Source organism: Taudactylus pleione, unplaced genomic scaffold (genome assembly GCF_031769625.1).
Source record: "Taudactylus pleione unplaced genomic scaffold, aTauple2 ptg001458l, whole genome shotgun sequence".
NCBI classification, from domain to species: domain Eukaryota; kingdom Metazoa; phylum Chordata; class Amphibia; order Anura; family Myobatrachidae; genus Taudactylus; species Taudactylus pleione.
In genome coordinates this window covers 15,858-87,946 of record NW_028285856.1, presented here as the reverse complement: position 1 = coordinate 87,946, position 72,089 = coordinate 15,858, and the positions used below count along the sequence as shown (strand labels likewise).

Below are 72,089 nucleotides of genomic sequence, written 5' to 3'. Positions count from 1 at the left end.
CATTTGGCAATTTTTTTTTCACACAAACATAACACATGCACACATTATGGCTGTGTTTAAAAATAAAGATATATTATTCAAAATGTTGATAGTGAGACCTCTGGTGCCTGCTCACCGTAGACAGTGGCGGGTTCTAAGTGTCACTCCCTCCTGACATGTGCTTGAGCATGTAGTCCAAGACCCCCATGCTGTCCAAACTCCAGAGGATGAGTGAGGAATCCTTTCACTTTGCGGCCTCCTGTTTTCTGTCACCTATTATTGTGAAAGAATCAGGAATGGAGATAAGCCTTTTTTTTTATAAAAGGTGTGACAGGGGTGACTACTTTCTGGAGTACCATGGTCACATATTATTTTAGTTATGACTGAAGTGAACAGATACTGTAGCTTTAGCTTCACTTAGCGCAATGTTCTGTACATAATAGTTTGAATACGGTATCAGTGACAAAGGGATACTGAACCTCATTCAGAGTCGTTCGTAAGGGAAACGGGGCCGGATATGCAAATTAAGTTGCGTCGTTAAGATGGGATCATTAGCTGGACGAGCGAGGGGAGGATGTGGCCATAAGACTAACAACACGTCCAGGGGCTGGCTGGCAACTTTTAGCCTGGGGGGCAAATGCATGCAGGCGGCCCTGGCAGAGGAGTAGCGTGTAGCCAGTGTGACCGAAGAATGTGCGTGCTACGGTGCCGCCCCCCCCTCAAATGTTTCAGGGAGGAGGCGGGTCCATATGGAATTAATGTAAGGTAAAAATAAAGATTAGGGGCAGCCCCCTGTCGTAGTGCCCATATGCAGTGCCCCCATGTGCCACAGGAGAGAACACCCTTATGCAGGCCTCCAGTAGTGCCCCCAGTAGTGATCCCCCCCTATGCAGTGCCCCTTGTGCCCCCAGTAGTAAGCCCCTTATATAGTGCCCCCAGTAGCGGTCCCCCCTGTTCAGTGCCCCTTGTGCCCCCAGTAGTAAGCCCCTTATATAGTGCCCCCAATAGTGGTACCCCCTATGCAGTGCCCCCAGTAGCAGTCCACCCCCCCATGCAGTGCCCCCAATAGTGGTAACCCTTATGCAATGTCCCTTAAATAGTGGCCCCAGTTGTAGTCTCCCCCCATGCAGTACCCCCAGTATTGCCCTTTATATAGAGCCCCCAGCAGTGGTCCCTCGCAGTGCCCCCAGTGGTAGTCCCCTCCCCCTATGTAGTGCCCCTAGTAGTAGTCCCCTCCCCCCCTATGCAGTGCCCCTAGTAGTAGTCCCCTCCCCTTGTAGTGCCCCCAGTAGTAGCCCCCCCTTGTAGTGCCCCCAGTAGTAGTAGTCCCCACTTGTAGTTCCCCAGTAGTAGTAGTCCCCCCCTTGTAGTGCCCCCAGTAGTAGTAGTCCCCCCCCTTGTAGTGCCCCCAGTAGTAATCCACCCCCCTGGTAGTGCCCCCAGTAGTAATCCCCCCTGGTAGTGCCCCCATAGAAATCCCCCCCCTGGTAGTGCCCCCAATAGTCCTCCCCCCAGTAGAGAGAGACTTAATAAAAAAAAAAAAAAAAACACTTACCTGAAACCCCGCTCCTGGTCCCGACGCTTCCACCGGCTCCTCTGGCCGCTTTGCATTATGGGAGAGACGTCGTCATGACGACGGCTCTCCCATTACCCACTGCGGGAGCCGGAAGATGGCTCCCGCAGTGGGAGTAGCAGCAGCCGATGGGAGTCTAACATACTCTCAGCGGCTGCTGATTACAGCAAACACACAGCTGCCGGCTCCGGCGGCTGTGTGTTTGTGCTGTGTAGCGCTGACCGAACTCCGTCCGGTCAGCGCTACACACGCGGTGCAGTCTGTGTCACAGTGACACAGACTCCCCGCGGCCCTTGGCCCGCATGGTGCTGCGGCCCGGGGGGGCACATGGCACCCTGCCCCCCGGCCCAGCCCGCCACTGAACACGTCCCCTTCTCGTTCGCAATACACATCATCTCCGGGCATATAAGGATTAATCGAGACCATCGGGAACCATCGTAGCTGGTCGTAGAGCTTAAGGTTGACCATACCCTCTCTTAAGCACTCACATAAAACACCGTTTGCATATTCAGGCACGACTGCGTTCGGATCTCCACTCCCCCGTTCACAAGCACCTTCCCCCGTTACCACCCACAAACGCCTCATCCTGTCACTCAAACTAACGACCTGGCCTAGTTGAAGGAGAGATACATTTCCGATCGCAACAGCTAATTTGCTCACGCGCATTGCGAAACTTACACATGCGCTGTTTTGCGAACATCGCTGGGTACGACTGAGCGGCCACTTACGACCGACTCTGAATGAGGTCCTCTGACAGGATGTTAGCTCTATGGTAACATGTCCCCAGCAGGAGATACATTTTAGAAGAGGAAAATTTTCAAGTCATCGTTTTTGTGTTGGTTTCAAAACCGACGTAAACCTATGGGTGTAGATGGCAAGTTTGTGTCTAAACAGTGTGTATTTACTATCTGTCAGCTTTCAGTATCAGTTGAAACTGAGGGCCTGATTCAGAGCCGCTTCTAAGCGGCCGCTCGTTCGCTCTGAGCGATGTTCGCACAACTGCGCATGCGTATGGGTTGTAATGCGCATGCACCAACCAGTCAGTGCGGTTGCAAATCGAGCGCTCGCAAAATAGCGAGTGACTGCTAATTTGAGTGACAGGATGAGACGTTTGTGGGTGGTAACAGGGGAAAGTGCTTGAAAACGGGGAGTGGAGATCCGAACGCAGGCGTGCCAAACGGTCAATACGGGCATTTTAAGGGTGTGCATAATTAACAAAGCAGCGTCATCGGCCACGTCACTTGGTTGTCTCTTAGGGGCCTATTCATCAACACTAAAATAACGTTTTTAAGGACATTTTCCTTAAATAACGTTATTTTGGTATTCATGTAGCCACTTAGCACAGGAGATATCACAGATATCTCCTTGCTAAGTTCCCCTGCGTTAATTTCCACACTCCCCATACATTAGTATGGGGATGTGGAAATTGTGGTATTCATCAAATTCCGAAAATTATCAATTTTCGGAATTTGATGCAGTTACTATTCGCCACTGTGAGGTGGCGATTAGCAGGTGAAACTTACCTGTATCCACGTGTACAGGTCCCCCGACGAGTCCCTCCGGCGCTCTGCTCCGTCCTCAGGCTTCGGAGGCTGGTCGGACATGTGTGCTCCCCAGTAGAGCACAAGAAAGTTTAGACAAAAAAAAAAAGTTTTTTTTTTTTCTAATCTGTCATGTGGTCTGCTGGGAAACCACATGACAGACCAGCAGGACGGTGCCGGAGGCTGCTGCGCGGACAGGTAAGTCGGGGGGGGGGGGGGAAGGTGAGCTGAGGGGGGAGGGGGGGTACACAAACTTAACGCATCTGTAGGCAGTGCTGCGCATGCGCTGGTTTTACAGATGTAACAGCGCATGCGCAGCACTGTTTCCAGATGCGATAAGGTAGTGTAGGCAGGGAAAAGTATCTATTTCCCGAAAAGCTGTCATCGCAAAAATGACAGCTTTTCGGAATAGATACTTATGGAGAGGTGGAATGATGAATTCCACCTATAATTAGCTAGAACTCCATGAGAGTTCTAAAGCTAATTATCTCCAGAGAATTTTTATGTTTAATGAATAGGCCCCTTAGCCTGAACTGTTCGCATGATTGCGGTAGGAAAATCCTATCACAAGCACTGCGAGCAGTTCAGACGCCTTTAGATGTACTCGATTAATCTGATAAATAGCGGAGATGACATAGGATGCGAGCGACCAGGGGGCGTCTTTACAAAATAGCGAGCGCATGTTTCGTTCGCTCGCTCAGACATAGAGGTGTCAACAGATCGCAAAGAGCGAGCGCTCAATTTAAATAGCCGCCCCCTTTTTCTGAATGAGCGAGCGCAAATAGCGTCCGGCTCTGAATCAGGCCCTGACAGCGATGTTGGTCGGTTTTGTCATCGGTTTTGACATTTCCAATGAATAACACATGCAATTTCTACATCAGAAAGCCTCTATAAGCCCGCTGACACCAGAACTACCCGTGTAGTCAGGTCATTGGAGATAATAGGTGAGAGGTGATTTGTAAGAGAACTTTGGTGAGTGTTCCTGCGATATCTGAAAGTAATCTTGTAATTTTTTGTATAGTCTTCTCTGACTTTAATCTTTGTCTTATTTTTTTGTTTGGTGTCATTTTTATTTTCCATCTTGTCAGAGATTATTTGTGTGTCTGTGGTGTGTTTGTGAGGAGTGTAGTGTTATGCTGGGTACACACTGGCCAATATATTGGCTGATCAATTGATCGGCCAATATATCGTGCCACCATCGGCCAGTGTGTACAGACTATGGCCCTCATTCAGAGCCGCTTGTTAGCAGCAGTACGCTCGTTGCGTTCCGATGTTGAGAAACCGCGCATGCGTCGGTGTAACACTGCGCATGTGCGTACGGCAGTTTGCAAGCTTATTTTCATTCGTTCGGCAAATTGCGAACAGGAAGTGACATGTCAAATGTGATTGACAGAACAGGCCGTTTTTGGGCGTTGACGGGGGTGGAGATGGGAAAATGCAGGCGTGGCGAGGCGTTTTTGGGGCGTACATAAATTAGCTCATGCGAACGTCAAATGTGTTCGTACCAAGTCATACGTCACTGGCTGATCCTCTTTCCGTTCAAACTGCTCGCACAACTTGGGGTCTGGATTACTCGACCACAATGGAGATGGCCTTGTCCTCTGGTCCGGGCCTCCTCGATGTTTCATCGATTTATCACGGCTTCTCAGATAAACAATCAACTTTGGATTGAAAACCAGCTTGTAATGTGTTTTTTTTTTTTCTTTGGGTTAGCACAAAACCGTACGCAGCTGAAAATCTCAGCTGCTAATTTCAGGATTACACAATCAATTAGCGTATTTTTGAAGGAATGTTTTTTACAATTTTTTTAGGGTTTTGTGATATTGTAACAATATTGTAATCATGTTTGTGTGTATTGTAACCTTTTACATTGGCCTGGAGATTTTGGTTTTTTTTTTAACAAAGTGTTCCTTAAAGAAACATTTTTTTTAAATCCTTTTTTTTAATGTTTTTTTTTAAAGTTAAGATTTCGTTTTTGCCTTGTGGTACAGGATTAACTCTAAACCATTTTTCAAATAATGTCACAATACAGTTGAGAACATTTTTTTTTTTTTTATTTACTCAACACATTTGTGAACAAATCATGTGCATTTTGCCTTAAAAGTTTGGGTCATTGTTACCCACTAATATTTTTTACAGTTGACTTGAAAATTAAGCCAATTTTGGCCACAAAAAAACAACAAATTAAAAACAATTCACAAGAAAGGAGAGGGAAGTTTTGGCCCTTAAGGAATATGGGGCAAGCACAGAAGGAGTGTGGGAAAAGTAGCCAGTGCTGTCATCATTTCTTTCCCCGTTTGGCTGGGGTAGGGTGGGCGCCAGACCGGAACCGGGATGTCCTCTGGCTGGCCTGTCCAGAGGCAGATGTTGTGGCCTCTGGACTAGGCACAGGGCTAGGCACATTTGGAGGAATGGCTGTTGTTGTGCCAGAGGTGGAGGATCCAGATGTTCCGGTAGGAAGGGAGGTCGGCTCCACCATGTGCTGGCGAAGAGCTGCTCCAGGGCATTGGCGATTCTGAAGTTGGCCCTGGTATTTTCAGCCAGGGTCTGACCAATGGTAACGTTGGCCGCAGCATTTTGCTCCAGGGCCTCAGCCACCCGTAGCAGACTGGCGTCCATTCTCTGCAGAATCTCCGTATGGGAATCCGATTTAAAATTGAGTTCTGTGAGGAGTGCCACTGCCTGCGAGGGGGATTCACCAGGACTGGCTTCTGCAGGGTCCTCAGCCGGATGTACTGGTTCCTCCCCTGCAGAGCCAGCAGAAATTCTGCGGCCAAGGCTCCCCTCTGGAGCAGACTCATCCGCCTGTGTCTCTGTGAGAAAAAAGAGAAAAGAGGAACATTACAATCTACATATTGTCACAATAACATTTCAGAGTTGGTTACATCACAACATTTACCTGAGACAACATGAGGAGCCGCAAAGTCTGGCATGTCCGTATGCATGTTGGACACGCCAAACACCTCCACATCCTGCACACACCCCTGTGCCAGCTCTTCCAAATCATTAAACTCCAATGACACAGGGGTGGGACCACCACCTGTCCCCCTTGCATGCCTAGCCCTGTCAGCCATTTTTTGCTTAAGGCGATATTTGAAGTCTTGCCATCTGTGGGTGAAAGAGTAGGCATTATTCCTGCATTATTTGACCCTTTTTATTTGTGTGGGTCAAGTTTTTACTTACCGGCGTTTGACATCCCGGGCTAGACGGACATAATCACCCACCCTATTGACAGCACTGGCTATCTCCTCCCACATTCTCCACTTCTGGCTTACACTCATATTCCTGTCTGCCTGTGGCAGGATGTCCACACACTTCTGAACCAAAACCTCCATCTCCTTTCTTGTGAATTGTGGCTGCCTTTTCTTTTTGCCAGCTTTGGCCGGAATACTGGGCCCAGCAGCCTCTTCCATGTCATCCTCAACACCTATTTACATTAAATTATTGTTAAGTTAGATGTCAATCTTTCACTGTATTCTGCTTCTAAATAAGCCTTGATTAGAAGTGTGAGAAATACTTACCATCCGCCTCTTGGCCATTGTTTGGCTGGTCTGTAGCCATTTTTCAATCAAAAACAAGAACTACACCACACCATTTGTTTTTTGCCATGCGTCCTTATTATTCGGCCGCATCATTGATTGTGCGTTCCTATGATCCGTCCTTAATTTGAGCGGGAATAGAAACACTATTTATGGCTTTTAGCGACTCGAGTCGAGGTGGCGGGTGTTGTTTGTTGGAGGTTACGTTGGTCGGAGTGGATTGTTGGCGGGAGTTGTGTTTGGAGGTGTTTTGGAATTTGTTAGAGGCATTTTTTTGGGGTTTAACTTTCCGTTCACATTTTTTGGTGTGGTTCTTTTAGTTGTGGTGTATTTTTGGTGTAAGTTTTTTCCCGTCATCCTTTTGTAAAATATGGCTCTCCTTTTTGTTTGGTTTTTGCCCAAAAATATATATATTTTTTTTTTCTTGTAGGTTTATTTTGGCTCTGCCCCAACGACCTTTTTGTTCTGTCACTTCTTTATCGTCTATTGGTAAGTTTGGATTTTAACTTGTTTGTTAAATGTTCATGACTTGTTTTTTGCATCTTTTGGGGACATTACTGATTTCTTCTGGGTTTTTGGGGATGTGAAAACTGCGAACTATTTAGCGCACTTTTGTAGGCTTGATTCCCCTTCTTAAAATGCGAACTATTTAGCGCACTTTTGTAGGCTTGATTCCCCTTGTTAAATTGCGAACTATTTAGTGCACTTTTGTAGGCTTGATTCCCCTTCTTAAAATGCGAACTATTTAGCGTTCACAATCTGGGTTGTTTTTTGGGGGCCAAATTGTGGAAGTCGTCGCAATGTCGGTTTGCTCTTTGTAGAAATGTGTGTTTACCCCTTTTATTTTTGTGCCTTTTCAAAAATCAAGCTTACAAAATGGACACCCCAAAAACTTAAATTTTTAAGGTCTGTTGAAATGTAGGTTTTGGAAATCATGACAATACCCCGGCATGTAAGCATTTTTGGATTGTATCGTAAAGATAAGTATTTTTCAGTATTTTTTGGGGGCAACATACCTTAACTACAATTATTACCATTTCAGGTTGATGTTGGTCGTATTATTGTGGCCATGCTACCGGAAGCCGGCCAACCTCAATCTCGTCCCAGGCGTAGGCATCGTAGGCGTGCAAGGCCCCAGATATATAGAACACGTGTCACCCTTTTTGGAATGCCTGATGATGAGGTGTTAAGGCACTACCGTCTTCCGCCCCAAATCATCATAGGCACTCTCTCATTAATAGAAAGTGATCTTGAGCGGCAAATTGACAGTCCTACAGCAATACCACCACTTACGCAATTTATGGCGGTGTTACATTTCTGTGCCTCAGGATCCTTTCAAACCACGGTGGGAATAGTTGCGGGAATATCCCAATCCTCCTTTTCAAGGATCCTGAGGGCAGTGATGGAGGCCCTTTTCAAGCACCTCCATCACTTTATTAAAATGCCTTTGGATATGGGTTCCCTTAGTGTGGCCAAGGCCAATTTTTACCAAATAGCTGGCTTCCCACACATCATAGGGGTTGTGGATGGTACTCACATACCACTTCAGCCTCCAGGACGGCTGGAGGCCATTTTTAGGAACCGAAAACACTATCACTCACTGAATGTAATGGTGGTATGTGATGCCTCCCTCCAGATCCTGTCCCTGAATGCAAAATTACCCGGGAGTGCACATGACTCATTCGTCATCCGGCAATCAGGGATATGGCAAAAATTAAACAACCTACAAGCTGGTGATGCGTGGCTTCTGGGTAAGTGGAGACCTTTAGTAGATACCAATGCAAAGCTTGATACACAGTGATCCTGATGTTGTCACATCTTTTTCACAGGAGACAGTGGCTACCCTTGCACGCCCTGGCTGCTCACTCCTTATTTGGCTCCCACACCAGGCCCACAAAGTGATTTTAATTCCGCACTTACAGCCACCAGGCAAGTGGTGGAGCACTGTATCGGCCTTTTAAAAGGCCGATTCAGATGCCTCCACCGCTCTGGTGGCGAGCTCATGTATTTGCCGGATATGGTTTCGAAAATTGTGGTCCTGTGTGGGATATTTCACAACATCGCCATAAGGAGTGGTGTCCCAATGCAGCCAGAGGATGCCTTACCTGAGGATGGCCCCCCCGAGGTTGGTCGGAGGTCAGTATGTGGGGGGGCCATACGCGATGATGTGGTGGCCAGATTCTTTAGGTAATTATTGACACAAAATAAGTTATTTGACACAATGTAGAAAGGTAATTATTTTTAAATCAAATTAATCTGTTTTTTATTTCCCATCTTGTGTTTTCTTTCATAATATTTTGGAATGAAACGATGACTACTTCCTGCTCCCAAAAAATGACTTCATGTGGCCACATTGGATATATCTTCTGAACCCAATTTTGCAACAACACATTTGTGGAATCATGTTGGCATGCTAATTCATCAACCAGTTCTTGATTGTTTTTTGCCTTTTTTATTATGGTGTAGGCTGGATTTTTGAGATTGTTTTCACTGTGTGTATTGATTGTGACCCAACACTTTTTGTTTATTATTTATGTGTAATAAATTTTCGCTTATTTTAAAAACATCATTTCTTTTCGACATTACAAGGAAGTGTAAGCTGGTTCACCCAAGGAAAAGTTGCTTAATGGCTAATCCTGTAATGGGTCAAATTGCTCAGTATTTTACTATACTTTGTGGGTTAAAACCAACACCAAAAGGTATTATGTAGAATCAGTATGTTTTATAATCTCGGCCTAAGCAGGTTTTAAAAAATATTTAACGAACCCAACAAATATTTAAAAACACAAATGCTGGTAACTCTCCAAACCTATTGTTAGTGTTAGGTGTTTCATGTGCCTGCTTAAAAAAATCAGCTTAACACAATCTTAGTTACATTACTTTCAAATACTTGCTGCAATAGTCTACTTATGTAAGTTTAAACAATCTAAGATTTACAGACAAGGAATGAGACTGTATTCAAAATTTAAATGTTTATTGTTTTAAAATATTTTGCAAAAAAAAATTAAAAAAAATTTAGTGGCGCAGGATCCCCGTCATTCTATCCAGGACCACCAGCAGGCCGATAACATGCCCCCTTAACATCTGGACACACCTGGCTAGCTCCGCCAACCGCCTCTGGTCCTCTGTGGGTTATAAAATTGTGGTGCTTACTAAAATTAATCTTTAATTTCTGATTCTAAAAAACTTCAAAAGAAAAATCCACTTAGCAAAAAGTGACAATTGTTTTAAAAAACACCAAATCAATTTTCAAATAAAAAACTAAACCCCCCCCCCCCCAAAAAAAAAAAAAAAAAACATTCTTGCTACCGTAAACAAGAGATACAAGTATGAGTGATTGGACATGTGTGATATGTGTATGGGGAAAACATCTGTGAAATTTTTAAACAAAGATATATATAACCAACCTTTTAAAATACTAAAAAATGGAAAAGGCACAGACAAAGGATTACATCAACACATTTAAAAAAAAAATGGTTAAAAGGGAAACATACCGTTCAGAATGACGCCTGGACCAGGAACCACACCATCGTCCTCCTCGGAGGTGGGACAATTGCCTAAGGAGGTCGGCGGGGTGATTACTGACAGTGGTGATGGGGTGGTCAAGAGAGGGGTGGGTTGAGGGGAGGGGGAATTTTGAGGGATGGGAATTCTCCAAGAGGGAGGGGCGTCAGGGTCTGGGCAGGCTGGGGTGGAGGGGGAATTTTGGGGAGAGGAGGTTTGGCTAGGAGTTGGGGAGAGGGGACGAGGGCGACGTCTTCGCAGGCGATGACGCCGTAGTCTTCGCTCTGCCCCTAAATGATGGATAACAAATTGAGGTTAGTTTTTAAATTCACCTTTCTAAACGCTAATTGGTTAACAAACAAAAAGGAAAACATGCACACGCAGATATGTGTGAAAAAAAGAAACAGGCCAAGCAAGAAAACATGCACACGCAGATAGGTGTGAGAAAAAGAAACAGGCCAAGCAAGATAACATGCACACGCAGATAGGTGTGAAAAAAAGAAACAGGCCAAGCAAGAAACCATGCACACGCAGATATGTGTGAAAACAAGAAACAGGCCAAGCAAGAAAACATGCACACGCAGATAGGGCCGCAAATAAAACCATGAAAACCAAACAAAACATAACTTACTTTCCGCTATACGCTGGCGAAAACATGCCAGCAAGCGGGGCGTCCGCCGTTGAAGGTCGGACCACCTGCGCTCCAGCTGGCCGATCTGTTAGCGTGAGCCGAAGGAACGCAGGCGGCGGCGAACCTCCACATAGGCGGCACGCTTCTCCCGATTGCTGATGGGGGGAGGCTGGCTGGTGATACGCCGGTCCATCACCTCTGTCAGGACAATAAGCTCCCGCTTGGTGAATGCAGAGGCTCTCATGATGGCAATGGTGTATTTTTAATAAAACTGTTTTAATAAAGACCAGAAAATAATTTTGATTGGTTAACAGGAACCATTCTATTGGTTAGTGTATGAGTCATGTGTTCTACAGGCCAAAAAATCTATTGTGAGTTATGATAGGCTTGATGCAGTGACATGCGTAAGGTAATTTAAGTAAAGAAATGAAGCCAGTAAAATATGCGAGGGTAAAAACACGGAAAACAATTTGATAATTGGATCAAACATGTATTTTGGATAAAGAAAACCATTGTTTAAACCGTACGTATTGTGCGGGTAAACAAAAACACGGACAAGAGTAAAGTTTATTGAAAATGAGAAAAAAAGGTTTTGAACACGTGTGAAGAGCAATTAACCTAATTGATATATTGATTGGCATGATACGATTGAAGTAGGTAGGCAGAATTAACGAGCAGGTAATCGAAATCTGACAAGCCCACTTCCGGTTTGTACTTGTGCGTGCGTTCCCTGCAAGCCACATTGGGGATGTACGCTCGCTATTTGGCTCGCTCGTTAGCTAGAGGAGGGGTTGGGAGACTTTGGGGAGGAAGTTTAGCTACGTACGAAATTACGAGCGAGCGCTTAAATTAACATATTTCGGCACGTACGCCGAACGTACGAACGGCCACTTGCGTCCGGGTCTGAATGAGGGCCTATGGGCCAAATGTAATAGGTAGTCTGTTTTGGTAAATTGCGAGTTTGGTGCTAAACTCGCAATTTTTCACAACTCTCCAATGTAACAGGGTGTCTGTTCACTAAAACTCGCATTTTTCAGAGTTACTAAAACTCTCCATTCTCAAACTCGCATCCAGATGTTTTCACATTGAAAACAATCAACTCGCCCAATGTAATAGAATGTCTGTTTCAGACTCGCAAAAAGAAGATTACCAAAAGTCCCCAAATAATAGACCTGCTTCAGGCTAGCGAGTACATCCTGAGCAGGTCAGATTAACACAGAAACATGCACATATCCATGAGATATGTACATGTTTCTGTGTGTACTTATGTTAAATGTTTTAAAATAAAAAAAAAGACGTGCACCCCCTCCCCAAAAGCATAACCAGCCCCGGGCTTTATAAAGTCTGTTCTGGTTCTAAAAATACAGGGGCCAAAATGCGTAGGGGGCCCCTGTATATTAAGAACCAGCACAGGGCTTTGTTGAGCTGGTCCTGGTTCTGGAAAATCAGGGGACAAAACGAGTAGGGGTCCCCTGAAAATTCCAGAACCAGCACCGAACTCTTTCTAGCAGGGGGATAATGCCACAGCCAGGGAAAACCTTTCACCGGTTTCCCCGGCCAAAGCATAATCCCTGACTGCTAGTCAGTCCAGGCCGGGGATCCCTGGGGAGTTGAGGACCCCCCCAATAAAGTGGTCCCCCTCTCCAGGGCACCCCAGGCCTAGACTGATAGCCTGGGGCTATCCCCGGCACCCTAGGGCGGTGGGTGCCGGGTTGATAGTGTAAAGTGTAAAATTAAAGTTTCCATATTGTCTTTGGTTGTAGAACCACAAGTACCAGCAAGCCTCCACTGCATGCTGGTATTTGGAGAACCACAAATACCAGCATGCGGGGCATTACGGGCCCGCTGGCACTTGTAGTTCCACAACTAAAGAAATACGTAAATAAACAAACATACACCGTGAAAGTATAATTTTAATAAAACATACATGCACACTCACACTCACACATACTCACCTAGTAATCCATAAGGGTGTACCTGAAAAAAAAAATCCATACTCACCTCTCCTATGCGTCGATCACGTCCTCTTCTCCAAGTAGGCAATCCAGGGGTTAAAATAAAAAAACGCAAAAAAACCCGATCCATACGGACTGAGCAAAGGTATCTGTGTACACATACCTTTGCTCCGCGTAAATGACCGTCAGTGAAGGGGCCGCCAGCCAATCAGGGAGCATCTCCGTCGGAGCAGCTCCCTGATTAGCTGAATGCGGGCAGCCTGTGTGTCCCATAGACGTCTATGGTGAGAAATCCCCATAGACGTCTACTGTGGGAACCGCTACATCGTAGCCGCAAGATTAATTGAGGTTAATCTTGTGGTTACATCAATGATACAATGTCGCCACAGCAGCCAATCAGACGAGCCCAGGGAGGGGTCCACTCCTCCTGGCTGTCTATTGCCACAGTGCCCCCTCCCTCTACTCTGCCCTACCCCCGCTGCTGCTGTAGTAAGGTGATCACCACCTATTAACTGCCGATGTCCCCCGCTATGTCAGGTGTAACCTAACATATGCATATGACGGGTCACCACTTCTTAATCAGAGATAATTGGTAAAACCGAACCGCTCATCTCCTCACACTTCCCTCTGCCCTCCACTCCCCAGTCGCACTGCCTGCTACCTCCTGCTCCCAGTCCTCCCTCACACTGCCCACATGCTCCAGGGAGGTGACCCGGCAGCCGGCACAGAAGGGGACAATCCTACTGCAAGCAGAGGACCGGAGGAGAAGACTGCATCACTGGACCCATGGATACTGGATCGCATCGCAGGATAGGTAAGTATTCCAGAACTGCTCCTTATCTAAGCTATAGATCGCATCAAACTGATGTGATCTATAGTGATAAATAACAATTCACCACCACAGAGGTACATGAATAGACCCCTAACTGAGCACGCAGTGATAAGAGAGCAAATCACTAATTAAGCAGCTAGTGGTCTCAAGCCAGGCATGAAGATACGGTATATGCAGGCTCAATATCTACAGTAAAAGGCACACATAAGGTATATACATTACCGTAGTGATACAGTTGTTTGAAACTAGTTAAAAGTAGTATCAGGGGTGTTAGCTGTAGGTGGGCTTAGGGCCTAATTCAGACCCGTTCACTATCTGCGCACGCTCGCTAGATGCGTATGCAAATTTTTCAAAGTATCGCCACGGGAAGCGATCGCTCGCCAAGGCATGAGCACACCCACCATGTCTTTCGAGCAGCCACTTTGTGTATGCGCATGCCCAATCGCACAGGCAGAGCCGCACACCAGCAACACGTCATCTCCAGGAAGTGTATTAAAACATTGGTACATCGAGCACCATCGGATGCGAATGCAGTGCTTGAGGTAGCTTTACCCTACCGCAAGCATTGTGAGGAAATCAGTGTAAAAAAATGGCAGGTGACGTGTACTATGATGCTGCCTGTTAATTATGCACACCTCTAAAACGGCATTGAAACACCCAGGCACGCCTACGTTCGCATCTCCAACCCCCCGTTATTAGTGTCCTGCCCCTGTTACCACCCACAAACGGCCTCTCCTGTCACTCATTACCCTGGGCTGCCTTTTCTGGGTGAGCGAGAGGGATGCGATCGCAGTGTGTAGTTCGCACACGCTCAGAACGAAGCGTGCACATGCGCGTATGCAGAACATGGGGCCGCTTGCGAACACACAGCGGGAGCGAGCGGCTCTGAATCAGGCTCATAGCCTTTGTTTCTTAGCTTCATATGGAACGTGAAGGAGACACTGTGCCCTGTCCCAAACTGTCTGACTCATAATTCTGGGTATCTTGTGTGACTAAGACTAAGTGCAATTTTTTGGGATTTTTTACCATAAAATAGCATTGATATACCCCACCCTAAGAGTCTTAAAGTCCTATTTATTATTAGGTAGGTGGTGAATATTAAAATATTGTAACAATTCAATATGGCTATGCTCCCGATTTTTCGGGTAACCCTCGCACCCCTGAAAGAGTAGGCAGATCTTCCGCATCCCACCCACTTCCCAGTGAAGTGACCAGGATGGGTAGATGTTCAGAGAAATGTGCGGGTCTGTAGAGAGGGGGCGGGGCTAAATGACCTGCTCCCGGAAATGATTCCTGATAGGTCAGTAAGTATGCTATGGTGCAGGAACGGCTGTTCTGAAAAGCAGCCATCCCTGTCATACTTACCACAGATGATTACACCATTAATTAATAGCTCCAAAATGTTACAGTGCCGGGACTGACCCGGCAGTGTAAAGGTGCGTACACACTGGGCGATAAAGTGGACGACTGAACGATATCGTTATCGTTCAGTCGTCCACTTTACAGTCCATTTTTAACCCCAAAAAGATGAACGATAAGGACGACGCGCGTTCCCGTGGGTCGTTCGTCATTATCGTTCATTGGGCTGACATGCAGGCCAACCTGACGATCTCATCAGGTTGCTGCATGTCAGGGAATGGGGGAGAGAGCCCGGCGCTGAACGATATCGTTAATGATATCGTTCAGCGGCTGTGCTCATTGTCATGAACGACATTGAGCACAGCCTGCCGGGGACACACTACACGATATCGCTCAGGGAGCATATAGTGTAGTGTGTACGCACCATTAGTGTGCATAATAATAATATGTTGACACATGCACATTGCCGGAGAAATGAGGAAGGAGCTGGACTCTGAGAACCAACACCATCTGAAGTGTGCTGAGTACTGGGCAGCCACATCGAGCTCCTATTATTGAATGGGCCCATAACTTAAAACATGCGGGACTAGTGGTGCTAACTTTGACTGAGGCCAACTCTGACTGATGTTGACTCTGACGCTGACATAGATTCTGACTAATGCTTACTCTGACTCTGTATCACTGAAGACTACTTGACTGAATATAATAGCATACTTCAAGGGCAGTCATCTCAGTGTCTCTACAGAACATCATGTTTTAACCACATGTTGAGGGACTAACAAGAGCCTCTCCTTCAGTGAGGTACCTCAGCACTGACTAAATGGCTAGTAGCACCTATATTTACTTGACTCCTTCCCACAAGCATTTATTTATAGTCTCTTCAGCAGCCTGCAACAGTCTTTACTGTGTATATCCCAGACAGAGGGCCTGCAGAGGGCCTGCAGAAGATGGCCCTCCTCCACTAACCCCCTCACTGCAGAGTCCATTAAGGAAGTGAGGGTTACACCAGCACATGGTATGCCATGCTAGGCCGGTTCCATTATATGATAAATAAATTAAGTATTATTGTGGAATTACAAGTCACAGCAAGGACTGGCAGTCGTTGACAGCTTATGCACACTTGCATGTATGGAATTGTTTGCTTTTTGGAGGGTAGTCTCACCTCTCCTTCGATGTCATACTACAGCAGGCCCCCTGTGGTGGTTGACTCTGAGTCGTTTGATGAAGCTTGGTATAAATCAAAGGTGTACCCATTTGGCATATAGGGACCTCATTGCATTTGGAGCTGGACCTCCCAGACCCTGCCCAGAGTTAATCTTAGCAGTCTTTTCAAGGGAACACGGGCTCTGGACTAAAACCACTTCCAGCACAACATGGCCGACCTCAAATGGAGGGAGCCTTGCTAAGTATTAATCAAGCAGCCAGGACAACTACCTGAGTCATCACTGATCATTACTGCAGTACTGGTGAGAGGGGATTCAAATGGATTTAACTTTTAATTTAAAATGGGCACCTTGCTTTTACCACACCTGGGTCTGTCATTCCTCCTAATTTGGCAGGTTCCTTGAGGACTCTTATGAGCTAGAGATGCACTCCTCTCTATAAATTCACGAGAAAAGGGAGGTTCATAGACAGTGGAAATGAAAGCAGTACTGTGACAGTTTTTATAAATGTTATGTAGAATCTGATTGGTTGCTATGGGCAACATCTCCATTTCTAAAAACTCTCACTTTAGTAAATATACCCCACTGTGTGATTGAAAGATGCTTGGTAAGTAGTGACAGAAGCTCACTTTTTATGATTTGTAGCTGGCATGAAAAGGGTGAGAGTCATGTTTTACTATTCCTAAAGCATGAGAGTGTTGCTGCAATTGATTGAATTGAGTTTAACCTTCTTGGGTATCCCAGTTGCTTCTCAGAAATCAGAGAGGTCAAAGTAATCTGAAGAAAGTACACTCACTTTTACTCCTCTCAATTACATTTGCAAAGTGGCTGGAGAACCTTGTATGTATTATGCTGGGGACCCATAATCCATCCATCACAATAAGTGATCTGCTGTAGACCTTATCCATCGTGTCACATTTTCTGGTGTGTGTGTCTTTTTCTGCTTATGTTCGGAGTACCAATGTACCAGATTGTGGCACATATAAAATAATGTGTCAGAGAGGCAGCAGCTGGATTATTTAATCAGATTAAGAATAGCACTCATAATATGCAGCTTCCCACACTGTGTTTACTGGTCTCAATGATCTCAAATTGCATCTCACAAGGTCAGGTTGTTAGAACTTAATATGAAGGCAAACAGTTGGGATGTGACATTTGTCTTTTCTTACCACTACAGTTCACATTCATTAACCCTTTTCCTGAACTAACCTCCCACCATTTTTTCCTGCTCTTCCCATTAAAATATTGGGAGCTAATTTGTTTGACATTTTTGTTTTTATAATCCTGTTATGTGTTAAACCACCACCCCAAAAGCAAGTAGCATATAATTGGAGACTGCACGGTACTGCTTAAAGAGTTGGATATAACATTACACACAGTAGCCAGTGACTAGAGGTGGCTCAGGCTGGGAGGAAGCTCTCTCCCTGTACATCAGAAACCTTTCTGTTTTCTTCATTAACAAGACCAATGAAAAGCTGGAGAGAGAAATGTCAACTTATGTGCGTTTTACAGCTGCTGAAGTGTTACATAAGCTAAGTGGGTGATGATTTGCCTGATCAACTTGATTCATCTAAGTGGATGGGCCACACAGTTCTAAACACATAAATCAGAGAAGAAAGAGAAAAAGGACTCTTGGTGGGGGCACACTATAGGTATAGAGATTAGTCGTTAAAAATTAACTTTTATTAAATGCAATAGTAAAAAACTGAGCAACTAACAAGTACAAAGACATACAATACACATATACATCAATCAAACGGAGAAACACTCTCCACTGTGGATAGTAAATAAAACTAGGTAAGATGGTAATGAAATAATATAGATACAAAATGCGCCTTAAGCCACAATTAAGGATACTATACTAATTAACTCCTAGACGTATATAAATAAATCCAAGGAGATATATACCTCCACTAATGATTGTGAAAGGCCAGGCAATCAAATACTGAGATGGTTTGAGTAAATGTCTATGCCTATGCTCACAAACAAACTCCTTCAAACGGGAATTGGTTACTAAAATCTACGTTCCCACAGAATAATATTATAAATGTACATTGACAAACAAGGAAACATATAATACATATATAAGTGAATCCAAGGAGATCTACCTCCACTGTGGATATATAAAAAAGCCAGGCGAGATAGTCTAAATGATTAATCGTATATGCCTGTAGTCACAATATGATGATAAATATCAAGGATATTAATAATAATAATTAATAATAATTAATAATATCAAGGGCATGTCACAGAAGGGCGATTACTATTAATGCTAATATTACTCTCCTAATGGGATAATTCCTTGATATACATAGGAGATGATCATACACATAATGATAAGCCCGCATGTACTAAGAAATAATTCAGACAAATTGTTATTAAATAAGTATTCCTCCAGTGAGATGATTAAATAAAGTTCAATACATGTCACATGTTTTTCATCTTACACTTAGCAGTTACATACATACAGCACTGAAAAAAAGTCAGGATAAACCTCATTGATAAATATAAGTGTGATAATATTCACAAATTGTAAATATACCCTGAAGGTATATAGGCATATGAATCACTAGTTCCTCTAAAAAAATGAGCTCTAAATGCTGCAAATTAGAAAGCCATATGAGGGTATAGAGGTAATCCAGCAAGTGTCTGTGGAATGAATCAGTAAGCTGTCAGGTTAGGTGGCCGTCTGCCCTGATGCGCTAGGCAGTGCAGGGGGTATGCGCCACTTACCTGATCAACGTGTTGTCCTGATTAGTAGTCAGTGGTGCCGGGAATACTGCTGGTACATGCCGCTATGTGTGGCTGGAGACCCGGAGTCACGTGTGCGCATCACGTGACCCGGAAATGTCAGTCTGACGCGCGTTTCGTCGCTGGTAGCTACCCCCTGCACTGCCTAGCGCATCAGGGCAGACGGCCACCTAACCTGACAGCTTACTGATTCATTCCACAGACACTTGCTGGATTACCTCTATGCCCTCATATGGCTTTCTAATTTGCAGCATTTAGAGCTCATTTTTTTAGAGGAACTAGTGATTCATATGCCTATATACCTTCAGGGTATATTTACAATTTGTGAATATTATCACACTTATATTTATCAATGAGGTTTATCCTGACTTTTTTCAGTGCTGTATGTATGTAACTGCTAAGTGTGAGATGAAAAACATGTGACATGTATTGAACTTTATTTAATCATCTCACTGGAGGAATACTTATTTAATAACAATTTGTCTGAATTATTTCTTAGTACATGCGGGCTTATCATTATGTGTATGATCATCTCCTATGTATATCAAGGAATTATCCCATTAGGAGAGTAATATTAGCATTAATAGTGATCGCCCTTCTGTGACATGCCCTAAACTGTGTATTTATCCTTGATATTTATCATCATATTGTGGCTATAGGCATATACGATTAATCATTTAGACTATCTCGCCTGGCTTTTTTATATATCCACAGTGGAGGTAGATCTCCTTGGATTCACTTATATATGTATTATATGTTTCCTTGTTTGTCAATGTACATTTATAATATTATTCTGTGGGAACGTAGATTTTAGTAACCAATTCCCGTTTGAAGGAGTTTGTTTGTGAGCATAGGCATAGACATTTACTCATACCATCTCAGTATTTGATTGCTTGGCCTTTCACAATCATTAGTGGAGGTATATATCTCCTTGGATTTATTTATATATGTCTAGGAGTTAATTAGTATAGTATCCTTAATTGTGGCTTAAGGCGCATTTTGTATCTATATTATTTCATTACCATCTTACCTAGTTTTATTTACTATCCACAGTGGAGAGTGTTTCTCCGTTTGATTGATGTATATGTGTATTGTATGTCTTTGTACTTGTTAGTTGCTCAATTTTTTACTATTGCATTTAATAAAAGTTAATTTTTAACGACTAATCTCTATACCTATAGTGTGCCCCCACCAAGAGTCCTTTTTTTCTTTCTTCTCTGGTTTATATGTTTACATTGACTCTGGGGAGCACCATAGACTTTCCTAGTGATAGGTCTAGACTGTGGTCTTATGATCCATATTAGGAATATTAATACACACCAGTGTGGTATCCACAAGTCTATTCTAGGTATACCTAAGAGATATTAAACTAACCAATTTTGTAGGATTTTTTTCAGTGCGGCTCCAGTATTTTTTCTTGTATACAGTTCTAAACACGTAAAGATTTTCAGACCAACCATCCAACTAGTTGATTGGTTGGAATGAAAATCTGGTAAGGTTTGAAAGTAAATGACAATCAGCAATTTGCCAGAAAATGGACAAAAACTGTTGTTTGAACAAATTGTTTAGATCAAACATTTAACAAACTTGTCTGAACGACCTTTTTCATCTGTTTTCTGGCATTTAGGAGCAAATTGATGAACATGTTACTGCCATACGTTACTAGATTTTCATTCCAACCAATCAACTAGTTGGATGGTTGGACAGAAAATCTTTACGTGTGTACCCAGCTTTAGAACTACATAATGATCTGTGTTAAAGATGTACAACTAGTGGATAGGATAAAAAGGGCCATGATTGTGTGTATACAGTCTCTGATTGTGTACATCACTGCCTAGATGCATATACGAGTGTGGGCCTCCTGACCAGGGGATACTCATATCACTTTTATCATTACCAACAAATATAACATTTGCTAATTTAGACTAGTGTGGCAAGAAAACTAGTTGATTGCCTAGGGCAGTGATTCCCAACCTCGGTCCTCAAGGCACACTAATACCTCTTTTCCACCATTCTAGCTACGGTATTATCTTCCAGAAGATACTAGATAAATGATAAGTAGAATCTGATTGATTGCTAACCCGCACTTTAGTAAATATACCCCTAGGTCATTAAGATTTGGGAAGTTACAACACCATGCTAACCATAGTTGTGACCACACTGCATCTCAAGCAGAATTCATAAGGTTTGAATAAAGGAATCTGATTTTAAATTTGACCCTGCATGATAGTGACTCTCCCCGCAGGAAACTCAGAGGTGAGACACAGAAGACCTTGTACATAGTGCAGCACATGTAGGTACCTAAAGAATTCTGTGTGGGGTAGACCAAAAGATTCTCTAAACTGTAAGTAACTTGGGATCGAAAACAGCTTTGATCGCAGCAATGTCTCTATCTCTCCAAGGGGTCTATTTATTGTCACTTAACATTTTCACCTGCTTTTGTAGAAATTAAGTTTTGGGGCCATTCATTAAAAAAGCAAAGCGGGAGATATCACAGATATCTCCTGCTTACCTTTCTAATAATAATTGATATGTGTCATCCTCATATAAAGGTATCTTTATTTGGGTTTTCTCCATAGGATCTCATATGCAAAAGTAATGTTGTTATTTTGTAATGACAAATTTATTTACTTTAAAAACATGAAGAATTTTTCTTCATAAAAACACCACAATTCCAAGAAAGTCCATAGATTATTGTTCTCCAAGAGACAGGGAGGGAGTAATATAGATGGTAAGTTTGTACAGCTGTCCGGATCAACAGTACAGTCACCTAAAAATACCTCCAATAGTCTAAGGGTTCAAAAATTCTGGTCCTTTTCAATTGCACAGTTCCCAGCAGCCAACGCGTTTCAAACAAATCTTTCTCAAGGCATTCAGATTGAATTCTCTTTGATCCTATTCTAAAAATCTATTTGTATATACTATTGTTTTCTTGTATTTTGGGCAAGAGTAGGACAGGATTGGAGCTACAGCATACCATTTTAGTTGCGCCCAGACATCTCCTTTCTTTTTTTTTTTGTATTCGTTTTTTGAAAATAAATGGTGGCATAGTAATTTTGTACAAATAACGTGTCAGACAAAATTATTCAATAGTATATCAGCAGTAGACAGGTAATGATATTTGCTACGGAACATATGAATAGTTAACAGTCAAAAACCAAATAGAACGTGAGCATGATGGAATAGAAAAGGGGATAATAGAGAATAGGGTGAGGATTAATGTATATGATTGGGAGGGAAGGAGGGAAGAAAAAAAAAAAAGAGAAAAGAAATGGGGGGAGAAGTGTAAGAAGATAAGCCACAGGTGGATAATGTATTTATATGTAATTATATGGAAAGCGTTGAATCGAAGCTAACCAAGGCCTGGGAGAGGTGAATTTTGAGAGGTGTACCAGGGGTTCCAAATGATATGAAATTTCCGAACAGCATTGTTTTGTAGACTGGTGATATATTCCATATTTGCTACAAACCAGATTCTGTTTATTAGCTCCTGTCGGCTGGGAGTGTGTTGAACTTTCCAATTACGAGCGATTTGAAATTTGGCTGCGCAGGAAACGTGAAGAATTAGTTTATTTGTAGTGTTGGGGATGGAATCAATCGGAGCGCAGAGTAAAAGAGTAGCAGGAGAAAAAGAGATCGGAATGGTAAGAATTTGGGAAAGTAGGGTACGGACCATGTTCCAGAATGGGACAATCAGGGGGCATGACCACCACGTATGAAAATAAATTCCGAGTTGACCGCACCCTCTCCAACAAAGATTGGAGGTGCTGGGGTAGATTTGATGTAAACGCTCTGGCACTAAGTACCATCTGGTATATACCTTGTATGAGTTCTCGCGTATGGCCACACTAATGGAGCATTTAGAAATAGTCAAGCGTATAGTGTCCCATGCTTCTTCCCCGAGAGAAAGGCCAAGATCCGCTTCCCAAGCCTGCTCATGTGTTTCGAGCGGAGGAGGCTTCAACGCCAGTATGAAGTGATAAAGGTGCGAGATAGCTCCTTTGTCATTAGGTCTATGCATGCATAATCTCTCTATAGGTGTGGGGTTAGGAGGGGAGCGGGTGGAGGGATTCGAGCTAGCGAAGTGGTGGATTTGTAAATATTGATAGTGAAGTTTGTTGGGAATTTTATGTTTGTCTTGAATGTCCGAAAATGATCTAGGTGAGGAAACTTCAACCATATGGTGAAGCCTAGTAATGCCTGCTGAAATCCAGGGGGAAGCCACTGTCTGGGATAGACCAGGGGGGAATGCAGGATTGTTCCAAATGGGGGTTAGAGGGGAAGGGTGTGGAGAAAGGTCCAGTTTTTTATTAAGGGAGTCCCAGTTATTAAGCGTCAGTGCTATAGTGGGGAATAAAAGAACGGATCTAGGTCTGTGTTTACGGGGTGTCCAGGGTAGATAAGAGACTGAGTGTACACCTACCAAGTCGCTCTCCAGGTCAACCCATCTCTTAACATGGCGAAGTGAGTGCCAGGCGGCCAACTGACTTAATCGGGTTGCATTATAGTAGCGGTGCAGTGAGGGTAACCCCAAGCCTCCGTCCCAGGGACGCTTAGTGACTATGTTTCGACGGATTCTGGGTTTTCGGTAGTTCCAGATGAATTTACAGAGTGCGGTTTGAAGTGTGTTGAGGGTGTGGGAGGGGATAGGAATAGGGAGAGTTTGGAATAGGTATAATAGTTTGGGGAGAATGTTCATTTTCACGGCGTTGATACGACCTACCCAGGAGAGAAAGTGTGTTTGCCATTGTTGCAGGTCTCTCTGGAGTGAGCTGATGAGGGGGGGGTAGTTGGCTTTATATAGAGAATCATAGGATTTAGTAATGAATACTCCTAGATATTTGAGGGAATCTTTTTCCATATGAAATTAAAATTTGATTGCAATAATGACTTCATATTGCCAGGTAGATGTATAGGAAGGGCTTCGGATTTGGTATGATTAACCTTGTAACCAGACAGGGAGCCATATATAGAGAGTTCTCGAAAAAGATTGGGAAGAGAGGTGAGTGGTTTTGTTAGCGTGAAAAGTATGTCGTCCGCGAATAGAGATAGAGTATATTGAGAATGTTTAACCTTAATCCCTGTAATATCGGGATTGGCCCGTACATGAGAAGCGAGTGGTTCAATAATAAGGGCGAATATGCGTGACAATAGAGGGCATCCCTGTCTGGTCCCATTCGCTATTGAGAAGGAATCGGAGATCAGGCCTCCTGCTGAGACCGTAGCAGAGGGATTGGAGTAGAGGGCTTGGATGGCTTGCAAAAACTGTCCTCGGAATCCGAATTGGCGCAATGTTTGGAAAAGAAAAGGCCAGGACACCCTGTCGAAGGCTTTCTCCACGTCCAGAGCAAGCACCAGAGAGGGGAGTTTGTGAATATTAATGTAGTGGACTAGATCGATTGTGCGCCTAGTGTTGTCTAATGCTTGTCTGGACGGGACAAAGCCCACTTGGTCGGGATGGATTAAAGAGGGAAGGAGGGGGTTTAGCCTATTTGCAATCACCTTAGCAAAGAGCTTTAGATCAGTGTTAAGTAGTGAAATGGGACGGTAATTAGTCACTAAAAGGGGATCCTTATTAGGCTTCGGGATGACGGTTATGGTAGCTCTAGTCGTGTGCGGATGAAATGAAGAACCTTCTAAAATACAGTTGAAAGCCACAGTTAGGTGAGGTATCAAGGAAGTTTGAAAAGTTTTATAGTAGGACATTGGAAGTCCATCAGGACCTGGCGCCTTCGAGGACTTTTGTGTTTTGAGAGCCGAAACAATTTTCTCTGCAGAGATGGGGTCGTTTAGCGCGGAAGAGGTGGCGGAATCAATTTGGGGGAGATTACAAGAAGCTAGATAGTCCGCAGTTGAGGTGTCAGTGTCATTTGTTGGGGGGAGATTGTAAAGGCATTCGTAGTAATTTTTAAATAAAGAATTGATAGTGGATGGACTATAGTGGCTGGTTCCACTGTCATCGTTTAATGCTGGGATAGCAGTCCTGGCTTTGCGAGCCTTCAATCTGTTGGCCAGTAGGGAATCAGCTTTATTGCTCTTTTCATAAAATTTTTGGTTGAGCCAACGTAGGGCCTGTTCAGTCTTTTCAGCATTAAGGGCATTGAGAGCATTCCTGGAGGAGGTCAGTTGGACGTATAGTGAATTAGAGGGAGTATGTTTATGGGCGGTTTCAAGGCATTGAACCTCTCCAGTCAGGAATTTAATTTGGGACCTACGCTCCTTATTTCTAAAAGAAGCATAATTAATGATGTGCCCAAGGATAACAGCTTTATGCGCTTCCCACACCAAAGGGGTGCAAGTAGGGTCGTTATTTAAGGAAAAATAGTCCTCAAGAGCGGACTTCACCCTTTCCTGAAATTTTGGAAAGGTAAGCAGAGTCTCATTCAAACGCCACGGGGGTCGCGAGGGTGGAACATCCCAAAAAATCGAAGGACGCCGTGACGATGGAGTGGTCTGACCAAGCATTAGACACAATAGAGGAGTCAACAAGATGTTCACTGGCTGACGTACTACAAAAAATAAGGTCTATTCTCGAGTAGGACTGATGGGGTATCGAGAAGAAAGTAAAATCCTTAGATGAGGGATTAAGGGCCCTCCATGTATCAAATAGACCCGATTCACTGAGGTGATTATTTAGAGAGCGAGTTGCCGGACAGGGTCGTGTTCTGGTAGGGGTAGGACCTTTATCAAGCTCGTGGTTAAGGACTGCGTTGAAGTCTCCTCCGACAATGAGGCTACCTATCCTGTATTTGTTTATTTTAGAGAAAACAGATTTGAAGAATGATGATTGATCTGAATTGGGAGCATATATATTAACAATCGTGCATTCTAAACTGCCTAATTTGCCTGTCAAGATAATATATCTCCCGTCTGAGTCTGTATGTACTGTGTGTAAAGAGAAAGGGATTTTACTATTGATCAGTATCGCTACTCCATTGTGTTTAGACCGACTAGAAGAATAGTACGCGGTGGGGAAACTTTTAGTATGCAGTGAGGGATGTGACTGTGCTTTGAAGTGAGTTTCCTGGATTAGAATAATCCCTGCCTTGAGATCTCGGATAGTTCGGAAGAGCGATGAGCGCTTCTGAGGGGTGTTTAAGCCCTTGGAATTAAGGGAGGCAAAAGTTAGCGACATTTGGGTAGAGCGTGATACTCAATGTGGATAATGTAGGTGGGAGATTCCTGGTTCGTTGAGAGATAGAAAGAAGAAAAAGAACAAATAAAGAAATAAATAAAGAAATGAGATATGGAGAGAAATTAGAAATGTGGAAGACAAGGGGGAGAGAACCGGGTGGGAGTTCCCCGTGTCCAGCAGGGGAAAACACACTCGGAAAGTGGGACTAGGTAGTCCAGGAAGGTAGTAGGGAAGGGAATCCGAACTACCTTTAGGTAACTTAATTAAAATATATTAGAAAACAAGTAACTGTATGTACTGGAGAATGCTGAAAATAGAGGAGAGAGATGAGGGTGTCAGAGAGCTTTGGCCCTCCAATTGTGGTTGTGTAGTAAAGGTAGATGAAGACCTAGGGACATCTGAAGAGATGTCAATGTGAAATGTCAGAGGGGAGGGGAGGGAAAACATATAGAAGAGCCCAGATAAGGGTATACTTATTAAATATAACATCAATTATAACTGCATATAAAACATACATAAACATTTCAAATATGTTTATCAGATATTCTTAGAAACAATGAAAGAATAGAATAATATTGGTCGTGTGGGACCCACATGCGAAGTCCTAATGAACAGAGCATACCTGTAGCTCCGATGGAGTGATGGACTTACTAAGAGACAGCGTTGATATATAGCAAGAAAATTCTACTATGAATCAATAGAGCAGGTAAAACAACTACAAACATCTTAATGCATAGTATTATGATTAGGAAAAAGGATACGAAATGACTGTCTGTGTAGAGATTCAGGACCAAAATTAGGATCCCAGGGCGGGGGATGGTAGTCTCCGCCCAATAGTAGTATGTTTCTCGGAAGCGTATTCAGGTATAGCAAGTGAACCCAAGTGGGAATAAAAAACAACATGTAACTGTGGTCATATTATATGTCCTCTGAAGCAGTTGGAGAGGGGCCGGAGTCTTCCAAATGGGAAAGAAAGTCTTTGCCTTCTTTAGGGGTTCTGATGATAATCGTTTTGCCGTTGAAGTCAACCATTAGTTTGAAAGGGAAACCCCAACGATAACGGATGCCCCGTGCTCTTAGTGCTCTCGTTAAATCTTGAAGTTCTCTGCGTTTCAAAATTGTAATGGGGGCCAGATCTTGGAAGAATTGTAATTTGATGTTGTCGTAGAGAACATGGGGTTTTCCACGTGTAGGGGCCAAGACTTTTTCTTTGTCCTTAAAACTTAGGAAGCGTATGACGACATCTCTTGGGGGTTCACCTTCTCTTGGTTTAGGTCTCAGGGCTCGATGGGCTCTTTCAAGGGGCAACGGATGGGAGGATAAGTCAGGGAGAATGGTGGAGAACATGTTATGGAGATAAGTCTCTAAGTTATCCGGAGAGACCAATTCTGGGATATTTCGCATGCGGAGGTTGTTTCGTCTTTCTCGATTCTCCAAATCCTCATTCTTGGTACGAAGATCAGCAAGATCCTGGATAATGTGATCGATGTCCCTATGAGTCTCATTTTGGAATTTTTGAAGAGTGTCTTGGCGTGATTCTAATTTAGAGGTTCTTGTAGAAAGTGAGGATAGGTCTGATTTGATCGAGGAAACTGCTTTATCTAACTTAGACTCTAAAGATTCTTTGAAGTCAGTAATAAGGGATTGCAGAGCCATTATATCTTCTTTTGTGGATAGAGCTGAAGAAGGTGTGTCCTCTACCTCTGCATGGGGAGGACTGGGGGACAGAGGGTCGGCGGCCGCTGATGATTTGTCACCTTTAGGAAAGTGTTGAGAGATGTCACCACCCACACGTTTTCTGGTATTAGTATTTGACCTGTTCATAATGGCGATGAGGGAGAAGGTGGTTAGAGGTAAGTATAGTGACTGAAAGGACTCTATAGGCCTGGTTGAACAGCGACAGAGGACCTGAAATGACGGACGTCTGCAGATATGCACAAAGTGTAATTGTGCGGCCTTTGTTAAGAAAAGAACCACAGGAGGGCACTGCTCCAACTCTCTCAGGGAGTCATTGCTTCAAGTTGTAAACACATTTATTTCAGTGTCATAAGGCGGTTTATAGGTGGCAGTGAGGTTCCACTGGAGTCGGATATGCGTGTTCGCTTTAGAGCTGCCTGTCAGCCCGGCCAATGGTGTAGGAGAGTGAAAAAGTTTAGGGGCCTCTAGTAGGTGCAGACTTTGTAAGAAGATGTGCAGACTGTGTGATATAAAGTGGACAAATCAGAATCCGCACTTATCCAAATCCGCTGAACCCGCCCGCCAGGTCGCGTCCATTATAAGATCCCTTGTTTATATAATCAAATGTTCAGTTTATCGTGAATACACTCACCCTTCCGATTATTAGCAGGTGTCCAGGCGATGTTGCCAGGGTGGAGGAGACCCTTGATGTTAGAGCACAGTATTCATTGATGTAGTTGGAGGAGAGCAGATTGTAAAAGGGTCTGCCAGTGGCGTAGGGATTATCAATCCAAGGTGGGTAACTCAGAAGGGGAGAGAGTTACAGTGGAGGAAGGGTCCAGCAAGAAAGGTGAGGCACCTGAGGGCCCACACGCTGCAGGGCAGGGCTGAGAAGCAGGTCTGACAGGAGGGAGCCAGCACAGCAGGGGAGAGATGATCTGGGGAGACTGTGAGCAGGCTGGTGTGGTCTAAAATGCAGGCCAGGCTCCAGGGCCGTTTACAAGATGGCGGCCACCCGCGATTCACGGCTCCGGCCGCGGCTGCTGTTAGGGGGTCTCCTGGCTAGATATCTCCCCTCCAGAGGGCCACACACCACCAGGGAGGTCCAGGGGGAGGACCGGGAGGTAGCGCCGGTAATTGGAGCCAGTTGCGGCTGATCGCGGCGCCGCCGACCCGCGGAGCTCCAAAATCGAGCCCCCGGCTTCTGGGAGTGAAGTAGGCCGCGGGGCTGCAGAAGTCAGAAAACACTCCCAGAGCTCAGATGATGAGGCAGAGGGGTAGTAGAGGAGCAGGAGGTGCGAGGGGAACCCCTGGGGCAGCAGAAATGGGGTGCTTTGAGGCAGCTTTCTTGGGAGCTCTGCTGAAACACAGCCTCTTTGCTTGCTAGTCAGGCCACGCCCAGACATCTCCTTTCTATAAATTTTGTAACATCATTTTGTAACATCATTAACATAATTTCTACATCCCCATAATAAAGTATGGGGACTGTGAAAATTATCGGGGGAGAATTGTAACCAGTAGATATCAGCAGGCTCCCGACACCCATGGCCAATGAAGCTCCGCCCACTCACGGATACCGAAGCTCCGCCCACTCACAGGTGCACTAAGCTCCGCCTACGCACAGCACATGAAGCTCCGTCCACTCATGGGTGCACAAAGCACCTATTGTTTACTCCCCACAGTAATCCATCAGCAAATGAGCTGACAGTTTGAGACTGCGGTGGACACTGAAATTATGAAAAAAGTGGAGCAGCAGAGGCCAAGCTAAGCCCACAGAAGTATGGACAAGGGACATACCAAGCAGAGGAATACCCAGGGGCACCGAAAGGGGGGGAGCGGGTAGAAATTACCCAGACCCAGGCTTCCTGAGGGGCCAGGCGGGGGCCCAGGTCCACCACTGCCCCCCCTCCCTCACAGCAGCCCAGCACACAGTGGGTCTCATTCAGACCCACTCGCAAGCACCGATGCGCTTGTAAGCGGGTCGATGTAGAGGCCCTGCGCACGTGCAGCGGCTGCACTGCGCGTGCGCAAGCCCCAGAGCAAGAGAAATTCTCTCACTCCAGGGCTTACTACAAAAGGGGCGGCTGTCGATGGTGATCGACAGCTCACACCATTTTGTAGGCGGGGTGGGGGGGTGGTTTCACAAACGGAGGCGTTCCCAAGCGAATGCTTGCCGTTTGTTTGCGGCCCCACTAACATCACTGGTGATGTCAGAGGGAGACCTTACAGCTCTATTAGAGGTGAAAGGTCTCTGGGGCTTTCGGCAGACGAGACCCTACCACAAAGGTCTCGTCGCAAGCCCCGATGGTCGCGACGGTCTTATATATATACATACGAGTGTGTGTTTATATATATATCTCTATTTGTGTGTGTGTGTGTATATATATGGATATCTGTCTATATCTATATGTATCGCAGAGTGATTGACAGGCAGTGAGCGTTTGGGGGTGTTGGGGATAGTAGGTGAAATGCAGCAGCTGTGCTAAATATGCAAAAGCCGCAGGAGGAGTATTAAGTAAAAATACGCATACTGCAAACTTTCTGATCCACTAATGCGTCCGAAGATCAACTACGTGACATCAGGTTACTCAGGATGTCTGGCAAAATCACGCTGCAGGGGCCTGTGAAGCTGCATCCAAGGACGCAGCCACTGGCTTTGGCATGCCCAGAAAATGGGCCAGACACCCCCCCAGGCATGCCCAGAAAATGGGCCAGACACCATCCCCAATGTCACAGGGCCAGATCTGCACCATGCACAGTGCGGCTCATGCACAGATAAAAAACATTGGAGATTTACATAAACATTGAATTTACATCAATCTCTGAATCAGCCCCATATGTAATGCATGCATTTTTGATAGGTGGCTTTGTAGATCTAATATATAGTAACATGACATGCTGTCTGCCCTGTGTCTATGCTACCGTTCAGTCATTACAGCTCTGTGTTTTGTAAACAGGTTGAAAAAGAGATTGAACTACACAGCCAGTGAAACATAGAAACATTGGCCCTCATTCAGAGCCGTACGCTCTGAGCAGAGCGCACGCTCTGAATGAGGGCCACCCTCCATAAAAATGGAGCGTCCTCCTGGACGCTCGTATAGCTGTGGGTCACCACCCACAGCCTATACGAGCGTGCAGTTTGATGGCCGCGATGGTCGTGACCATCGCGACCATCGCCACTGAGAGCCGGAGCCTGCGGTTGAGGTTTTCAACCGCAAGCTCGGAGTGATTTTGGCTCTATCAGAGCCAAAATCACTCCCACTGACATCACTAGTGATGTCAGTGGGCCGGCTTCTGACGGGAGGCGTTCCTGTGGGAACGCCCCCGTCAGGGAGGCACGCCCACCAAAGGGGGCGTGCTGTCAATCAACATCGACAGCACGCCCCCTTTGATCAGACACAACGAGCGAAGGACTTTCCTTCGCTCGTCGAGTCTGGCGCATGCGCACGACGGAGCTCCCTCCGTCGTGCGCATGCTCAGTGCAGAACATCGACCCACTTGCGAGCGGACAGCCGCTCGCGAGTGGGTCTGAATCAGGGCCATTGTCACCATTTTCAAGACCAGAAATATATGTACCTGATACTGGAATACTGCAGACACAAGGTTTGATGCATTCCTCTAATGTAACTGTAAGGGATGGTGGGCACTAACAGCTTAAGGCCCCCATACACAGTGCGATTTGCAAACCATCCATCTCGTTTGCGATTTCCCTTGAATTCCTGAACTCTCCCGGTCATATTGTGCTCACACACGGAACGATTGTACAAACGACCAAACAATATAGATGGGTCGTAAACGACTGCAGATTGTAAACAATAGATCATTTGTAGCAAACAACCTCACAATGTTGGAATTTAAATAATGGGAGGAAAAGTGATAACATATTGTCCATCGCATTGTTCATTATGCACGCACACAAAACAATGTGTGAAAATCATGAAAGATAGGTCGATATCTTTATGCAGGTTCAGTTGATCAGGGACTAAGATGTACGACGGCGGGGACGCGCATCGGCATCATGTTCATCCCCAAACACTGCACTTTTTACACGATTGGTCGTTCCAATTGATCAAATACAGCCAAATCGTGTAAAAAATTGCACAATGTACGGGGGCCTTTAGACTGTAAAGCCACATACTGTGAAATTGGTATAATAAGGTATTGTCTAATAAAGTGTGCGAGTTGTATCAATACAATGTTGCATAACATTTCTCTGATATCTGCTGCCATGTCCCGATAGCTAACATCATCATTTGGTGCCATCAGCGGCCACCTGCACATAAGCAGCCCGATGGCTGTATACGCGCATTACAACTGCTGTGTCTGGAACCCAGAAGTAAAGACTTCACCAGGACAGCAATTTACCAGAGGAGCTGTCCTAGCAACTATTGTATATATTGATACATACCCACAGAGTGATTGCCGGTTAGTCGATGATCATTAATGGAAATTATCTCATTTTATATACGATCTTTGATACATCTCGTCCACCATCACAGGGCATTATCTCTAACATAGGTCCTAGGGGACCTATATATCAAGTCCCTTTTGTCTAAAATAGTTAAATTATGATCTCTGTATGATTTATGTATCTGGACTATTTAACATAAGCCTAATGCAAGACAAAGCTAAAAGACTGCAGGTCTGGCCCTTATTTATCAAGCTCCAAAAAGCATAGCTTTTCAGAGGTTGTCCATATTGGGTAATGCCATATTCAAATGCATGTCAACAGTACATTATGTACATATGTATAATATACTGTTGATATGAAATTGAAACACCTATAGTGCATATGCAACTACAGATCATCTGAATACACCAATGTTTATTGTTGACACTGATACGCTTTTGTTACTCTTCTGCAGTCTCTTGCTCACATCCTCAGGGTACGTAAACTGCTGACAGAGCCAGAGGTGCGGTACTACATGAAGCAAATATTACAAGGGGTACAGTTCTTACACCAGCAAGGCATTATCCACAGGGATCTGAAACTAAGTGAGTAACATATCTTATTGTGACTATATATTACCAGCTCAATGTTACCTGTAGCCATTCTCATAGTGTGGTGGTGTACAATTCAGCAAAGCATGAATTTATTTTGTAAGCCAAAGCAAAAAGGTCACGTAGTGTCTCCCTAGAATATTCAGTCACAGTCTGGCTCCAGAAATAGGCCATTCCACACACAGCCTTAGTAAACCTGGCACTTCCTCACATACTCTGCATGTAATAAAACTCAGAAGTATTCCCATAATCCTCCTCTTTATACCTCTGTAATATATGGCATGTCATCCTTTTACATAACACAGCCTCATTCATTAACAGTACATGTAAAGCTCACATGCCGGGCGTTCCCCAGATCCCTACTCTTATGCAGTCATTGTAAATCTGGCAGAGGTAGGTGAAACACGTTATGATTTTTGGTAAAATGGAACTTTATATAATATTACAATTTCTTTTAATACAAAGAAAAATAAAATATACTGTTTCTAGATATTGTATGAAACAAGTTTGCAGCATATCTAGAATACATTTTTTAACAGATTAGAAACAAATTTACCTCAGTACTTTACTGTATGCCTAATAAAACAACACAGCAGTGAGCTACAGGTGTATTCATGCAGACAATAAGACACGAGAGCCTCTTCAGTGTATGTACAGCTACATATATATTGTTTTGTAGTGTTCAACAACACCTCATCCTCAAGAGCAGTTTCTATCACTGCATTCCTCCCAACAATTTAATATCCTAAGGAGGGAAAGGTCGCGCGCCGAAGGGCATGGCTTGCGCAAAAGGGGTGGATCCCATGGAAAACGGGGCGGAGCCTCGCGGCTTCCCCAGTTTTTGTCACTTTGGGGGAATGCCCAGCACTCTCCGGGATGCTGTGCAGCCCCCAGGCAGTCCATACACATGAGAACAGATGCCGTGCGCATGCGCACGGCATCTGTTCTCCTCCTGCACACCCGTTGCTCTGCTGTGCAGAGCTGCGGTTTGTGCTCTCCCCAACTTTCCCCCCCCCTACCACGGGACACTGTGGCCCGTGGGTGGGACAGCGGGACAGTCCCAGAAAAACGGGACAGTTGGGAGGTATGTCACTGCATTACAAACATAACCCTCTGTGCTTTAGTATAGATGTTACCCACGTGGACACCACGCAACATATCAGCACTAATTGTTCCCCATTGGTTTTGCTGAGGGGTATATTTACTAAAGTGAGAGTTTATAGAAGTGGAGCTGTTGCCCATAGCAACCAATCAGATTCTAGCTATTATCTTTTAGAAGGTGCTAGATAAATAAGTAGAATCTGATAGGTTTCTATGGGCAACACCTCTATTTCTATAAACCCACACTTTAGTAAATATACCCCTTATTGTGTGTACTAGTACTACAACAGTGCCTTGTGAGACTTCAATGCAACATTGTAAAAAAATAGAAAACAATTATACCTTCCATATAGAGATACTAACCAAGGACAAATAATTACTTTTTCATGTCTCAAAAAGGTTAAAAAACATTGCTACTTGTTTAGGGATCGCTTATGCACTTTATTCTATTAGCTAATTACAGATCAGTAAGGAAACACTCAGGCGCTTGTTATCAGTATAATGTCCAGTTTGTTTCATCACTGACTAAAGGCCCCCATACATCAGAGATTGATTGCAGCAATCGTGCAATTTGCAATTGATTGTGTATAAAAATATTTCCCTTTTTTAATCGATTGTGGCAATTCCGCAATCTGCAATCGATTGAAAAAGGGAAAGATTTTTATACACAGTCGATTGCAAATTGCACGATTACTGCAATCAATCTCTGATGTATTGGGGCCTTAGGGGCCTATTCATTAAACGCAAAAATTCAATGGAGATAATTAGCTTTAGAACTCTCATGGAGTTCTAGCTAATTATAGGTTGAATTCATCATTCCACCTCTCCATAAGTATCTATTCCCAAAAGCTGTCATTTTTGCAATGACAGCTTTTCGGGAAATAGATACTTTTCCCTGCCTACACTACCTTATCGCATCTGGAAACAGTGCTGCGCATGCGCTGTTACATCTGTAAAACCAGCGCATGCGCAGCACTGCCTACAGATGAGTTAAGTTTCGTACCCCCCCGACCCTCCCCACCCCCTCCCCCCTCCGCTCACCTTCCCCCCCCCCGACTTACTTGTCCGCGCAGCAGCCTCCGGCTCCGTCCTGCTGGTCTGTCATGTAGTTTCGGGGAGCACACATGACAGTCCAGCCTCCGGAGCCTGAGGACGGAGCAGAGCACCGGAGAGACTCGTCGGGGGACCTGCACACGCTGATACAGGTAAGTGGATTCTGCTATTCGCCACCTCACAGTGGCGAATAGTAACTGCATCAAATTCCGAAAATTTATAATTTTCGGAATTTGATGAATACCATAATTTCCACATCCCCATACTAATGTATGGGGAGTGTGGAAATTAACGCAGGGGAACTTAGCAAGGAGATATCTGTGATATCTCCTGTGTTAAATCTGTTCATGAATACCAAAATAACGTTATTTAAGGAAAATGTCCCTAAAAACGTTATTTTAATGTTGATGAATAGGCCCCTTAATCTCTGTCCTTTCCCATTGCTACCCTTACTTCACATTTTCTACTGTGAGGAACCATTGTGGAATCAGCTCAAAAGTATAGATAATTATTTAGTCATAAAATATTTATTCATATTTATATTGTATTATAAATGTCCCATATATAGTCATGTACTATATATTTATATGTAGAGACAATAGTGGAAGGAAAAATGGAATAGCTTGTCAATGGTCTTTTTTTCTTAGCATCTCGAGCCTTCATTCTATTTTTGGTTATTTTATAAGTTACTCATCTGAGCTTAATGCTGCATACACACGTAAAGATTTTCTGTCCAACCATCCAACCAGTTGATTGGTTGGAATGAAAATCTGGTAACGTATGGGAGTAAATGATGATCATCAATTTGCTCCTAAATGCCAGAAAACAGATGAAAATGGTCGTCACACAAGTTTGTTAAATGTTTGATCGAAACTATTTGTACAAACAACACTTTTTGTCCATTTTCCAGCATTTGGGAGCAAATTGCTGATTGTCATTTGCTTTCATACCTTACCAGATTTTCATTCCAACCAATCAACTAGTTGGATGGTTGGACAGAAAATCTTTACGTGTTTACCCAGCTAAAGATCTGTAAATGGAGACATGCCTTTATGGATACATGTATTTATGTTTTGAATAAATTAGCCCCTTGCATTTGTAACCTTCCTTTTTACCACTAAAGGGTCACCAGGTTACTACCACCTTTGTTACTCCTAATGTACCCACCCTTACCCTCTATTAGTGGTGTACGTCCCCATTGTCAGTGCCTCCACCCAGGTTAATTATTTTGAATGTCAAAAGGGCTCACCTGGGAAAACCCAGTGATAGAATATATAGTGTGGTGTATAGATAATGTGTAATCACATACAATACTGTATCATTTCACTTCACATTTACCACCAATGTCTTCTCCTTCCACAGATTCCGCAGTAATGGATCTCCCACCATAATCACTCCAGGTAAGTAAACACACAGTATTTAAAAAACATTAAAGTTACTTTTATAAGGAATATAAGTAAAGGATCTTCACTTATACTTTGCATATAAACTGCTGTTAATATACAGAGGATAAACACAACTCCATGTATTACATCAATACAATGCTTAATATACAAAACCCTTAAACTTAAACAATGTTATAACATTAGTTAGGGGACTATGGCCCTCATTCAGAGCCGTACGCTCTGAGCAGAGCGCACGGTCTGAATGAGGGCCGTCCTCCATAATTATGGAGCGTCCTCCTGGACGCTCGTATAGCTGTGGGTCACCACCCACAGCCTATACGAGCGTGCAGGTTGATGGCCGCGATGGTCTTGACCATCGCGACCATCGCCACTGCGAGCCAGAGCCTGCGGTTGAGTTTCTCAACCGCAAGGCCCGGAGTGATTTTGGCTCTATCAGAGCCAAAATCACTCCCACTGACATCACTAGTGGTGTCAGTGGGGCGGCTTCTGACGGTAGGCGTTCCCTTGGGAACGCCCCCGTCTGGGAGGCACGCCCACCAAAGGGGGCGTGCTGTCAATCAACATCGACAGCATGCCCCCTTTGATCAGACACAACGAGCGAAGGAAAGTCCTTCGCTCGTCGCGTCTGGCGCATGCGCACGACGGAGCTCCCTCCGTCGTGCGCATGCGCAGTGCACACCATCGACCCACTTGCGAGCGGACAGCCGCTTGCGAGTGGGTCTGAATCAGGCCCTATATTTATAAATAGTTCCAATCCAGAGTTTGTAGTCCCGGTTCAGTTTTTGAAGTGTAGATATTGTCTTTGTTAATTATCCTTATGGGGCTTTTCCTCTAGCAAGCCATCCCTTTTCCTTGGTCGTATTATAGACTTTGTCATGCCATAGATTAGTATAACTGGACTCCCCTCCACAATATATCTAAGTCCATATAATGTGCTTATGCTGGTACCTTGGTAAGTATATAAGCCTTGCAATATCAACAAATATAGTCCTGTGGGGTTATTCCATCACAGTCACAATGAACATAACTATTCGTACTCCAAAATAATTATATTTATACAGCAGTCCTGCCAATGCAAAAACCTGAGTTTGGTGCTGTGTGCTGTGGATTATAAGTGTAACTGGCACTATTTTAGACAGTAGATGCATACACCAACTCCCCCTGACTTATATCTGCCTCAGGCTGCAAATTCTTCCTGTATTCCTAAGTCCCAGTCTCTTATAGATATTGAGTTATCTATCCATTTTGGTCCCTCCTCTTTGCTGCCTCAGCTTGCTAGTAAGTCGGTTATATGATTAGGCAGAAATTAAGGAGAGAGTGAGTCCGCACAAGTAATGCAAATTTTTATTATTTTATAATAAGATAATATGTACCAACATGATGGTCTATCACATAGAATAGATTCTGGATGACCCTAGGTTGGTGGTGCACCCCAAAAAATTTGTGCAATACACATATAACAAAGTTTAGGTAAAGAACGAAAACTAGGAAAAAAGACAAATATGTCTATATGGGCGCACTCTTGTAACAATATAGATAGATCGGAATTTATTAAAACTTAACTTTTAATGAGATTTAATAATTAAAAGAGAAGAGAATCTCCTCACTACAAAGAATCACACTTATTTATGGATCGATGTGTAGATACAATGGACAAAAGATTGTAGAAACAAATATTAAATCAAGGTGATACATACACAATAATTATTATGTTTATAGATCAACGTATAGATACAACATATAAATACAATGGTCAAAAATGTGTAGAAACAAATATTAAATCAGGATGATACATACACAATAATTATTAAGTTTCCTGCAAAAAAAGGCCTAAGACATAGAAAGCACGAGGTGGTGTGCACTATGTAGAATATATCTATTATAATTAGCTCATGCTTGAAGGCATAATGCAGGAAGAGATGGCGAAAATAAATGCTTGTATTAGAAGGATCTCTAAGGTCCTGTTTCTGTGATTAAGGTCCACAATGGACACAGGGACACCACACACCACAAACATCAAATATGACTGACAAAGAATGAATCAATTCAATACGAGTAATATGTACAATGTCAGTCAATATGATCGCTACTGATACCAATCACAGTTGATTGATAAAGGTCCACAATGGACACAGGGACATTACACACAAAAACCAAAAAACATCAAATACGACCGACCAAAAATGAATCAATTCAATACATGTGATATGTACAATGTCAGTCAATATGATCGCTACCGATGCCATTCACAGTTGGGTTCTCCCAATATTAATAAATAATTCAGACATAGATCAAATGGAAAAATCACATATAATTAACAGGGTACAAACCAGTGCAGGCTTGACCTCAAAGCAAAAGGGTCTGAAACCTGAGTGTATATGTATAATACTAGGAGTCACATATGGTTAGAGGAAAACAGTAAAGTCTGAGGTGAGAGAAACGCTCTAAGTCTCTTCTACTGTTCCCAGTCAATCAAACTGGGAATGAGAGAGTGACAATGGTGTAGCCTCAGATGAAACAACAGGAAGGCACTTCTGCTTTCTGAGATGTAACTGCGTCTGAGCCCTGATACCAGCTGGGCATTGCAGGGGGAGTCACATGCTATGGACTCAGATGAGAGAGCGTATCTGAGCGATAGTGAAAGTACCTGTGTCAGAAGTGGTTGTGCTGGAGTGCAGTGTGTGTGAGATCCAAAAGCTAAATGCTGTTACAGCAGGACGCGCGTATCGCCGGGAAGGCTTGATCACCTGGTCATTAGGCTGCACTACTGCTTCTCATAGTTAAAGGACAGGCGTCCAACCATAGCGTTCATTATCTGAGTGACTGATACAGCAGCCAATCGTAATAGGGTAGCATTAATTAATGCTCATACAGACGGAGTTTAAAAGGAAGTTTATCCAGACACAAAATGAACATAAATGGGTGTTACAAATGTATGTAAATGAGTGTTATTTGAGAAAGGAGGGTTTGTTAGTCTCATTAGGAAGGCACTTATTTAATCCGTTAAGTAACGGAAAGTATGTCCTATCATGGGACTGTATTTATAAATGATAGATAGACCAGCCAATTGTAAGGAAGGAAAAGAAAAATACTAGCCAACACGTACATCCACGTGGTTCTGAAGGTGTTCAGACCACGTAGGAAATTAGCATATGTAAACAAAGTAATTAAGAAAGCATTTAAGCATACTGAGAGGAACTAAAGAATTCAAATGTGAAGCATGTGTTTATAATCTGCAGCAGAGAATGCTAATTGAATATCAAAGTATATGAAAGAGTATACAAATAAATTAAGTAATAACCTGTTAGAGATTGATATTGATCAATTATGAAAGAATATGTAAGAAATCGTAGATCAATGTAAACACACTCGGAAATGAAGGAGATATAATCGATGAAAAAATGGGTAATTCTCAGTTAGGAGACACATATTAAATACAAATGTCAAAAAGCAAATCCGATCATGAGGATTTATTTACTATTGACGGGCAAGCCAGTCATTCAGACGAAAGGAGTACCAGCCATTGCGTGCATACGCTTGGTTCTAAAGATGTTCTAAAATCGCGCGGAGTTAGCATATGTAGGTGAAGTAGTTTTAAAAGTATTTGCAAACATAAAGAAGGCCCGAGTCTCAGATATGAAACATATAACAATAACATTCAAAAGAGATTACTGATGAAATGAGTGATTAACAAATAAGAAGGTATGTGCAATACCCAAAATTGTTAGCATGGGATTTGTGGTGACGATAGTCTGTAAAAGTGCAAGTGATGTTGAAAGGTGTTAGACTACGTAGGAATGAATGTGTGTAAACATAGATAAAATCCAAAAAATAAAATATAGTCTTTGTCAAGCGCCTATTCAGCGGACTAGGTGGGTAAGTGACTGTTACATCAATCAGACCCATACGGGTAGTGTTGTGAATGTGTGTTGTGACATGGTTGAGAAAGTGTGAAGCTTAAACAGATAATTGAGGTGTAATAGGGATTTGAATGAAGGTGACCCTATGGGACTATGAAATATATAAAAAACAGGTGAAAAAGAAATAAAAGTAAAATGAGTAAAGGAAAATATAGTGATGTAAGTGCTGTGATGTGCAGGGGATGATGATCTAGTGACTGAGTTGTGGGTACTAATTGGTAAAAATTGGTGTAAAACCTGAAAACAGCAGAGATAAGATATAAAATATATAAAGTGATTGAAAAATAAATAAATACGAAAATTCAAAAGTTCAGAATTTATGAAACATACAGGGAATATGTCTGAATCAAGTATAAAATAAGAGAGGATTTGAGAGGCATGAGAAAGAAATAAACCAATGATGTGTGTAGTGAATTAGAATTGACAGGTCAGCAGAGAGATCGAACCCTTGAGAAGGTCATTGATACGAAGGAGTACGGACATGAGTTATTCTGTAAGAAAAACACTAAAATTAATATTCTCATTGAGACCACCGAGTATTACTGTGCCCAGTCTAAATATCCACTCGCTCTCTTTTTGTTGGAGGGCTCTATTAAGATCTCCTCCTCTTAGGCCGAGTTTGATTCTTTCAAGGCAAAAAGCCTTCAGATCTTGCGTTCGCCCAGAATGTTTACAGTGAAAATGTCTGGCCACTGTGGTTAGTTGTTTCATCTTTTTTATATCGGTCTCAGCATTTCGAATATTTCCCAGATGTTCAAGGATTCTGACTTTCATCATCCTAGATGTCATGCCCACATATTTTTTATCACATGGGCATGTAATGCAATAGATCACATTCGTTGTTCTGCAATTGTAAAATTCTTTCATTTTAATGACCTGATCAAATTTATCTGTGACCTTATCCACATTTTGTATGTGTGCACACACTTTACAAGCACCACAGGGGTAGCTCCCAACAGTGGTTGAGGTTAGATTTGAATGCAAATTGAGGTGGCTCCTGACTAATCTGTCTCTCAGGATTGATTTTGTTGTTATTCAAATGTTGGACAAACGCATCCAGTTGATTCTGTGTGCCATCCCAGATCATCAAAATGTCATCTATATACCTCATCCAGGTGATGACATGCTGAGTATAAATTTAATTTCCATCCTGAAAAACATGTTCCCTCTCCCACCACCCTAGAAAGAGGTTGGCATATGTAGGTGCGCAAGCTGCGCCCATCGCAGTGCCTCTGATCTGTACATGGAAGCGGTTGTTGAAGGTAAAATAATTATGATGCAGGACAAAATCCAGGAGTTCTAGAAGAAAGCCCTGGAAATCTCCTAGACCTTCCATTGTGAGGAAATATTTCACTGCGTTGATCCCAAGATTATGAATAATGGATGTATAAAGGGATTCAACATCTAGGCAGACCAGGAGGTGAGTGTCTTCAAGGGTGGTATCATGAATTTTTCTCAGAACATCCGTTGTATCTTTTATGTAAGATGGTAAACTGAGTACATGTTGCCTCAGATGAATATCGAGGAAGCAGCTGGCTTTTTCCAATAGTCCTCCATTGCCTGACATAATGGGCCTACCAGGTGGATCATCCAAGGTCTTGTGGATTTTGAGTAGAAGATAAAATGTTGGTGTTCTGGGGTGAGATACCCACAAATAATCATATTCCATTTTAGTGATGATCCCATTGTAAAAAGCCCTATCTATCATCCTCGAATAGAGATTCTTAAAGTTTACAGTCGGATCAAATAAGGAAGTCGTATAGCATGAGGTGTCTCGTAGTTGTTTATTTGCTTCACGAAGATACAGTTTTAATGGCCAGATTACAATGTTTCCGCCTTTGTCTGATGGTTTTATTACCACATCATCCCAGTTTTTTATCTGTTCCAGGGCTATACGAAGTGGCCAACTAAGATTATTGTATGGCTTACGCTGTCTTTGTCATTTATAGATTTCATCAAAGTCCCGAGACAAACATCTAATAAAAACACCCACTGCAGGGCATATGTTCTCTGTTGGAAAAAAGGTAGAGCGTTTTTTGCATAGAGGTCTAGAACGGATGGGTAATGCATTGGTCTTGTCAGTTAGTTCCTCCAAGGCTGCAAGGGCCTTTTGTTCCAATTGAGAAATGTTGTCATCTATTGGACTCGTATTTGTCTCTGCTGAGTCAATACTTTTAGAATTAAAGAATTTGGTTAGGAGAAGTTTCCTACCAAATAATCTGAGATTGGTTTCCCATTGAAATCGATTAAACTGATTAGTGGGGGAAAAAGACAGACCTTTACTTAGAACCTGGGTTTGAGAATCATTAAGGATATGATCAGATAGATTAATGATTTTCAATGAAGAAGACGGAATTTCTATCTCTTGCTGGTCCTTGTTGAATATCTGCTTGGTGAGTGGGGCTCCCATCTTGTTTTTCCTCTTGGTCCCCCGCCTCGTTTTAGGACATACTTTCCGTTACTTAACGGATTAAATAAGTGCCTTCCTAATGAGACTAACAAACCCTCCTTTCTCAAATAACACTCATTTACATACATTTGTAACACCCATTTATGTTCATTTTGTGTCTGGATAAACTTCCTTTTAAACTCCGTCTGTATGAGCATTAATTAATGCTACCCTATTATGATTGGCTGCTGTATCAGTCACTCAGATAATGAACGCTATGATTGGACGCCTGTCCTTTAACTATGAGAAGCAGTAGTGCAGCCTAATGACCAGGTGATCAAGCCTTCCCGGTGAAACGCGCGTCCTGCTGTGACAGCATTTAGCTTTTGGATCTCACACACACTGCACTCCAGCACAACCGCTTCTGACACAGGTACTTTCACTATCGCTCAGATACGCTCTCTCATCTGAGTCCATAGCATGTGACTCCCCCTGCAATGCCCAGCTGGTATCAGGGCTCAGACGCAGCTACATCTCAGAAAGCAGAAGTGCCTTCCTGTTGTTTCATCTGAGGCTACGCCATTGTCACTCTCTCATTCCCAGTTTGATTGACTGGGAACAGTAGAAGAGACTTAGAGCGTTTCTCTCACCTCAGACTTTACTGTTTTCCTCTAACCATATGTGACTCCTAGTATTATACATATACACTCAGGTTTCAGACCCCTTTGCTTTGAGGTCAAGCCTGCACTGGTTTGTACCCTGTTAATTATATGTGATTTTTCCATTTGATCTATGTCTGAATTATTTATTAATATTGGGAGAACCCAACTGTGAATGGCATCGGTAGCGATCATATTGACTGACATTGTACATATCACATGTATTGAATTGATTCATTTTTGGTCGGTCGTATTTGATGTTTTTTGTTTTTTGTGTGTAATGTCCCTGTGTCCATTGTGGACCTTTATCAATCAACTGTGATTGGTATCAGTAGCGATCATATTGACTGACATTGTACATATTACTCGTATTGAATTGATTCATTTTTGGTCGGTCGTATTTGATGTTTTTTGTTTTTTGTGTGTAATGTCCCTGTGTCCATTGTGGACCTTTATCAATCAACTGTGATTGGTATCAGTAGCGATCATATTGACTGACATTGTACATATCACATGTATTGAATTGATTCATTTTTGGTCGGTCGTATTTGATGTTTTTTGGTTTTTGTGTGTAATGTCCCTGTGTCCATTGTGGACCTTTATCAATCAACTGTGATTGGTATCAGTAGCAATCATATTGACTAACATTGTACATATTACTCGTATTGAATTGATTCATTCTTTGTCAGTCATATTTGATGTTTGTGGTGTGTGGTGTCCCTGTGTCCATTGTGGACCTTAATCACAGAAACAGGACCTTAGAGATCCTTCTAATACAAGCATTTATTTTCGCCATCTCTTCCTGCATTATGCCTTCAAGCATGAGCTAATTATAATAGATATATTCTACATAGTGCACACCACCTCGTGCTTTCTATGTCTTAGGCCTTTTTTGCAGGAAACTTAATAATTATTGTGTATGTATCATCCTGATTTAATATTTGTTTCCACACATTTTTGACCATTGTATTTATACGTTGTATCTATACGTTGATCTATAAACATAATAATTATTGTGTATGTATGACCTTGATTTAATATTTGTTTCTACATTCTTTTGACCATTGTATCTACACATCGATCCATAAATAAGTGTGATTCTTTGTAGTGAAGAGATTCTCTTCTCTTTTAATTATTAAATCTCATTAAAAGTTAAGTTTTAATAAATTCCAATCTATCTATATTGTTACAAGAGTGCGCCCATATAGACATATTTGTCTTTTTTCCTAGTTTTCGTTCTTTACCTAAACTTTGTTATATAGGCAGAAATTAAGCCTTTGAGAAATGTTTGAAGGGCAGCTGGTGATTATTGTGAGTGTGGTGCTTGTATTTGTACTCACACCCCTGCGGTATAGAGATACAGCCTCCGGGCTGTCCTTTGTAGTGGGAGCTGCTGCTTGCTTCAGCCTCTGCAGTCAGCCTGAATTCAGGCTGATTTGCCTGCCCAGGACCCGCTTCTCAGACCTCCATCACAGGGGGACTTCCGACAGCCACCTCCTAGCCAACTGTAGCCGGCGCCTGCTCCATGACGCCGGCAGTCCCACTGCGACCATTGGCCTGCTGTCTGTGCCAGCCGCCTCCTCTCACCAGGGATCACCCAGATCGGTGCAGGTCCACCTCCCGTGACGCCGCCTCTCTGGCATCATCGGCAAGACAGGGTGGGTGCCACTGTCGCACCTTCTTCCCCAGCTCCTGCTGGGCTCCCTCTCCGGCTCTGCCCCCCTGCGCCCGGCAGCTCATAGCTGCTCACTGGCTGCCCGGGTGACAGGAGGGCAGGCACTGGAGGGAGGGATCAGGAGACTGCCTCTCAGCTGCTACTAACAGCTGTTATATGTCCTCCCTCTCACCAGATCCTATTTTCCTGACAGGAACTGATTCACTCCCATCTATATTACTCCGCCCCCTTCTGCAACTATCACCAATGTCTGTGAAATGTATATCTGCAGCATGAAGCACCAAAGTCCACTGACATCATAGATATTTAACATGTACAGGGTACATACATTTCCACATATTTACTTATATTTACATCACATCACATCTATCCCTACAGTATATTTAACATTTACCTCATAAATGGCATTTTGCTGTAAATAGATGAATGAAAATATATACCTGTTTCAATTGTATATATGAATTATCTCCGTAACCCTAACCAGGGTTACACATTCTATTAGTTAATACAAAATAAGCCCATTGAATTGTTTTATGGAGTTCAGAATCAGATTCATTTAGTCAGAATGTATTTGGAAATAACCAGACTAGACACATACTGTATCTTCCTCATGTACGGCCATGTTGGCATGTCTGTTACTGCTGTGTCAAACATTATAAATGATACACAATGTTGATGATGATGTTGCTCTAAATAACAAAAAGTGATGTGATGTGCTAGAAATAAACCCTTTTCTGCGGTCCTCTCACCCTGCCAGTGACCCTTTGTGCTCACACCAGACAGGTCACAGATTATACTAGTTACAAATGTAACACTCAGACAGTTACTTAGCATGGCCGTTCCTGGCAGGAGCCTCAGAGGAACACATGGCATCTATTCTAGTAATGTCCAATTCCTCTGTCTGCAGACCAAGTTCAAGGAGCAGCTTCTCTTCTGCAATCTGTTTGCAAACACGTAATGTACAGACATGCAAGCACCAATACCATGCTTTAGTGACATTTTTAACACAGATATTGGACACATACACAAGAAAATTCACATATCTACACAGTAACACAAACAGTGACTATGAAATACAGTCACACTCATTTGGAATTTCCCCCATTTTGTTACATGATGGAATGATGAAAAGTGACACAACAAGTACCCATTCTTCCATTCTCCATTAACATTCGGGCTCTTGGCTGCACAGTTTAATTGAATAGTATTGTTCCATTTTACTTTTACAGAACAAACAGTATTACACCTCTGCTGGGCATATTAAGGGGCGCCTGTTGCCTACACACAGGGGGTCTCATGTATAAAACGCACTTGAGGGTTTTAGGAGAGCTCTTGAAAGATTAAGGCTGCATGTGAGTCTGGTCAGGCGGGGTAGGAAGTTCCATAAGTAGGGAGCAGCATGGGAGAAGTTTTGGAAGTGGGAGTGAGAGAAATGGCTGTCTCAGAGAGGATACGAAACATAGGGGTATATTTTTTACGAAAGTGCAGTTTTTAGAAGTGGAGCTGTTGCCCATACCAACCAATCAGATTCTAGCTAATATCTTCTAGAACAGCCATGTGAATCTCGCAGCCCAAGGGCCGCATTCTGCCCAAATGTACATTTTATGCGGCCCGAGATCGATGGCTCAAATATACATATTTTGCGGTCCAGCCTGCTCCTGCCACCCGCCCACTATTACGCTCCCTGGCCCACGGTGGCAGACTTGACATGCCAGTGCTTGCTCCTACCAGTGTGTGCTGCGGCTGCCAGCGTCCACTACTTTTACCCCACCTGCCGCCAGCGCCCCCACTACATAATAGTGAGTCAAGTGACTTGCTCCACATCCCACCTTACTTATGCCGCATTGTCCGGCGTGCCCGCAATAATGTTTTCCATGTGAGCACTGAAGCCGGCGTGGCGTCACGTCATAACATCAGTGCTCTTAAGAAAAACGTTATTGCGGGCACGCACGCTGAATGAGAGGAGCCGCCGTGGGTGGTGTCAGAAGTCTGAGCAGGTACTGGAGCAGACAGACAGTAGAAGGAGCGAGCAAGGTAACTGTTGTAAGGGTTAAGGCTCCCACCCATCCTGAAATTGCACTTCTTCACTATTATCCCCCTCAACTCATATCATATTACAGGTATGTCATGGCCATATCCTTATTGCTACTAGGGCGGCCTAGCACAATACTGGAAACTCTCTCCCCTTTCTAAGATTATTGCCGATACTCATAGAAATAATGAAAAGGAATCTTTAGGCTTGAAATATTCAACATCTACCATCTCACCTTTAGTTAAATGGAGCCCATTGTTTGAATATTATACCGAACATCTTAACCCATCCCATTCCTCCTCCAATCCATAATTAGGTTCTGTCTCTCATGTTGTTTGCAGATTACCTTTATAGGGCCTGATTAGGTAGATACATTTAGATTTGGGAGGGCTGTGCCCAAACTGACATTTACATTTTTAGTGTAAAAATAAATCTTTCCAGCATGTGTGGGCTACATGCAAAAGCAGCCAGTATTTACCCTACATGCAAAAAAAAATGTATGTATTTTCACCACTTACATTGTAACGTGGTTTGATCAGGTGCACAGTTACTTGCTCTATTTTAAGCTGGGTACACACTATGTGTACCCGGATGATATGTCGGGCCGACGGGCCGTGGGTACACATTGAGCGATGTAATGACCGACTGAACGATCCCTCGTTGGCATGTGATCGTGGGTGTGCGCAGATAGTCCGTACACACTACGCGATTCGCATGGTCCATCATTCTGATCCACGATGAAATGATAGAATGTTAAATGGATCGCATCGCATAGTGTGTACCTGGCTTTACTCTATTCCCAAATCTGAATCAGGCCCATAGTTGTATGTCTGCAAGCTATATTGGCCTACTCTCATGTTTTTGTTTTTCTACTTTAATACTATTGTCTTGTACTCCCTTCCCTCCCTCCTCCCTTTCTCTCCCTGGTTGTTTGTTCCCCTTTCAGTACTTTCTGGTCAATGATAACTACCTTGTATTGCACGTGGTTTCAGTGATTTCAGCTGCTGCATTGAAATTTTTTTTAAATAAAAATATATTGTTTAAAAAATAAATAAATCTCATGCACGTATAGGGATTATGATATATTACTGCATGCATTATGCACAACTGAGGTACCCAATTCTGGTATTCAGGGTTTACAGTTCATTATGTTGTTGTAGGTAATTTTTTAATTGCCAAGAACATGGTTGTAAAAATTGGGGACCTGGGATTGGCTGTGGAGCAGTGTGAAAAGATCCCAGGGTAAGGATACCGTCCATGTTATCTAACTGCTGAAGCATGCTTGTGATTTCCGCATCCTCTGACAGATGTGTTTTTCACCCCAGCATCATATGTGGCACCCCAAACTACCTGTCTCCTGAAGTTCTGGCCAAGGATGGTCACTCTTTCAAATCAGACATCTGGGCTCTTGGATGCATAATGTAAGAGATGTATGATAAAGTACTGACATTTCTGTTTCCTTTCCCTGTACTACAAATGTCAAGGAAGCAACATAGCATTAAAATACATGACATAGTCAGCATGATAATACCATTAGAATAGTAGGTTCTGCTCACACCAGTCCCACAATCCAAGTATTTATATCATTCTATAATTCTCTGGCAGCTCTACAAACCTTGAGAGAGCCATCCTATTTATGTATACAGATCTGAAAAACGGCAGCATATAGTCTATCATGTGCCATCATAAGCCATCCAGGGACGAACAATTCAGTTTTTGTAATAAATACTGTTTGTTGATTAAGTCATATGAATGTGACCTTGCAGGGTCAAGAATCTTCAATTCCAATATACATATCTGAGATTCAGAGGATTAATTGCTGTAAATATGCACCCAAGGGCAGGAACGAGGCCAGACCTCTTTTGGGACATAAAGGGAGATGCATCAAACTTTCTAAATAGGACAGGTGAGTAGTTACCCATAGCAACCAACCAGATTCCATAAAATTTCATAGAAGATAAACGAAATGACTTTATAGGAGTGGAGAGGGTTAAACTTCCTAGGCTGGGGGCAGACCAGTGTGAGGAATCATGTGATAATTAGGGCCAATGGGTTTTTAGGGTTGTAGGTTATAGCAGGGATATTAGAGATTGTTGGAGGCGGAGTCAGCCTCTTTTGTTCCTGTCTTCCCACCCTCCCTCCCTAAAGTTTATTTTTATGGGCTCTTTTTGATTTGGGTTTGGTGATTGTTTCGTTGGCTATTTTAGGCGGGAAAGAACGGCAGGTTACCTATTAGCACTGTGAATATTTGTTTACTCATTGTTTTGCTCACCTTCGTTGACTCATAAAGTCTGCTGGACCACCCTGCCGGGGGCAGCATCATCACCTTACCGGGTGGGTAGTCAAGATAGAAGGCTTGAGCGTATTGTGTTGTGGTTGGAGTGTTTATAGTGTTAGGCTTGGGCTGTTGTTAGCCGTTCTTTCTTTGCCACCATATTTAAATTAATTTAATTAATATAGTAACTAATTCATTATATGTTTTTAAATAAATAGCTAACAAATTCTGCCAAATACAAGTCTCCGTGTCTTTATTTCAATTAAGTATGTTATTGTCACTGATTCACACGCAGGTCAATCCTCAGACGATGGGAAGTTTATGTAATAGATAAAATTATATCTAGATCTTATTGATTGCTATTGGCAACTTCACCGCTTTTCTCTCTTAGAAGGTTTGATACATCTCATAACATCAAATATAAGGGGGAATTCAATTAAACTTGTTATTTTAACAGGTATGAAAAAGGGTGGTAGCCTCTGGCTTTAACGCCCCGGGTGGGAGTACTTAGAATTCCGACAGCCTGGATGTTGGCGCCGGAATCCCAACACCTGTCAAAATCCCAGCTCCCGCATCCCAACGGTAAATACTGGGGTTAGGAGGAGGGTTAGGGTTAAGCACTAGGGGGAGGGCTAGGGTTAGGTACTAAAGGGGGAGAGTTAGGGCTAGGCACTAGGAGGGGAGGGTTAGGATTAGGAGTAGGGAGAGGGGGACAGTTAGGATAAAGATCAACATGTGTCGGTATCCTCCTAACCCCATCTAGATACTGGCATTGGGATTCTGACCACTGTCATCTGGTTCCCAACCCCCCCGGACCTATTCAATTAGAGACCCTTTCCATACAAGACACTTTTTAACACCCATTAAATTAATGCGTCAATGGGCATTCACTCATATTAACGGGCGTTAACACAAATGATCCGTGATGAGTTCATGGACCTATGCGTTAACAGGGTCTTAGCTCCCGATAACAGGGAATTTACAGAGGATTTCTTTTTGGGTCTAATCAGACCCCCCCTCCCAAAACAAAAACCCAGTTAAGTGCAGCCTGCAGGCTGCCTTCGGGGCTAATTAAATAGCCATGGGGGATTAATTAGCCCTGCAGTAAATTACTGCAGGTAATTGAATTCCCCCAATAATCTAGAAGTCAGTTTTTGGAGGATGTCCCATAGAAAGTGAGGAATCCAGGGGTAAACATAGTTTAGTTGTAAGTACTGTTATATATATCCGATTGTTTGTTCTATGGAAAGCCAGAATAAAGTTGAATCTAATCTAGATACCCATTCCCTCCAAATATATACAGTAAATGATTGTACTGTATGTTATGCAGTAAGGTGGTCTGAGGGGAGACCTGGAAATACTGATTCATGCTTTTGTATTGTCCCTCAAATACAATTTGTTGGTCATGGATAGAACATGACTTTAAGGTCTGGGGGAACAGTAACATTGACAAGACATCTGAAAGATCCACAACAACCAAACAACCAGATGTTGCCTTTCTCTCTTTATAAGCTGTACAATAAGAATGTAAATTATAATGTGACTGTTTGCTATGGGTTACAGCACACCTTTTCATACATGTCTCCATTATGTAACTGTGTAATTATATAGATATTTGACGGTGCAATGTCTGAAATGCCTTTGGGCTCTTTTTGCCCTTAAAGATCTACTTTTTTAATTAGTTAATTAATTCTATTGTGCTCCTTTGGATAAAACCACTATGCTTCACGAATGTCAACCAATCAGTTTCTTCTTCCTGCACTAACAACATAATGTTTGATGATGTCCTTTGTCTACTTGTAGCGCCAGGTAGCCAGCACTTACTATTAAATAGGATACCAACCAGCATATGAATATCATATCCATAGACATTGTTCAAAGATCTTATTAGTCACATGGGCATTGAAAAAAAGGCCTATTGGAAGCCAAAATCTTATACTTTGTCCAAACTTAGGAGCATGTTCTCAAGGCTTCCCAAGAGCACAGTGTATTAAATGCTTAATGAGCGCTCCCATAGATATCTTTTATAGCTGCTGTAAAGCTTACTTAATGTTTTGGACAATCTGCATTAAATGACATTTCTTGTAGACTGACATTAGTCTATGGGCATGAATGCTTGTAAACAGCAGAGGGTTAAGACTTATGAACATTTATGAATGGCTGAGCGTTACTGGTTATGAGAAGTGAGTAAAGCAGACTTTTGTTACAAGTGTGTGAGTGCAGGTCTAGTCACTTACAGTACATTAAGGGGTATATTTACTAAAGTGAGAGTTTTTAGAAATGGAGATGTTGCCCATAGCAACCAGATTCTACTTAACATTTAACTAGCACCTTCTAGAAGATAATAGGTAGAATCTGATTGGTTGCTATGGGCAATATCTCCCCTTCTAAAAGCATAACATTCAAATCATAACACCTTTGTGTCTAAAGTCTGTTTTGCAGTACCAAAATGCTATTTATTGTACAGAAAGTAGCCTTAACCTTTGATAGAAATCAGGATCAGCACTCCTTAAAGCATGAAGATTAAACAAATAAATAAATAAATAAATAATGAGTTGCAAACATCCACTTCTGCACTGCAAGTTTCCACACTTTGGGGCTGATACAGGAGTGTGCACAGCTGCTACTGTGTCTATTGGCGCTGCTCATCTGCGACTTTATGTAAATACCACCACAAAGCCCTTTCCTGGTGTACATCCATGAGTATGAAGGTGCAAGGACTGAGACACCCACTGTCAGAGTCTGTAGATTGGTGCATCTTTTACCATGGAAACGTGCACATTCGGTATGACAGGTGCAGGTTCTCCGTCTGAGTATGGTCATCTACTTGAGCGCCTATGTGCGCAACCACTTTCACAACACTCCTATAACACGTCTATAAGATAGACCATCTCCGTGCGTGCTCTAAGCTACCACCCAGGAACGCCCCACGACACTTCTGATACCATGCATCTCCATAGCTATTAGCAACAGCACCTTTGTGTGAACACTGGGCCTGATTCAGAGATGGACACTAATGTGATTGCAGCAGCGTTCTCGTACGATTGCAGCTGTGACAATATGCTAATGTCTGCAAAGATCATCTGAGCATAGACGCCCACTGCTGCCTTCTCACCTGCGTGCAACGACGCATACCTACGTAAATATTGGTGACATTGATGCACATCGAGCAGCCATCTTGGCCTTGCGGCAGGTCTGACCAGCCGCTGCCTTGGGAGCTCTTCAGACATGTAGAGCTGCGTATACACTCGCAGTGGATAATTTATGCACGGCCATGTAATAGTGTTTACACGAACAGATGCCTGCGTTTCTCAGACCACCCCCCATCACCAACCCAAAATGCTGACAGCCTGTCACTCACAGTGCGGCTTATACGCATGTGCGATAGCAAACAATCCCTCGATCTGCATGAAAATCGCATTAGCGTCCATCTCTGAATCAGGCCCAGTGTGTGTAACACAAGTACCATAGGAGATATCAGGGATATTCGCACACGCGCAGCATCAAAAGTTGCTCAGGTATGTGACCTTCAGCATTGCGTGTAGCTCTGAATCAGGACCTTTGTGATATATGAAATAAAGCATTCGGCATTCCCACTTATAGCTATATTTATAGACATACAGTAGTAGCATCATATTTCATTCTCGTGGTGGCCTCACACTTGTGTGTTAGAAGTTGTGTGCTTGTGCTGCTTACAAACCTCTTTAGCAGCATTGTCATGTGTTTGTGTGTTGGATCAGCTAGGGGACACATTGTTACTTCACACCGTACTTTAGTCATTTTTAACAGCTTTTTCTTTTACAGCTTGTGTTTGATAGGCTGCAGCATTTATAATTCATTTCAGTGGTCCTGGACCTTCAGCAGTTTTATCTGTTAGGGGAAAACACAACATATAACCTTAGTAAGCTATAGAAGCTTTGGAAACATTTAGAGGTCCAGCAAATAGCATATGCCATAGACTGTAGTGATAGGGATGATCAATAGATATTTGCTGCTTTTTACTGACACTGCTGGTTACAAAACACAGATCTGACACCAACCCAATATGGGATTTGGTACACAGGTGACTTATGTTGTTTCTGTATAGAGTGCAGACTCTGCGAGGGGGTATGTGCTGTTGTACTTACACAATACTAAGCTATGGGAAGTTACAGCTCCACTCTCTCACATTCAGGTATATAATGCTGTGTGAATATTCCCCTTTCAGAGCCCAGTCACAGAAAGAGATGTATTACTTCATCCGAGAAGGATTCTTTCCTGTACTATCTTACATATCATCTAATGGCAGAAGACTAATCATCTCTTTACTTGTGAGCTGCCCCACCAATAGGCCATGTATAGAGGAAATCCTGGCTCATGATTTCTTCACCCAGGTATAGAACGGTCTCACTGGTGTACTGAGATAGGGGTATATTCACTATCCTAAGTGGGGATTTATACAAGTTTAGGTGTTGCCCATAGCAACCAATCAGATTCTAGCTATTATCTTCTAGAAGGTGCTAGATAAATGATAAATAGAATTTCATTGGTTGCTATGTGCAGCATCTCCTCTTGTATAAATCCATACTTTAGTAAATATACCCCTTACAGTACATATTTGGAGGGCTGTCATAAGCAACTACATGTAAATGCTGCACTGTGCAATGGGATGTATTTACTAAGTTGTATGTAACCTAATAGAACGCCATAGGACAAGCATAAAATGAGTCTTTTATCATCACTGAGTCTTTTCTTGTGTTCAGGAAATCACTCCCGAGAAGCTCTCATCTACCACCTGCCACACAGCTCCCACCCTGTCACTTTCCATCCACCTCACCAGATTCTTCAGAAAGGCAGCTAAAGTTTTATATAGAGGAGTATTATACAGATCCTTATGCACAGGTATATAACTTGTCAGCTTCCAGCTATACATAGCTAAGCATACTAACTTCATCTTGTGCAAATGCTTGTGCTATGCTAGAAATGTTAGTGCAACTGGCATTCTTTTTATAGCATACAGTGTTTATATTAATAGTACCTTTGCCCTCTCTGTATAATGAATAATAATGATCAATTCTAATATTTCCTCATAATTCACTTGGAGCATTATATAACAAACTTGCTCTTTTTTTGATGGAGGGGGCAACACTCCAAGAGGTGGGGGAAATAGTACAACAACCTGCAGTTGTCTGGTAATTAACCAATCAGATAAATAAACTACTGTAGTTCTTAGCCTATGTATGTGTTTGTCCTAAGCACAATTATATAGTAAAAAATTCTCATCCGTTATAAGGTTGACTTAAAAAATACATATATTGTATAGTTATTCAGCTCTTAACATTTATGCACTACTGAAAAGTTATTAAAATGTATTAGAGTTTTATTGTATAGTTCAGGTCTCATTATCAAATGCTTTCCAAAGATAACAATTGATACAGTGATATGTGCAGGTCATTAAATATATTATAGTAAGGAGGGAGCAAATATAATCAAACTAATGCATTCCCTGCTAATTAACAACATTGCTAAATATATCATAATAACATTATACAACGCCATAATATCACATTTGGATAAAACCATCCTTTGTGTTTGCCCTCATTAATCTCTATGTATCTGTATGCTTTCTCAGAGTTTCCAGAAGCAGGGGGACATAATAGCTCCATGATTGTCCCAACGCAGAGTCTGATGTCTCTCAGTACAGATAAGATGTGTGAGGTATGAAGAAGAGGGTAGCTGGAGACGGCATGTGCTACAGGCATAGTTTTCCACATTTGGAGAGACCTCTTGTGCGTCTTTTGTCAGGGAGAAAAAAAGGAGATGTTACAACAAGACCTGGTCATGAATCTTTGTACATTCTCATGAAAGGAAGAATGAGCCACAGGAGCAGGTCGGCCTCCCAGAGTGAGCGCCAGTTTTACCAGTGGGATAATGCTAATAGTGCCTTGTATGACACCATGCTGGCTATATATACTTCATTATACAGAGTCACAGTTGTATCTCATCTCCTACTGTGCAAGTTACTGTAAGCAATGTGTAAGGTATCAAGTTTGGTTACAGAGAAATGTGCATATGTTTGTTCATTTTTAATAGAAAATTACTTTATTTACATAAAATGTATGAACAACAGGTATAAAAATAGGCCAGTCAGAAATGTAATGCACCCACATATATATAGCATCCAGACATTAGAACACAATACACAACATACCATTTATGGTGTAAATACACATTACATCATATATTGCATTTTTCTGACAACACTGAAATCAAGAATGTTTCCTACTAAGCTGATTGTAAAGCTGAAATGGTATGCATCAAGTACCTAGATATCCAATCCTGCATACCATCAATTATTCTCCTCATGTATTTCTAAGTGTCATGTTTTAAACCTTTCCCTACTATATTTTTGATAATCTAAGATTACAGCTATTTGTTACTGCATTGCTTTCGCCATCTTGCTTCTACCTATCATTTTATAGAATGTTCTTGATAACGCTACCTCACATCTCATTGTGTGCATAGGGTGGTTTTGGTGAGAAGTGAAATAGATATAATGATGTAGGTTGGGCAGGCGAAAGCTAAGGGGAATATCAGTTTTCTTACCCTCCTTGGCTTGTCCTTTACTATAGTCTCCTATGTTATCAGTGTGAATAAGTCATCCTCTCAGCAGTACCCTTCTTAATCCATTAGGTACCATCTCTGTAGATGTGTCTGGCCAATCCACAGAGATTGCAGGGCATCTACCTTGGACAGTCCCCATTCTTATTATGACCATACTCTTGGCAACTCCTTTATGGTGCTATGCTAATGTCCAGAGAGAAGCTCTGTGGCAAGTGCTGGAGGCCATTGGCTGCTACCTGACAATGACAGATTATTTATAATCAATTATTATTAGTACATGGATACAATCCTCATTTTCCATTATATGCATTCGTCATTATGGTATGAGTTAGGTGTGTACCAAAGAAATAGCTCCTGAGCAGACTAAGATACAGTATCACGTGATGGCTTTGAGATATGCTGCCTGCACCTTCAATAACACCTGCAATAAGTTTTGGTACAATCAACACTAGGAATAAGAATGGATCATGAACAATTAAGATTTTTTATTAAAGAGCAATTGGAAAACTGATTACTTCCACCATGTCCACATTCAATTACATTTCCCATTTTGATAACTTTGTAGCATGCTACGTTTTAACACTTTGCTCTGGCATGCTCTGTCAGAAGCTCAGGCTTTGCTCTATGTGCTATTCTTTTCTTGCAGTGCAGACATTGACCGTCATGGAGAGAGTGGTGGAAGATGTCACACTTATATCAGAGAACTGTCTCTGCAACATCATACCAGGTGAAAGCAATAGAAATAGTATGAAAGCCCTTAGCGCTAAAACAGGGGAGTGAGGAAAGAGTACATATACTTCTCTTGTGGCATAGTTTCTCTCAATAATAAAGAGGCGTTTCCAAACATAAAAGAGAAGTCAATAATAATATAGTGTGATACTATACGTAATAAATAGCTAATTCTAAAATCTAACAAATAAAGAAAATACAGTATATTCAGAGATAAATCTGAGTAAGTTTTATCCCAGAATAATTAGCTCAAAAGAGAATATCATAAAAACGGATCAATTACTAATAAAACATTTTACAGACATATTCTGGATATTCAATACTAAAAACATGTGATAAAAGCTCAAACATAGAGTAGTAGTAGTACAAATAAGGTTCTAAATGGCCAAATAGGCCTTTGTACCAGATAGATGATATAAGTTCAGCGTTGTGTCACAGCCTTGAGGAAGAGCTATCGCTCACAATGCACCAGTGCTGATGCCAGCTACAGACTACTTCTCTCCTGATGGGCCTTTGCCATTTACACATAGTAAGTGAAGTCCGGCATCACTTCTAGTGCAAAACAATGCTGAACTTACATCACCCATCTGGTTGGAAGGCCTATTAGGCCATTTGCTTATGTGTATTGTAATGTAACACTATCACTTTGGACCAGGGCGCTGTTTTATCACATTAGCGAAAAGTCTTTTGAACATTTTCAGTGGCCAATATATGCGCAATGGAGCCATGTGTGGCTTTTTCTGTCACAATGCCTGCTCATAAGATCAAACGCCAACACATCTTTGGGCACCAGGAAATGAGATTTCATAGAAAAGAAATTCATCCCTTGCACTATGCAAATGGGATTTTGTAAAGGGCTATAATAGGACATATTCCAACAAAGATTTGCTGCTTGAGCTGAGGTGGTGGTCTCATCCTCTGACCTGTAAAATAATATTAAATAATGAATATATTTATCTTCTTCTGCTAGTTTTGATTTCTCATTTTCCATCAAGCAGGTGAATTGGATCCCAGAGACAAGGTAACTTGCCCCATCCTGTGGGTGACCAAGTGGGTGGATTACTCTAATAAATATGGCTTTGGTTACCAGCTGTCAGACAACTGTACCGGAGTGCTTCTGAGTGACGGAACACACACTATTCTCCCCCCCCATTTGCAGTAAGTATAACAATATACTGCCATTGTTTCTGACTTGGTTTCAGCGTGGCTAAGATGTATCCTTTCACTCTCTTTCTTTCAGAAAAGTTTGTTATTCTACTAGCTTATACGAGCACATTACATTCCCTGAATGGAGTCCGCCCTGCAAGTTGGATGTAAAGATGAAGATATTGAGGTTCTTCTCTGAGTACATGCAGGAAAATATCTTGGAGGTGAGGACTTAGCAGCCATAGGAGAAGCATGTTGTTTGTGTAACATTTTTATTTTATTCCACATTGTATGAGTAATGGTGCGTACACACGCAGTGATTTTTTTGGGCGATTGAACGATAATGATGTCGTTATCTTTCAATCGTCAAAAAAATCGTTCAGTTTCTGCCACAAAACGATGAACGATAACTTCCAATGCGCACTCCTGTTTGTAGTTATTGTTCATTGTCCGAATCTCCCGTCCAACCTGACAATAATGTCAGGTTGAACATGTTCGGGGATGAGGGAGGGAGCCTGGCACTGAACGAAAATCGTTCTTGATTTCGTTCAGTGTTTCTGCTCAGTGTCATTAACAACACTGAGCACACCCCTGCCGGGGACACACGGGACTATTTATTTCATGGAGCGAATCATCCCATGTGTATGCACCTTAAAGATGAAGATACTGAGGTTCTTCTCTGAGTACATGCAGGAAATTATCTTGGAGGTGAGGACTTAGCAGCCATAGGAGAAGCATGTTGTTTGTGTAACATTTTTATTTTATTCCACATTGTATGAGAAGTATGAGTAAAGGTGTGTACACACGCAGCGATTTTTTTGGACGATTGAATGATAACGATGTCGTTATCGTTCAGTTGTCAAAAAATTGTTCAGCTTCTGCCCCAAAACGATGAACGATAACTACCAATGCGCGCTCCCATTTGTAGTTGGTAGTTATTGTTCATCGCCCAAACCTCCCGTCCAACCTGACGATAATGTCAGGTTGAACTGTTCGGGGATGAGAAAGGTATCCCAGGATGGAACGAAAATCGTTCTTGACTTCATTCAGTGTTTCTGCTCAGTGTCATTATCGACACTGAGCATACCCCTGCCGGGAACACACGGGACAATTTCATTCATGGAGCAAATCGTCCCGTGTGTATGCACCTTAACAAGTATATGTCAGTGATGATGTGAGAAGATCCAATACAATAGGTTTGTTAAACTGATGGCATGACACACCTAAACAACTTACCTCTATTTTCTACTCTGAAGTATAATTCTATTCTGCATGTCCCTATGTAACCAGCAGAGGCTAGATACTTAATTAGAGTAAATATTAAGCTATTCACTATATCAATGCTGTCACCCTTTACATAACACGATAAATGGGGATGCCGTTTATAGACTGGCGGACTAAATGCCGCCGGTCTATATCCCGACACGACAAGCCCGACGGGGGACTTCATAGGCATCAAAATACCGACGCCTATCTGAATCCCGACGGCAAAACGCCGAAGGACGACAACCCGAACGAGGTGAGTCCGGGGCGTCTTTAGCGTTAGCTGCAGGGGTGGGGTTAGGTTTTGGGGGGGAAGGTTAGGGTTAGGCATTCCCCCGGTGAGAATTAGGTTAGGGTGCGGGAAGGGGGGGGTTAGGTTTAGGCATTCCCCCGGGGTTAGGGTTAGGCACCCTCAGGGGGGAGTTATGGTTAGGCACCCTCAGGAGTTTTAGGGTTAGGCGCCTCTATGGGGGGGAGAGGAGTACTCACCAGATGGCGTTGGGATCTCCTGTATCGAGATTTGAACCAGCGGCTAAACAGACTGATTCCGATAAATGAATGGCTACATGTCATGTCTACAGTCCCTTCCATAATACATATTAAACTGGAAACTCTGCTTACAGGGTGGAGATCTCCATGCAGCACCAAGCCCCAACGTCAGGACTTTGTGCCTCCTGCACTTCCTGAAGACAGACCAGGCTCTGCTCATGTTATTCAGTAACAGGTAAGTAGGTCTAGTCAATGCAGTTCATGAATATTTACACTGTTGCCTGGATGCCACTAGAATATAGGTATGAAATATAGGTCATTATTTCCTTAGCGGAAACAAGTTCTTTATGCAATTCACATACTATAGAAACAGAGTTTGACGGCAGATAAGAACCACTTGGCCCATCTAGTCTGCCCACTATACACATCATCTCTGATGATTTTGATAGAATATCTAGATATGGGAAAATCAAGCTAGTTATACAAAGTAGTCTACATAGCTTGATTTTGTGCCATTTTTAAAAAAATTGCATATTGCATGTGGCTTTCTGGGAACCACATCAGATTCACAAGTAATAGCATCACTGGGAAGTAGCGGCAGTACACAGGGCATTCAGTTATTATTTGCATATGACCCCTAATATTAATGTGCTATATAATTTATCTTCATTGGTAGGTGAATTTTTACCATGACCGCACAAAGATCATCTTAAGCAGAGGACAGCAGTGTTATCTACTGAGTTTCATTGACCAAGACAGACAGAGCTGTACAGTGCCCCTGTCAGCACTGCAAACCAGTTGTCCTCCAGTCATAATTCAGAGACTGGAATATGCCCTGAAAATGCTGCAAAGCCTGAAATGGGATTAGCCAATCCACAAAGACACATTTCTGACAGGTTTTATGGGACTGCCAAATGTACACTGTAGTTACAACTTATAATAATACGGTAACCATTGAAAAGGAACAAGGTATGTTATGAATTGTGGGCACATGTAAGTGAATGTAGCACCTGTAAAGATTGTTGTCTGGTGGGGAAGTCGTGATAAAGCATTTCATTAAAGTTGTGTACTTGGTTAGCTGGGAGCGAGGCAGTAAGCCAGGTCAGGTTCTGTGCCAGATACAGTAGCTGTCAGGGTACAGAAATATCAATATGGTAGTAGTGAGAAAAGATGCAGCGCAGTCTGGTAATATGGAGTTTTAAATTTGCATCAAATGAGAAAAACAAGAGTTCTGGAGTACATTGTAGCAACTCAGATTTCATACTGGATCATCTTCTACTTTATACCAAAGAGATATTTTGTAATCAATAAAGGTCATTAATGAAAGTGCAAAACAGTTGTCAATGCATAGTTTCTCATTGTGTGCAAATGTACCTGTTCGTTCATAGTCTGTAAGCCTCAGCTTACTCTGCCTGGTCAGCATGCGAGCCCCGAAGACTGCGTACGTCCATGCAGTTCCTGGGCTGGCCACTCCTGGAAAACGGGGCGGACACAGCCTGTTTCTGGGAATGGCAGAAGACCCCATACCTCCACCCCCCATAAATCAGTGATCACGAGGATTTGCTCAACCCCCTAAATGGAGCCCATGGTGCTTAGTGCTGCTCTTGAATACATGATATAATTTAATAAATATTCTTTACTATGATTTTAAACAGGAAGGGGTGATGCCATATAGGTTTGTAACTTAAATAAAAGAAATACACATCAAAACAATGAAATAAATAAAAATAAACAAGAAAAACAAGTCTCTCCTCCCCCCCCCCCCCCGAAGAACCCCACACCCTCCGTCTTTAAACAGAGTTTGAATAGAAATCAATGAGCGGATCATTGTCGATTATTCGCAATAAATAACAAGAAGTGCTATGTAAGCCAAGTGTAGAAATATACTTTCCCACATGTTAAAAAACGTTCTACTTTATGCTCCTTATCCATAGCTACTTATGTAACAGAACCTAGCTGTGCCATGTTCTCCCATTACAAAGCCAACAATAAAGCAATTTTTTTAAAATTGATCTTACATTTCAATATAATGTATAGTATCAAAGCAGACATACATTTCCAGTTCATTTTCAATTGTTATTTGTTTTCATCAATACATACCAGAGTGTCACACAGAAATTCTCCAACTTCACGTTCTCCCATGCTATGCACAATAGTCTCCCAGACAGGCAATTTGCACTTTTTGCCAATTATTAACTCCATATTCTCTTCTCTGTTCAAGATGTTTTCACACTGTTCAAGATGTTTTCACTCGGTTCAAGATGTTTTCCCACGGTTCAAGATGTTTTCCCACGGTTCAAGATGTTTTCACACTGTTCAAGATGTTTTCCCACGGTTCAAGATGTTTTCACTCGGTTCAAGATGTTTTCACTCGGTTCAAGATGTTTTCACTCGGTTCAGGATGTTTTCACTCGGTTCAGGATGTTTTCCCACGGTTCAAGATGTTTTCCCACGGTTCAAGATGTTTCACTCGGTTCAAGATGTTTTCCCACGGTTCAAGATGTTTTCACTCAGTTCAAGATGTTTTCACACGGTTCAAGATGTTATCACACTGTTCAAGATGTTTGTTATCACACTGTTCAAGATGTTTTCACTCGGTTCAAGATGTTTTCACACGGTTCAAGATGTTTTCCCACGGTTCAAGATGTTTTCACACTGTTGAAGATGTTTTCCCATGGTTCAAGATGTTTTCACTCGGTTCAATATGTTTTCACTCGGTTCAAGATGTTATCAAACTGTTCAAGATGTTTTCACTCGGTTCAGGATGTTTTCACTCGGTTCAAGATGTTTTCCCACGGTTCAAGATGTATTCCCACGGTTCAAGATGTTTTCACTCGGTTCAAGATGTTTTCCCACGGTTCAAGATGTTTTCACTCTGTTCAAGATGTTTTCCCATGGTTCAAGATGTTTTCCCACGGTTCAAGATGTTTTCACTCGGTTCAAGATGTTTTCACACGGTTCAAGATGTTTTCACACTGTTCAAGATGTTTTCACACTGTTCAAGATGTTTTCACTCGGTTCAAGATGTTTTCACTCGGTTCAAGATGTTACCAATCACTGTGCACTTGTCATCATGCAGTAACGGCTGATCGATAAATGCAGCCTGTAGAAAAAGACAAGTGTGAGTTACCCATGTAATGCCACTTTCAGAAGAGGAAATGATTGTTCTTAATTATGTCTCCTATAGAGATTATAGGCATGTTAGGGCATTGTAGAGTAGAACATATCTTCCATTAATAACGATTCAACTATTGCTCAAATGATAACTGTATATAGGAACTGTTTTTTGTCAAAGTAAGGTCATAGATGGCAGGTAATCTCAGCACCTTAACTATATTTACTGGTGCCCGATGCAGGCAACGCCCCCTCCACATGACATGAGGGGCACCCTGCTAGGCAAATGCAGGGACCATGAGTGACCAGCGGTGCCGCCCACAGAGCTCTGCGCTGGTGCACTGCTCGCACACCCCTAGTTATGGCCCTGGGTAGTCTGCCTGCTGTTTGAATGCCCCTTCCCCCTCCCCCCCATTTTAGGGGACAGCTAGGTATCCTCACGTCATCTATATGCAGACACATGGGGCTCAAACATCAGAAATAAGAATGATTCACTGATTCTGCCAAATTAACACTAGAAAATCCATGTGGTAGTAGCTGAGAATAAAAATGCTGCAGGATGCAGGCACCAAAAGGTGCATAATAATATGTTGCTGGTTCTGTCAACTTTTCCTGCAATGAGCTCCAAGAACCAGTTTGCATAACAGACAATTCCAATATCCATACATTAATCCCACTCCCCTCCACCTGAATAGTGGGTGGAGGAAGAAAGAAGGTAACCAGTGACGACAGGAAGGAAGAGAGGGGTGGACCAGTGAATGCAGGAAGAATGGAAGGGGGGGATCCAGTGAATGTAAAAAGAGAGGAAGGGGGGAACCAGTGAACACAAAAAGAGAGGAAGGGGGGGAACCAGCGAACGCAGGGAGGAAGGGGGGAACCTGTGAACGGAGGGAGGAAGGGGGGAGCCAGTGAACGCAGGGAGGAAGGGGGTGAACCAGTGAATACAGGGAAGAAAAGGGGGAACCAGTGAATGCAGGGAGGAAGGAGGGAACCAGCGAACACAGGGAGGAAGGTGGGGACTAGTGAATGCAGGGAGGAAGGGGAGGCCAATAGATGTATGACAGGGGGTGCAGTGGAAGAAGGAAGGATGGGGGACCAATGGATGAAGAAAAATGGAAGACAGAGGGGGCAGTGAATAAAGGATGAGGGGATTAGTGGATGTAGAAAGGAAGGGGTAGTGGATACTAGAGACTCGCTGTCAGCTCTAAGGGCCCGATTCAGACCCAGTCGCTAAGCTGCGTTTGCACGCAGCCGTCAGGGGCCAGGTATGCAAATCTCACGATCGCACGGGGTGGCTTAAGGGCACCCTCTATGTCATAGCGTGCGGCGGCTGTGCGATCACAAGCCAGTCTAATGCCGCCCCCTTTCCCTTCTCAGCACGTCATCTCCAGGAAGTGTATTAAACCATCTGTAACATCGAGAACCATCGGAGGCATATGCAGTGCTTGTGGCAGACCCTACCCTTCCGCAAGCACTGCGAGTGCTGCAGTAAAAAAAATAGCCAGGTGATGTGTACAATGTCACTTCACTTTAATTATGCATGCCCAAAGAACGCTGTTTTGATGCTCAGAAATACCTGCGTTCGCACATCCACTCCCCCGTTTTTCCTGGTCCTTCCCGCTACCACCCGGCACATTCTGTCACTCAACCTAGCGGGCCGTCTATGTGTTCTGAGCGATCACTTCCCGATCGCTATGAGAGGCTCACGCACGCGCACTGCGATGCATAAGCATGCGCAGACGGTGACAATCGACCAGCAGCGTGAGAACGCAGCCTTGCGATTGGGTCTGAATCGGGCCTTAAGGCTTAGAGCTAGTATCCACTTCCCCTTCCTTCCTACATCCACTAACTTCCCTTCCTTAGACTAAGCCAGTGACTGTCAGCAATGGCTGCTGCAATAGGTGGCGCTGTTATAGGGTTCCCTCATTTCCCTGCACTCAGGGCAGTAGAGTGCCTCAGTGTAACCTGCTGTACTAGGCTAATGCCACAGTCTGTCTCCTCCTGTGACCGGCAGCACTAGCAGCTATCCTGGCAGCAGGGGGAGAGGAGCTGTGTCAGCTTAGTACCAGAGTCCAGAGATTAAGTCCTGCACTGATCCCTGTGCCTTGCTCTGACCCCAGCCATACATGATGTCATCCTGCTACCTCTGCATCATATGAGCAGCAGCTGGAGTAAGGGGATGGAGGGGGCAAGCATGGAGACACTGCAGGTGGGCGTCCCGGATGTTGCGCCTACTGACTTTAGTGCCATCACGGAATTCGGACAATGCGGCTCCACTGGGTGGCGTGATACGCTTCCTGATCTCCTGATAAGAGCCATTGCTGCCCCCGCTGTCATGTTTCTCAGCTTCTTACATCACTGGCACCGCCACCGTGTCCATGCGCCAAGAGCTTTGAGGCTGGTGTGCGTGCATGCACAAAGTCCCCTCTGCTCTGGTGGCCATTTTGTTGTAAATAGAGAAGAGAACAAAGTAGCGCTTGGCCATTGAGGCTGCGCTGTCTGTGGACATGTTAACAATAATCAGTCATGGCTCATTATGTAAACACATGCCATAACGCCCACAGACAGACTTAGCTAGGGATGGACATTGGAATCCCGGCATGAAATGGTTGCTGGGCTACCTACATCAAATCCAGCGATGCGATGACAACTAGCCGATATGTACCTAGAAAATCGGTAAGTGCTGTTCTTTGTGATAGAGGGATTTCTGGGTTTACGACGCGCATGCCTCTCAGGGGGCATCCCAAAAAGAGGCCCATAGCCTTCTATTAGGGTAACAAGTCGAAGCACCGGAATACATACAATATATGAGAAATGCAGTAAAATGCCCAAAACCCACAGAATTTTTCAGTTTAGTACATCCCATCCTGTGTATGGTGAGGTTTCCTCCTGGGTTGCTGGGCATGGGAATTCAGACAAGGGATGCCCATCAGTGGGCTGGCCGTTAGTGGTTATCATCGAGCATTTCATCGGTGATTTCCCCATAGATGGTTTTGCTCCATCAATGTTACTGTTGATAGTTTGCAATGCCACCGGAAGGCATGGCGTGTCGCAAGCCAATCAGAATTGTGGGTGGGTCTTAGCAGACCACTGGGAGGCTAAATTCCAGTCGTCTGAGATAGAAAGAACTCATCAGGTCCTAGTCAGCTATAGATGGCAGCGAACCACTGGATCTTTGCCATCATTGACAAAACCATCGACTATCGGAAGTTAACCATCGATGGTAGTTAACTATCAACGGTCGATGGCCATCCCTAATTTAGACTCAACTTTAATAAGAATGATTATGGAGTTTATTATCATTTAACATTTTCACTTTTGTAGAGGGGTGACACCAAAATGCCAGCTCCTCTGCAGTGACAGGGTGCACACCACATGATGCTCCTTTTGGTTATTGGTGGGCTGTTAATGTAAACAGTGCAGTGATTACATCACCAGGGCTCCCTGCTGAAAGCAAACCAGTGACACCAATAGTCATGATGGTGTGTGATACATGGACTTCCCATCCTTGGTCAAAATGAGTATTTTGCAGCAGTGGCATAACTAGGGTATTTGGAGGCCAGGGCAAGTTAAGAAAAGCCACAATCCACAATGGGTGTGGCCACTGAAAAATGGGGGCGTGTCAACATGACTCCCCACCGTTTCCTGACACTCTAGGAACATTCCTTTCCATTTCATGTGCACCTTAATGCCTCAGTAGTAATGCCCCTTACAATGCCCACTGTAGTAGTGCCCCTTATGCAATGCAATGTCCCCAGTAGCATTGCCCCTTATGCAGTACCCCATGTAGTGCCCCTTATACAGTGCCCCCAGTAGTGGTCCCCTCCTATGTAGTGCCTTTTATACAGTCCCCCAGTAGGGGTCCCCCCTATGCAGCACCCCCAGTAGTAGTCCCCCCTATATGCAGTGCCCCCAGTAGTGGTCCCCCCTATATAGTGGTCCCCCCTATATAGTGGTCCCAGTAGTCTCCCCTATACAGTGCCCATTATATATATATAAAATCAGAAAAACCCAGCACTCACCATGTTTAAACACTCACAATGATGTATAAATAAATAATGGGGATTTGGTTCATGGATTGATCAATGCATTTAAGCCCGCAACCCACATCACGGGATATATATATATTAAAGACACGCACACAAAAAAAAACTTACCTGAATCCCCGCTCCTCCCACTCAGCACTATGGGAGAGACGTAATGACATCTTTCCCATCACTCACTGTGGGAGCTGGAAGGTGGAGCACATGACTGAGCTCCAGCTCAGCTCCGGTAGTGGGTGCAGCAGCCAATGAGAGTCTGTGTGACTCTCATTGGCTGCCAAAACAAACACACTGCCACCAGACAGTACGAGTGTAGTGTTTGTTACTGTGTACTCTTTGTGGTCCACACTACACTGACTTAAAATCACTGTCCTGGACTGTGGCCAGTCCGATGGAGCCCAGGGTACGTGCCATGCTCGACCCCTCCCCCAGTTTTGCCAATGCTTTTCAGAGAGGGCATATACCAACAAGCTGTTGTGTAGTTGTTCCTGGGTCCAGCACTAGCACCCTCCATACCCCAAGGGTAATGAAGTGTTATCCAATATGGATGACAAGGAAAGGAGCACAATTGCATAATCAGGTCCTATTACATTTCCCTCAATACGTCTTCACCACTGTAAATCATTTATTATTATTGTACATGTGCATATAATAGTCTGGTGAATTGTAATCAATTGATGGGGTCTAAGACATAGTTACTTACTATTTAGATGTTCTTCGAAATTTTGAGCGCAGCCAGTTTAGGAATTTATTCTTGTTTTGTTTCCTGCAAAAAAAAACACATATGTTGGTACATGCGGCAGGTTCTGGTTCTGCACCAATGTGTATGTTTTGTTTATCGATCAGCATTGTCACAGAAGAAAAGACACTTGGGGGTAAATCTACTAAAGTGAGAGTTTTTAGTAGTGAGTTTTTAGTAGTGATGTTGCCCATAGCAACCAATCAGATTCTAGCTATTATCTTCTAGAAGGTGTTAGTTACTGTAAATGTTAAGTAGAATCTGATTGGTTGCTATGGGCAACATCACTTTTAAAACTCACTTCTAAAAACGCTCACTTTAGTAAATTTACCGATTGATGTGTATGACTACTGTGTATGTGTCTCACATGTACATAGTTGTGTGTATATGACTACTGTGTATGTATCTCACATATAAATAGCTGTGTTTGTATGACTACTGTGTATGTGTCACACATATAAATAGCTGTGTTTGTATGACTACTGTGTATGTATCTCACATATAAATAGCTGTGTTTGTATGACTACTGTGTATGTGTCACACATATAAATAGCTGTGTGTGTATGACTACTGTGTATGCGTATCACTTGTATATAGCTGTGTGTATGAAAACTGTATATGTGTCTCACATGTATATAGTTGTGTGTATATGACTACTATGTATGTATCTCACATGTATATAGTTGTGTGTATGACTACTGTGTATGTATCTCACATGTAAATAGTTGTGTGTGTATGACTACTGTGTATGTGTCTCACATGTAAATAGTTGTGTGTGTGTATGACTTCTGTGTATGTATCTCACATATAAATAGTTGTGTGTATATGACTACTGTGTATGTCTCACATGTAAATAGTTGTGTATAAGACTACTGTGTATGTGTCTCACATGTAAATAGTTGTGTGTGTATGAATACTGTGTATTTGTCTCACATGTATATAGTTGTGTGTGTATGACTACTGTGTATGTGTCTCACATGTATATAGGTGTGTGTATAACTACTGTGTATTCGTCTCACATGTAAATAGTTGTGTGTGTATGACTACTGTGTATGTGTCTCACATGTAAATAGTTGTGTGTATGACTACTGTGTATGTATCTCACATATTAATAGTTGTGTGTGTATGGCTACTGTGCATGTATCTCACATGTAAATAGTTGTGTGTGTATGACTACTGTGTATTTGTCTCACATGTATATAGGTGTGTGTATAACTACTGTGTATTCGTCTCACATGTAAATAGTTGTGTGTGTATGGCTACTGTGTATGTGTCTCACATGTAAATAGTTGTGTGTATGACTACTGTGTATGTATCTCACATATAAATAGTTGTGTGTGTATGACTACTGTGTATGTATCTCACATGTAAATAGTTGTGTGTATATGGCTACTGTGCATGTATCTCACATGTATATAGTTGTGTGTATGACTACTGTGTATGTGTCTCACATGTAAATAGTTGTGTGTGTATGGCTACTGTGTATGTGTGTATGACTACATGTGAGACACATACACAGTAGTCACACACACACAACTATTTACATGTTAGAGAGATGAATGTGTGTACTTTGGGGCTAATTGGTGTGAGGTTCTGGTTTTGTTGTGGACCCAGGGTGGTATTAGGAGCAGACACTGAAGCAGGTTTAAAAGAGAACATGGAACTTTTAATGAGTGGTTTAGTAGACATGGAAATGGCAGCATAAAAGTCCGGGTAGTAATAAGGTGCACTGTAGTGAGGCAATGGGAAAAAGCCCAGGTAGTGACAGACAGGAGACAGTCTTTCGCTGAGAAACACGTTGCACTGGCAATGAAAGGGAGCTCTGAACTCCCTTAACTACCCAGTGCTCTGCCGTGACAGGCCAGAGAGAGAGCACGTGACACACCAGGATAGGGCGACTATGTCACATGGCCAGAGGCAAGATGGCAGCGCCCATGCCGGAGCAGAACAAGAACACCGCCAGGCCTAACCAGCCCAGAATGCCAACATGCCAGCACAGGACCACGCATAGCCAATGCTCCCGTCAGAGACCAGCACCACCGCCAGACGCCCCTCGCCATAGCGTCCCCACAGGTATCACCCGCTGACTGCCATGCCGAGAAACCCTGGTCGTGACAATTGGGACTTTAGTAATACACACTCACAATACTTCTCTATGCTATCATTGGATAGAAGTATATACAGTTGTCAGAGGTAAATTAAGAGAGGAGAGGACCTGTGGCAGCCTCCTTGCTAGCCCCCTCCTGTCTCTGGGACAATGGTGGCTGTGCTATATTCCCAGTGATATCTGTACTGTGCATATGCAAATCTCCGGAAAAATGGTGGCCGCACCATTTTTACTATGATTGGCACAATGCTGACTCCAGAGAGGTAAGTACACTAAATGTGTGCAAGGTGTGTGGTGTGGGCCCCCCTGGTCACAGGGGCACCTGCACCCATTATAGATGCACCACTGACAGTTGTATACCTGACTAATGACTGGGGCAAGTGTGTCTCTCTGACTATTTACACATGCAGTAAATACTTTTTTTTTTCTATGTCCCATAATACAACACTTTACCATGATATACATACTGAATATACCAACACGTTTCGTCGTGTGTGACTTTTTCAACCTTGAAAAAGTCACACACGTGACGAAAAGCATAGGTGTATTTACTTTCATCCAATACTGATGTCACAGACGTGTGACCAGACAACTCTGGAAGCACAGACACCGGGAAGAACATACGCAGCTAACGTGATAGGGGCATCACTAAACAGGAATAGTGAAAAAGAGAGTTCCCGTCTCCGAGTGACCCGGCTGCTTCTCCACTGTATAGCGCAGAGGAGATCCTGAAGTCGCTGCAAACAGGGACAGGTAGGGAGAGGGACGAGTTTAAAAGTTTCTACCACTGCTGCTATAACCAGCAAGTATTTTATCAGTATTGGTTTATTATTATGTTTATTTACTTTTCATTTATATACACGTAACCCTTTCATATACCAAAAAGAGCTATAAACATACTGCTATCAATTTATGTAGTAACTACTTTATGTCTCAACACTGTGACTTTATTTTATTATACATAAGCTGTCATTTATTTATTTATTTTACAAGACCTTTCAAAATCTTACTAATTTTAAAACTATTTGGTATCCTAAAGGGGGGTATCCACTACCAGATCTGAAAACGACTGCACGATTACGACATTGTAATTGTGCAGTCGTTTGTCAGTTGTGTGATGAGCCTGCACTGAACGGGCAGACGTTCAGTGCAGGGTCATCAATCATCTGGAAACATGTTCAACCTGACGATATCGTCAGGTTGACCAGCATGTTGGAGAGATCATAGATGTCTAAAAGACCAGCGGGCACACGCATTGCTGGTCGTTTTAGACACTTTTGCAAATGATTTGCCAACGATTTGCAAACAATTGAACGATCAAACGATTGTGATCTTTCAATCGTTCCACTTAATCGTGTAGTGGATACCCTCCTTAAGGGTCACCAATGTGAGAGCTGCTGAAAACATAGGCCCTCATTCAAAGCCGCTCGTTAACAGCAGTACACTCGTTGCGTTCCGATGTTGGGAAACCGCGCATACGTCGGTGTAACACTGCGCATGTGCGTACGGCATATTGCGAGCTTTTTTTGTCTCGTTCGTCAAATTGCGAACAGGAAGTGACATGTTAAATGTGATTGACAGAACAGGACGTTTTTTGGCGTTGACGGGGGTGGAGATGGAAAAACGCAGGTGTGGCGAGGCGTTTTTGGGGCGTACATACATTATCTGATGTGAACGTCAAATGCGTTCGTACCAAGTCATACGTCACTGGATGATCCTCTTTACGTTCAAACTGCTCGCACAGCTTAGGGTCTGGATTACTCGACCACATTGGCGATGGCCTTCTCCTCCGTCCCGGCCTTCACGATGTTTCATCGATTAATCACGGCTTGTCAGAAAAACAATCAATTTTGAATTGAAAACCAGCTTGTAATGTGTTTTGAAAAGAGTTTTTTTGGTTAGCACAAAACCGTACGCAGGTGGAAATCATAGCTGCTAATTTCAGGATTACACAATCAATTAGCGTACATTTGTAGGTATGTTTTTTTTGTTTGAATTTTGTTTTTGTGCTATTGTAACAATAATGTCATCATGTTTGTGTGTCTTTTACCATTTTGCTTTGGTCAGGAGAATTTGCATCCTTATGTAATTTTTGAAAGTGTTCCTTAAAGAGCCCTTTTTTTTTAAACATTTTTTTTTTTTTTGGGAGGTCGTTTTTGCCTTGTGGGCCAGGATTAACTCTAAACCATTTATAAAATAATGTCAGAATACAATGTCGAACATTTTTTAAAAATTTATTTGAAAATAAAAACATTTTCTGGCCCATTTTTGGCCCAAACTTTTTGGGCAGTGTTATTCCAATAAAAATTATAATTTGGCCAAACATAAAAGGTATGGAAACTTAAAACAAAAAATTAAAAACAATTCACAAGAAAGGAGAGGGAAGTTTTGGCCAGAAAGGAATATGGGGCAAGCACAGGAGGAGTGTGGGAAAAGTAGCCAGTGCTGTCAACGTTTTTTCCCCCGTTTGGCTGGGGGAGGGTGGGCGCCAGACCGGGTCCAGGATGTCATCGGGCTGGCCTGTCCAGAGGCAGATGTTGTGGCCTCTGGACTAGGCACAGGGCTAGGCACATTTGGAGGATTGGCTGATGTTGTGCCAGAGGTGGAGGATCCTGATGTTCCGGCAGGAAGGGAGGTCGGCTCCACCATGTGCTGGCGAACGAGCTGCTCCAGGGCATTGGCGATGCGGATGTTGGCCCTGGTATT

General features: G+C 43.0%; 1 pseudogene; it reads left to right on the top strand.

Annotated features, from left to right (window-relative positions):
• Nucleotides 1-27,787: 27,787 nt before the first annotated feature.
• Nucleotides 27,788-60,273, top strand: LOC148442563 (serine/threonine-protein kinase PLK2-like; annotated as a pseudogene).
• The last annotated feature ends 11,816 nt before the right edge of the window (nt 60,274-72,089 follow it).